General features: G+C 33.0%; 2 protein-coding genes across 2 annotated transcripts; both read right to left on the bottom strand.

The window, feature by feature from the left end:
- Positions 1-48,381: 48,381 nt before the first annotated feature.
- On the bottom strand, positions 48,382-49,671 carry LOC126891097 (uncharacterized). The gene has a single exon (XM_050660273.1). The coding sequence runs from the start codon at positions 49,669-49,671 to the stop codon at positions 48,382-48,384; it is 1,290 nt and encodes a 429-aa protein (XP_050516230.1).
- A 2,963-nt stretch (positions 49,672-52,634) lies between these two features.
- Positions 52,635-53,237, bottom strand: LOC126891094 (uncharacterized). Its single transcript, XM_050660272.1, has one exon. The coding sequence runs from the start codon at positions 53,235-53,237 to the stop codon at positions 52,635-52,637; it is 603 nt and encodes a 200-aa protein (XP_050516229.1).
- Between the last annotated feature and the right edge of the window lie 18,852 nt (positions 53,238-72,089).

Genomic DNA, 72,089 nt, shown 5'->3' with positions numbered 1-72,089 from the left:
TTGGCTGCTAATATTTTAAATGGAGTATTAGGAGCTAAATCACTCACTTTTTTTATTTGTTTTTTTTTTCTCTGCAATAGAAGCCACGGCATTTATTTTTGCTAGAACTTACCAGCCTAGACATATCTTTAATCCAGCAGTAATGATGTTATTTCAATATTTTCATCGTCACTAGGAGGAGCGTCGTAATCATTTAACTTTGGAAAATATTTATTCTGAATTAGAAGCAAAGGCTATAGCGGGATAAGATGGTCAAAATTGCACCAGGCTCGATTCAGTTTTGGGTTTAGCCATTCGAAAATATATAATTGAAAACTCACTCAGCCAAATTTTCAAGTCCCTAGGTGCACCGGGGGGTCCGCTATGGAAAAAAACGTGTTTTTTTGAAAACATTTTTTTCCCGACGCTGTATTGCTGCAAAAAATCTGAAAAAATTATTGAATGCGTATCTTAATAACACAAAGCTGCCTGATTTTTTTCAGATTTTTATCTTCAAAATTGAGCGCAGAAAAAATTTTTGAAATTTTCAAAATTTTTTTAGGTTATGTTGTAAATTTTTCGCCAACTTTAAAATATTGTTATTTTATGTATTTTTTTCCATTCTTTCGAATGACATAGGCATCATTATCATTTTCGACGTGGAAAATGCCTAAAAATCGAAAAAACTGTTTTTTTTTGGCATATTCTGAAGTATTTGACTCATAAACTCAACAACTTACAGCTAAATTAATCATCATTTGCATTTTTGTATGTATTGTTACATTTACAATCCAAATCAGCTATTAGAACTTATTTTTTTCCTACAGCATGCTCAAAAACCCCGTTTTCGGCGTTTTTCCTAAATAGCCTCAGAAATCAGTAGAAAAAAATAATTCTTTTAACGTTTAAAAAATTAAAATTTTGTTGTTCTCGATAGAATGTAATACAATTATTACTTAAATAAATTATTTTTTTGTTTTGTACGATTGGTTGAATTTCATATATAATAATATCGTCCCATTAAGGGTACCCTGCCATAGGCTTATAAAAAAAATCAATAAATTAATTTTTTTAACGTTTTAACGTTTAAAAAAAAATTTTTGTAGTATTCGATAGAAAATGTTGCCCCGTTAAAAAATGCTTGTTGCGGTTGTGATTTTCAAAGGCGCTAAAGTTAAGAAAGCTCGGCACTTTGGTGCCGTACGCAAGGAAGCGCTTCTAGCCACGTTTTTGGAAAAAACTCAGGATAAACCAGTCCTCAAGTACCCGCCGTCGAAGCCACTAACTACTTACGTAATAAAAATATTTTTAAAATAATAAAATAAGAAAATCTACGGTTTCGTTTTGATTAAAAAATAAAAAAAAATAAATAAAAAAAATATTTTTATTAAACGTTATTGAGAAATTATTATTTAAATAAATAATTATTAAATTATTTGAATTACTTAGTTGATTAAGTTCAAAGGGATTAATAAATTAATTATTAAAAAGTTACTACACAATCATGAAATTACAAAATTCAAATTAATATACTGCATGGTGCAAAGAAAGGAGTAAATTCGTTATTTCGTAAACTGGCTAATTTTGGAAAAATACCGAAACGGGTCGAGTGTGATACGAGTGACGTCATCCACCTGGGCGTGATGACGTAATCGATGATTTTTTTTTAAATGAGAATATGGGTCGTGTGGCAACTCATTTCAAAGGATATTCAGTTCTCTATTCATTAATATAAACACTAACATAATTATTTATACAGGGTGACCAAAAAAATTTGACTTAAATTAATTGACATAAAAAGAAGAATTTAAATAATGTATTTACTTCAAAATATATTTTACTGCTGTTAGAAATCAGAAGAAAATGTTTGAGATATAAACATTGCTTTTCACTTAAATTCAATGTTCAAGCCAGCTCCTGCTAGCCACCTACCTCTTTGAACATTTTATTTAAGCGAAAAGCAATGTTTGTTTTTCGAATAAACATTTTTTTCCGTTTTCTGAAAGTAAAATATATTTTGAATTAAATAAATTACATTATTTTTTTTTGTAAATTAATTTATTTAAAAAAAAAATTCGTCACTCTGTATAAATAATAAGGGTAATGTTTCCATTGTTTTCAATCTGGTGGGATGTAGAGTAATATTTTTGATGTTATTTTATGTGCTATTAGATTGAAAACTTAGTCCTTTCTAATAATGGTAATGTTTATACTACTGACTAGAGAATTGAATAACCTTTCGAATAACCAAATTATAGTAAAGTCCCAGTGATTGGCTGTGTACCACTATAGTTAAAAAACTTACACAGAAATAAAAAACTTCGGTTTGTATAATGGTATAAAATTCTTTTAAAAAACTTTTAAAAATATCATCCAAATAGATTATAGAAAAACATCAGAACATTTTCGATCTAGTCAGATCATCTTCAGTGACATTCTGTTTAGTTACTGAAACTATAGCCCGCTAGTTGATATATTATTATGTAGTCTTCAAAATTACATAATTATTTATTAAAACTTCCCATATAAATAGTTAATCATAAAAATGCCAAAGGAAATAGCTTCAGAACAACATTAAAATTATACTTTTGAAATGCGGCACAATGTCGATATTAATGGATTTTACTAAAGCTCAAAAGCAGCATGGCTTCCCTGCTCGAAAAACTGAAGGGGTACTTGTCACAACTAGTTCGAGGTCAAGACGGAATTCGGTCTGTGTCACTCGTCTTGACTTGTCATTCCAAAAGTATAATTTTAATAAAAAATTTATTTTAATAAAATTATGTAATTTTAAAGACTATATATCAACTAGTGGGCTAGTTTCAATTACTGCACAGAATGTCACTGAAGATGATTTGACTAGATCGAAAACATTCTGGATGTTCTTGGATGACTTTTTTAAACGTTTTTTAATAAAATTTTATACCATTATACAAACCAAAGTTCTTTACTACTATGGTTTTTCAAATAACCGTAATTCTCATTAAAATAATCGATAAATTCATCGATTACGTCATCGCGCCCAGATGGATGACGTCACTACTAGTATCATATATATGCCAAAAAATCACAATTAAAAAATCGACCTCTTTCGGGATTTTTCCTTAGAGTCGACAGTTTAATAAATAACGAATTTATTCCTTTCCTTTGCATCATACTGTATATTAATTTGAATTTGAATTTTGTAATTTCATGAGTACGTAGTAACTTTTTAATAATTAATTTATTAATCCCTTTAAACACTGCACTCTTTAGGTTGCACTATTTAAGCAATTAAATAATTCAAATAATTTATTAATTTATTTATATAATAATTCCTCATTAACGTTTAATAACACGATTTTTATTACGTAAGTAGTTAGTGACTTCGACGGCAGTACTTGAGGAGGTTTTTTAGTATCGAACACCACAAACATTTTATTTTTTAAACGTTAAAAACATTAATTTATTGATTTTTTTTATAAGCCTATGGCAGGATACCCTTAATGGGACGATATTATTATATATGGAATTCAAATAATCGTGCAAATAAATCACTTATTTAAGTATTAATTGTATTATATTCTATCGATAACAAAATTTTAATTTTTTAAAGGTTGAAAAAATTATTTTTTGACTGATTTTTGAGGCTATTTAGTAAAAAAAAAGTTTCATTAGCTGATTTTGATGGTAAAGATAATAATACATAAAAAAGGTAAATTATGATTAATTTAGCTGTATGTTGTTGAGGTTATGAGTCAAAAACTTCAGAAAAAAACAGTTTTTTCGATTTTTAGGTATTTTCCACGTCGAAAATGATAATGATGCCTATGCCATTCGAAAGAATGGAAAAAAATACATAAAATAAAAATATTTTAAAGTTGGCGAAAAATTTACAACATAACCTAAATTTTTTTTGAAAATTTCAAAAATTTTTCCTGTGCTCAATTTTGAAGATAAAAATCTGAAAAAAAAACAGGCAGCTTTGTGTTATTAAGATACGCATCCATTAATTTTTTCAGATTTTTTGCAGCAATACAGCGTCTGGAAAAAAATGTTTTTAAAAAAACACGTTTTTTTCCATAGCGGGCCCCCCGGTGTACCTAGGGACTTGAAAATTTGGCTGAGTGAGTTTTCAATTATATATTTTCGAATGGCTAAACCCAAAACTGAATCGAGCCTGGTGCAATTTTGACCATCTTATCCCGCTATAGCCTTTACATGTCTGTCAAGCTTATTTTGTGTAAGTCTAGCAGGTACTACGTCATAAAATTGTTTTTCCTTAACTTGATTTAATTCCAAAGCATAAACATTCACTGATATACTGTTTCAAATTTTGTGATATGACTTAAAAGCATTGGAGCTTTCAAGTCCTCCGTTTTCAAAATAGTACTGTAATATGGATACGATGATGTAAGTTCTTTATTTATTTTAGCTGGATAAAGAGAGCTAATAATCGCCCAATAAAAGCAATTTTGACTGTAATTTTTGATATTTATACATGCTCGACGCTTTTGAATTTGCTGCTCAGGAAGTTTAATGTACGATGATCCGTTCCCAATTTTGACTTTATCGATGTTAACTTTTAATGATCACTTTAGAGAGAGCGGCACCAGAACCTTTTTCTGCAAACCCAGACATTTTTTTAAAAATTATATCTATGATAGTTTCGCTAAACCAATTGTGTAAATCGGTCGAATAACTATCTATAATGACATTTTTAGTGCTAAAATGTATCAAATCTAAACTCTCACTATCACCTGTCTTTTTAATAAATTCCCCCCACAAAGTAGTGTTGACTTTAAGTACTCTATTAGATTTCAAAACAGTTTTAACTTTTTGTTTAAATACGGTAAAAACATCATCCAAAAACGGTCCTACATCCTTATGATATAAATTTATTAAAACCTCTGTCTTAATCCGGCTTGCAAAACTTGAAACGATATTTTCCCATTTTACTCTATTCCGTAATTTTCAATTAAGTCCTAGACCAACATGTCTATTAAAATTTAAAATTATTCTTCTAAAATCTTTAAAATGTCCTACGTTTGATTGTAATTTTCTAGCAGTTCCTATAGGTAATTTTTTAGCTTTAATTAAATTATTACATTTGTAAATGTGTGCATTTAATCGCTTTAACTACACTTTAGCATCAATTTGAGTGAATTTATCAAAAATTACCTTGCGAAGTCTTTTAATAGTTAATAATAGATTATCAGACTGCTTAACTATTTCCTTAATCATTTCAATATATTGTATTTATGGCTTATAAAAAACAAAATCACTTACCCTCTATTTTATTCTAAGATCTAGTCTTCAATTATTTCAAATTTTGCCGCTGGGTGGCGGAACCCAATATCGATGAGTTCTCGAAACACTATTGAGTACTTTTTGCTTATAAATTCGGTGATGAATGGAGAATACACTTCTGTTACTCTATCTGGCAGGAACACAACGTTCTCTAGTTCCAGCAAAATTTGTTTTTTGAACTTTCCCTTGACCAGCTTGGCTGCTACTATTTTAAATGGAGTATTAGGAGCTAAATCACTCACTTTTTTTATTTGTTTTTTTTTTGTCTGCAATAGAAGCCACTGCATTTATTTTTGCTAGAACTTACCAGCCTAGACATATCTTTAGTCCAGCAGTAATGATATGTTATTTCAATATTTTCATCGTCACTAGGAGGAGCGTCGTAATCATTTAACTTTGGAAAATATTTATTCTGAATTAGAAGCAAATTTACATGTCTATCAAGCTTGTTTTGTGTAAGTCTAGCAGGTACTACGTCATAAAATTGTTTTTCCTTAACTTGATTTAATTCCAAAGCATAAACATTCACTGATATACTGTTTCAAATTTTGTGATATGACTTAAAGGCATTGGAGCTTTCAAGTCCTCCGTTTTCAAAATAGTACTGTAATATGGATACGACGATGTAAGTTTTTATTTATTTTAGCTGGATAAAGAGAGCTAATAATCGCCCAATAAAAGCAATTTTGATTGTAATTTTTGATATTTATACATGCTCGACGCTTTTGAATTTGCTGCTCAGGAAGTTTAATGTACGATGATCCGTTCCCAATTTTGACTTTATCGATGTTAACTTTTAATGAGATTACTTTAGAGAGAGCGGCACCTGAACCTTTTTCTGCAAACTCAGACATTTTTTTAAAAATTATATCTTTAACATTTTCGCTAAACCAAATGTGTAAATCGGCCGAATAAATATCTATAATGACATTTTTAGTGCTAAAATGTATCAAATCTAAACTCTCACTATCACCTGTCTTTTTAATAAATTCCCCCCACAAAGTAGTGTTGACTTTAAGTACTCTATTAGATTTCAAAACAGTTTTAACTTTTTGTTTAAATACGGTAAAAACATCATTCAAAAACGGTCCTACATCCTTATGATATAAATTTATTATAACCCCTGTCTTAATCCCGCTTGCAAAACTTGAAACGACATTTTCCCATTTTACTCTATTCCGTAATTTTCAATTAAGTCCTAGACCAACATGTCTATTAAAATTTAAAATTATTCTTCTAAAATGTTTAAAATGTCCTACGTTTGATTGTAATTTTCTAGCAGTTCCTATAGGTAATTTTTTAGCTTTAATTAAATTATTACATTTGTAAATGTGTGCATTTAATCGCTTTAACCACACTTTAGCATCAATTTGAGTGAATTTATCAAAAATTACCTTGCGAAGTCTTTTAATAGTTAATAATAGATTATCAGACTGCTTAACTATTTCCTTAATCATTTCAATATATTGTATTTATGGCTTATAAAAAACAAAATCACTTACCCTCTATTTTATTCTACGATCTAGTCTTCAATTATTTCAAATTTTGCCTCTGGGTGGCGGAACCCAATATCGATGAGTTCTCGAAACACTATTGAGTACTTTTTGCTTATAAATTCGGTGATGAATGGAGAATACACTTCTGTTCCTCTATCTGGCAGGAACACAACGTTCTCCTCTAGTTCCAGCAAAATTTGTTTTTTGAACTTTCCCTTGACCAGCTTGGCTGCTACCACTTTAAATGGAGTATTAGGAGCTAAATCACTCACTTTTTTATTTGTTTTGTTTTTTTCTCTGCAATAGAAGCCACGGCATTTATTTTTGCTAGAACTTACCAGCCTAGACATATCTTTAATCCAGCAGTAATGATATTTTATTTCAATATTTTCATCGTCACTAGGAGGAGCGTCGTAATCATTTAACTTTGGAAAATATTTATTCTGAATTAGAAGCAAATTTACATGTCTATCAAGCTTGTTTTGTGTAAGTCTAGCAGGTACTACGTCATAAAATTGTTTTTCCTTAACTTGATGTAATTCCAAAGCATAAACATTCACTGATATACTATTTATTGTTTCAAATTTTGTGATATGACGTAAAGGCATTGGAGCTTTCAAGTCCTCCGTTTTCAAAATAGTACTGTTATATGGATACGACGATGTAAGTTCTTTATTTATTTTAGCTGGATAAAGAGAGCTAATAATCGCCCAATAAAAGCAATTTTGATTGTAATTTTTGATATTTATACATTCTCGACGCTTTTGAATTTGCTGCTCAGGAAGTTTAATGTACGATGATCCGTTCCCAATTTTGACTCTATCGATGTTAACTTTTAATGAGATTACTTTAGAGAGAGCGACACCTGAACCTTTTTCTGCAAACTCAGACATTTTTTAAAAATTATATCTTTAATATTTTCGCTAAACCAAATGTGTAAATCGGCCGAATAAATATCTATAATGACTTTTTAGTGCTAAAATGTATCAAATCTAAACTCTCACTATCACCTGTCTTTTTAATAAATTACCCCCACAAAGTAGTGTTGACTTTAAGTACTCTATTAGATTTCAAAACAGTTTTAACTTTTTGTTTAAATACGGTAAAAACATCATCCAAAAACGGTCCTACCTCCTTATGATATAAATTTATTATAACCTCTGTCTTAATCCGGCTTGCAAAACTTGAAACGACATTTTCCCATTTTACTCTATTCCATAATTTTCAATTAAGTCCTAGACCAACATGTATATTAAAATTTAAAATTGTTCTAAAATGTTTAAAATGTCCTACGTTTGATTGTAATTTTCTAGCAGTTCCTATAGGTCATTTTTTAGCTTTAATTAAATTATTACATTTGTAAATGTGTGCATTTAATCGCTTTAACCACACTTTAGCATCAATTTGAGTGAATTTATCAAAAATTACCTTGCGAAGTCTTTTAATAGTTAATAATAGATTATCAGACTGCTTAACTATTTCCTTAATCATTTCAATATATTGTATTTATGGCTTATAAAAACAAAATCACTTACCCTCTATTTTATTCTAAGATCTAGTCTTCAATTATTTCAAATTTTGCCGCTGGGTGGCGGAACCCAATATCGATGAGTTCTCGAAACACTATTGAGTACTTTTTGCTTATAAATTCGGTGATGAATGGAGAATACACTTCTGTTACTCTATCTGACAGGAACACAACGTTCTCCTCTAGTTCCAGCAAAATTTGTTTTTTGAACTTTCCCTTGACCAGCTTGGCTGCTACTACTTTAAATGGAGTATTAGGAGCTAAATCACTCACTTTTTTATTTGTTTTGTTTTTTTCTCTGCAATAGAAGCCACGGCATTTATTTTTGCTAGAACTTACCAGCCTAGACATATCTTTAATCCAGCAGTAATGATATTTTATTTCAATATTTTCATCGTCACTAGGAGGAGCGTCGTAATCATTTAACTTTGGAAAATATTTATTCTGAATTAGAAGCAAATTTACATGTCTATCAAGCTTGTTTTGTGTAAGTCTAGCAGGTACTACGTCATAAAATTGTTTTTCCTTAACTTGATGTAATTCCAAAGCATAAACATTCACTGATATACTATTTATTGTTTCAAATTTTGTGATATGACGTAAAGGCATTGGAGCTTTCAAGTCCTCCGTTTTCAAAATAGTACTGTTATATGGATACGACGATGTAAGTTCTTTATTTATTTTAGCTGGATAAAGAGAGCTAATAATCGCCCAATAAAAGCAATTTTGATTGTAATTTTTGATATTTATACATGCTCGACAATTTTGGATTTGCTGCTCAGGAAGTTTAATGTACGATGATCCGTTCCCAATTTTGACTTTATCGATGTTAACTTTTAATGAGATTACTTTAGAGAGAGCGGCACCTGAATCTTTTTCTGCAAACTCAGACCTTTTTTAAAAAATTATATCTTTAACATTTTCGCTAAACCGATTGTGTAAATCGGTCGAATAACTATCTATAATGACATAAAATCCTTTATAAAAGGTATATTTATTAAAATCCCTATACAGGGCTACATCAAAGACAGAACTAGTTTTCAATCGGTTGACCGATCATCATCAGTGCAATCCTAAAATGTGTATAACCAGATAAAATGATGCAAAGTATTTGAAATGTTGACTAAGGTTAAAAAATTTTTATAGGTTATACTCACTTAGAATCTACATGCAAGCCACCAAAGTAAAAATAACAGGGTAAAAACCCTTTACAATTGATCCGTCATCGGAACATATGACTAAGATGTGAATTATAACATGGATGATTAAGATATCCAATGTTTTTCGCCCGAGGTACCAATGAGCTCTATCTGACAAGTTCACATCATGACTGTATGGGAGCAAGTGATTTTGATAACGGAAATTCTGAATGGTGACATGACAAGAATGACAGTTCCACAGGAAGTTATAATTTCCCTGTTGTTTTGTGGCATTTATTGTAAAATTTGTTAAATTAATAACAATAAAAACAGTCGTTCCCACTGTGGTGGATAGTCTGTAAAAATGGAAATAGACTTGATGTAAATGTTAAATATTGACATATATCTATAATGACATTTTTAGTGCTAAAATGTATCAAATCTAAACTCTCACTATCACCTGTCTTTTTAATAAATTCCCCCCACAAAGTAGTGTTGATTTTAAGTACTCTATTAGATTTCAAAACAGTTTTAACTTTTTGTTTAAATACGGTAAAAACATCATCCAAAAACGGTCCTACAACCTTATGATATAAATTTATTATAACCTCTGTCTTAATCCGGCTTGCAAAACTTGAAACGACATTTTCCCATTTTACTCTATTCCGCAATTTTCAATTAAGTCCTAGACCAACATGTCTATTAAAATTTAAAATTATTCTTCTAAAATGTTTAAAATGTCCTACGTTTGATTGTAATTTTCTAGTAGTTCCTTAGGTAATTTTTTAGCTTTAATTAAATTATTACATTTGTAAATGTGTGCATTTAATCGCTTTAACCACACTTTAGCATCAATTTGAGTGAATTTATCAAAAATTACCTTGCGAAGTCTTTTAATAGTTAATAATAGATTATCAGACTGCTTAACTATTTCCTTAATCATTTCAATATATTCTATTTATGGCTTATAAAAAACAAAATCACTTACCCTCTATTTTATTCTACGATCTAGTCTTCAATTATTTCAAATTTTGCCTCTGGGTGGCGGAACCCAATATTGATGAGTTCTCGAAACACTATTGAGTACTTTTTGCTTATAAATTCGGTGATGAATGGAGAATACACTTCTGTTCCTCTATCTGGCAGGAACACAACGTGCTCCTCTAGTTCCAGCAAAATTTGTTTTTTGAACTTTCCCTTGACCAGCTTGGCTGCTACTATTTTAAATGGAGTATTAGGAGCTAAATCACTCACTTTTTTATTTGTTTTGTTTTTTTCTCTGCAATAGAAGCCACGTCATTTATTTTTGCTAGAACTTACCAGCCTAGACATATCTTTAATCCAGCAGTAATGATATTTTATTTCAATATTTTCGTCGTCACTAGGAGGAGCGTCGTAATCATTTAACTTTGGAAAATATTTATTCTAAAATGTTTAAAGTGTCCTACGTTTGATTGTAATTTTCTAGCAGTTCCTATAGGTCATTTTTTAGCTTTAATTAAATTATTACATTTGTAAATGTGTGAATTTAATCGCTTTAACTACACTTTAGCATTAATTTGAGTGAATTTATCAAAAATTACCTTGCGAAGTATTTTAATAGTTAATAATAGATTATCAGACTGCTTAACTATTTCCTTAATCATTTCAATATATTGTATTTATGGCTTATAAAAAACAAAATCACTTACCCTCTATTTTATTCTAAGATCTAGTCTTCAATTATTTCAAATTTTGCCGCTGGGTGGCGGAACCCAATATCGATGAGTTCTCGAAACACTATTGAGTACTTTTTGCTTATAAATTCGGTGATGAATGGAGAATACACTTCTGTTACTCTATCTGGTAGGAACACAACGTTCTCCTCTAGTTCCAGCAAAATTTGTTTTTTGAACTTTCCCTTGACCAGCTTGGCTGCTACTATTTTAAATGGAGTATTAGGAGCTAAATCACTCACTTTTTTTATTTGTTTTTTTTTTCTCTGCAATAGAAGCCACGGCATTTATTTTTGCTAGAACTTACCAGCCTAGACATATCTTTAATCCAGCAGTAATGATATGTTATTTTAATATTTTCATCGTCACTAGGAGGAGCGTCGTAATCATTTAACTTTGGAAAATATTTATTCTGAATTAGAAGCAAATTTACATGTCTATCAAGCTTGTTTTGTGTAAGTAGCAGGTACTACGTTATAAAATTGTTTTTCCTTAACTTGATTTAATTCCAAAGCATAAACATTCACTGATATACTATTTATTGTTTCAAATTTTGTGATATGACGTAAAGGCATTGGAGCTTTCAAGTCCTCCGTTTTCAAAATAGTACTGTAATATGGATACGACGATGTAAGTTCTTTATTTATTTTAGCTGGATAAAGAGAGCTAATAATCGCCCAATAAAAGCAATTTTGATTGTAATTTTTGATATTTATACATTCTCGACGCTTTTGAATTTGCTGCTCAGGAAGTTTAATGTACGATGATCCGTTCCCAATTTTGACTCTATCGATGTTAACTTTTAATGAGATTACTTTAGAGAGAGCGACACCTGAACCTTTTTCTGCAAACTCAGACATTTTTTAAAAATTATATCTTTAATATTTTCGCTAAACCAAATGTGTAAATCGGCCGAATAAATATCTATAATGACTTTTTAGTGCTAAAATGTATCAAATCTAAACTCTCACTATCACCTGTCTTTTTAATAAATTCCCCCCACAAAGTAGTGTTGACTTTAAGTACTCTATTAGATTTCAAAACAGTTTTAACTTTTTGTTTAAATACGGTAAAAACATCATCCAAAAACGGTCCTACCTCCTTATGATATAAATTTATTATAACCTCTGTCTTAATCCGGCTTGCAAAACTTGAAACGACATTTTCCCATTTTACTCTATTCCATAATTTTCAATTAAGTCCTAGACCAACATGTATATTAAAATTTAAAATTGTTCTAAAATGTTTAAAATGTCCTACGTTTGATTGTAATTTTCTAGCAGTTCCTATAGGTCATTTTTTAGCTTTAATTAAATTATTACATTTGTAAATGTGTGCATTTAATCGCTTTAACCACACTTTAGCATCAATTTGAGTGAATTTATCAAAAATTACCTTGCGAAGTCTTTTAATAGTTAATAATAGATTATCAGACTGCTTAACTATTTCCTTAATCATTTCAATATATTGTATTTATGGCTTATAAAAACAAAATCACTTACCCTCTATTTTATTCTAAGATCTAGTCTTCAATTATTTCAAATTTTGCCGCTGGGTGGCGGAACCCAATATCGATGAGTTCTCGAAACACTATTGAGTACTTTTTGCTTATAAATTCGGTGATGAATGGAGAATACACTTCTGTTACTCTATCTGACAGGAACACAACGTTCTCCTCTAGTTCCAGCAAAATTTGTTTTTTGAACTTTCCCTTGACCAGCTTGGCTGCTACTACTTTAAATGGAGTATTAGGAGCTAAATCACTCACTTTTTTATTTGTTTTGTTTTTTTCTCTGCAATAGAAGCCACGGCATTTATTTTTGCTAGAACTTACCAGCCTAGACATATCTTTAATCCAGCAGTAATGATATTTTATTTCAATATTTTCATCGTCACTAGGAGGAGCGTCGTAATCATTTAACTTTGGAAAATATTTATTCTGAATTAGAAGCAAATTTACATGTCTATCAAGCTTGTTTTGTGTAAGTCTAGCAGGTACTACGTCATAAAATTGTTTTTCCTTAACTTGATGTAATTCCAAAGCATAAACATTCACTGATATACTATTTATTGTTTCAAATTTTGTGATATGACGTAAAGGCATTGGAGCTTTCAAGTCCTCCGTTTTCAAAATAGTACTGTTATATGGATACGACGATGTAAGTTCTTTATTTATTTTAGCTGGATAAAGAGAGCTAATAATCGCCCAATAAAAGCAATTTTGATTGTAATTTTTGATATTTATACATGCTCGACAATTTTGGATTTGCTGCTCAGGAAGTTTAATGTACGATGATCCGTTCCCAATTTTGACTTTATCGATGTTAACTTTTAATGAGATTACTTTAGAGAGAGCGGCACCTGAATCTTTTTCTGCAAACTCAGACCTTTTTTAAAAAATTATATCTTTAACATTTTCGCTAAACCGATTGTGTAAATCGGTCGAATAACTATCTATAATGACATAAAATCCTTTATAAAAGGTATATTTATTAAAATCCCTATACAGGGCTACATCAAAGACAGAACTAGTTTTCAATCGGTTGACCGATCATCATCAGTGCAATCCTAAAATGTGTATAACCAGATAAAATGATGCAAAGTATTTGAAATGTTGACTAAGGTTAAAAAATTTTTATAGGTTATACTCACTTAGAATCTACATGCAAGCCACCAAAGTAAAAATAACAGGGTAAAAACCCTTTACAATTGATCCGTCATCGGAACATATGACTAAGATGTGAATTATAACATGGATGATTAAGATATCCAATGTTTTTCGCCCGAGGTACCAATGAGCTCTATCTGACAAGTTCACATCATGACTGTATGGGAGCAAGTGATTTTGATAACGGAAATTCTGAATGGTGACATGACAAGAATGACAGTTCCACAGGAAGTTATAATTTCCCTGTTGTTTTGTGGCATTTATTGTAAAATTTGTTAAATTAATAACAATAAAAACAGTCGTTCCCACTGTGGTGGATAGTCTGTAAAAATGGAAATAGACTTGATGTAAATGTTAAATATTGACATATATCTATAATGACATTTTTAGTGCTAAAATGTATCAAATCTAAACTCTCACTATCACCTGTCTTTTTAATAAATTCCCCCCACAAAGTAGTGTTGATTTTAAGTACTCTATTAGATTTCAAAACAGTTTTAACTTTTTGTTTAAATACGGTAAAAACATCATCCAAAAACGGTCCTACAACCTTATGATATAAATTTATTATAACCTCTGTCTTAATCCGGCTTGCAAAACTTGAAACGACATTTTCCCATTTTACTCTGTTCCGCAATTTTCAATTAAGTCCTAGACCAACATGTCTATTAAAATTTAAAATTATTCTTCTAAAATGTTTAAAATGTCCTACGTTTGATTGTAATTTTCTAGCAGTTCCTTAGGTAATTTTTTAGCTTTAATTAAATTATTACATTTGTAAATGTGTGCATTTAATCGCTTTAACCACACTTTAGCATCAATTTGAGTGAATTTATCAAAAATTACCTTGCGAAGTCTTTTAATAGTTAATAATAGATTATCAGACTGCTTAACTATTTCCTTAATCATTTCAATATATTCTATTTATGGCTTATAAAAAACAAAATCACTTACCCTCTATTTTATTCTACGATCTAGTCTTCAATTATTTCAAATTTTGCCTCTGGGTGGCGGAACCCAATATTGATGAGTTCTCGAAACACTATTGAGTACTTTTTGCTTATAAATTCGGTGATGAATGGAGAATACACTTCTGTTCCTCTATCTGGCAGGAACACAACGTGCTCCTCTAGTTCCAGCAAAATTTGTTTTTTGAACTTTCCCTTGACCAGCTTGGCTGCTACTATTTTAAATGGAGTATTAGGAGCTAAATCACTCACTTTTTTATTTGTTTTGTTTTTTTCTCTGCAATAGAAGCCACGTCATTTATTTTTGCTAGAACTTACCAGCCTAGACATATCTTTAATCCAGCAGTAATGATATTTTATTTCAATATTTTCGTCGTCACTAGGAGGAGCGTCGTAATCATTTAACTTTGGAAAATATTTATTCTAAAATGTTTAAAGTGTCCTACGTTTGATTGTAATTTTCTAGCAGTTCCTATAGGTCATTTTTTAGCTTTAATTAAATTATTACATTTGTAAATGTGTGAATTTAATCGCTTTAACTACACTTTAGCATTAATTTGAGTGAATTTATCAAAAATTACCTTGCGAAGTATTTTAATAGTTAATAATAGATTATCAGACTGCTTAACTATTTCCTTAATCATTTCAATATATTCTATTTATGGCTTATAAAAAACAAAATCACTTACCCTCTATTTTATTCTAAGATCTAGTCTTCAATTATTTCAAATTTTGCCGCTGGGTGGCGGAACCCAATATCGATGAGTTCTCGAAACACTATTGAGTACTTTTTGCTTATAAATTCGGTGATGAATGGAGAATACACTTCTGTTACTCTATCTGGTAGGAACACAACGTTCTCCTCTAGTTCCAGCAAAATTTGTTTTTTGAACTTTCCCTTGACCAGCTTGGCTGCTACTATTTTAAATGGAGTATTAGGAGCTAAATCACTCACTTTTTTTATTTGTTTTTTTTTTCTCTGCAATAGAAGCCACGGCATTTATTTTTGCTAGAACTTACCAGCCTAGACATATCTTTAATCCAGCAGTAATGATATGTTATTTTAATATTTTCATCGTCACTAGGAGGAGCGTCGTAATCATTTAACTTTGGAAAATATTTATTCTGAATTAGAAGCAAATTTACATGTCTATCAAGCTTGTTTTGTGTAAGTAGCAGGTACTACGTTATAAAATTGTTTTTCCTTAACTTGATGTAATTCCAAAGCATAAACATTCACTGATATACTATTTATTGTTTCAAATTTTGTGATATGACGTAAAGGCATTGGAGCTTTCAAGTCCTCCGTTTTCAAAATAGTACTGTTATATGGATACGACGATGTAAGTTCTTTATTTATTTTAGCTGGATAAAGAGAGCTAATAATCGCCCAATAAAAGCAATTTTGATTGTAATTTTTGATATTTATACATTCTCGACGCTTTTGAATTTGCTGCTCAGGAAGTTTAATGTACGATGATCCGTTCCCAATTTTGACTCTATCGATGTTAACTTTTAATGAGATTACTTTAGAGAGAGCGACACCTGAACCTTTTTCTGCAAACTCAGACATTTTTTAAAAATTATATCTTTAATATTTTCGCTAAACCAAATGTGTAAATCGGCCGAATAAATATCTATAATGACTTTTTAGTGCTAAAATGTATCAAATCTAAACTCTCACTATCACCTGTCTTTTTAATAAATTCCCCCCACAAAGTAGTGTTGACTTTAAGTACTCTATTAGATTTCAAAACAGTTTTAACTTTTTGTTTAAATACGGTAAAAACATCATCCAAAAACGGTCCTACCTCCTTATGATATAAATTTATTATAACCTCTGTCTTAATCCGGCTTGCAAAACTTGAAACGACATTTTCCCATTTTACTCTATTCCATAATTTTCAATTAAGTCCTAGACCAACATGTATATTAAAATTTAAAATTGTTCTAAAATGTTTAAAATGTCCTACGTTTGATTGTAATTTTCTAGCAGTTCCTATAGGTCATTTTTTAGCTTTAATTAAATTATTACATTTGTAAATGTGTGCATTTAATCGCTTTAACCACACTTTAGCATCAATTTGAGTGAATTTATCAAAAATTACCTTGCGAAGTCTTTTAATAGTTAATAATAGATTATCAGACTGCTTAACTATTTCCTTAATCATTTCAATATATTGTATTTATGGCTTATAAAAACAAAATCACTTACCCTCTATTTTATTCTAAGATCTAGTCTTCAATTATTTCAAATTTTGCCGCTGGGTGGCGGAACCCAATATCGATGAGTTCTCGAAACACTATTGAGTACTTTTTGCTTATAAATTCGGTGATGAATGGAGAATACACTTCTGTTACTCTATCTGACAGGAACACAACGTTCTCCTCTAGTTCCAGCAAAATTTGTTTTTTGAACTTTCCCTTGACCAGCTTGGCTGCTACTACTTTAAATGGAGTATTAGGAGCTAAATCACTCACTTTTTTATTTGTTTTGTTTTTTTCTCTGCAATAGAAGCCACGGCATTTATTTTTGCTAGAACTTACCAGCCTAGACATATCTTTAATCCAGCAGTAATGATATTTTATTTCAATATTTTCATCGTCACTAGGAGGAGCGTCGTAATCATTTAACTTTGGAAAATATTTATTCTGAATTAGAAGCAAATTTACATGTCTATCAAGCTTGTTTTGTGTAAGTCTAGCAGGTACTACGTCATAAAATTGTTTTTCCTTAACTTGATGTAATTCCAAAGCATAAACATTCACTGATATACTATTTATTGTTTCAAATTTTGTGATATGACGTAAAGGCATTGGAGCTTTCAAGTCCTCCGTTTTCAAAATAGTACTGTTATATGGATACGACGATGTAAGTTCTTTATTTATTTTAGCTGGATAAAGAGAGCTAATAATCGCCCAATAAAAGCAATTTTGATTGTAATTTTTGATATTTATACATGCTCGACAATTTTGGATTTGCTGCTCAGGAAGTTTAATGTACGATGATCCGTTCCCAATTTTGACTTTATCGATGTTAACTTTTAATGAGATTACTTTAGAGAGAGCGGCACCTGAATCTTTTTCTGCAAACTCAGACCTTTTTTAAAAAATTATATCTTTAACATTTTCGCTAAACCGATTGTGTAAATCGGTCGAATAACTATCTATAATGACATAAAATCCTTTATAAAAGGTATATTTATTAAAATCCCTATACAGGGCTACATCAAAGACAGAACTAGTTTTCAATCGGTTGACCGATCATCATCAGTGCAATCCTAAAATGTGTATAACCAGATAAAATGATGCAAAGTATTTGAAATGTTGACTAAGGTTAAAAATTTTTTATAGGTTATACTCACTTAGAATCTACATGCAAGCCACCAAAGTAAAAATAACAGGGTAAAAACCCTTTACAATTGATCCGTCATCGGAACATATGACTAAGATGTGAATTATAACATGGATGATTAAGATATCCAATGTTTTTCGCCCGAGGTACCAATGAGCTCTATCTGACAAGTTCACATCATGACTGTATGGGAGCAAGTGATTTTGATAACGGAAATTCTGAATGGTGACATGACAAGAATGACAGTTCCACAGGAAGTTATAATTTCCCTGTTGTTTTGTGGCATTTATTGTAAAATTTGTTAAATTAATAACAATAAAAACAGTCGGTCCCACTGTGGTGGATAGTCTGTAAAAATGGAAATAGACTTGATGTAAATGTTAAATATTGACATATATCTATAATGACATTTTTAGTGCTAAAATGTATCAAATCTAAACTCTCACTATCACCTGTCTTTTTAATAAATTCCCCCCACAAAGTAGTGTTGATTTTAAGTACTCTATTAGATTTCAAAACAGTTTTAACTTTTTGTTTAAATACGGTAAAAACATCATCCAAAAACGGTCCTACAACCTTATGATATAAATTTATTATAACCTCTGTCTTAATCCGGCTTGCAAAACTTGAAACGACATTTTCCCATTTTACTCTATTCCGCAATTTTCAATTAAGTCCTAGACCAACATGTCTATTAAAATTTAAAATTATTCTTCTAAAATGTTTAAAATGTCCTACGTTTGATTGTAATTTTCTAGCAGTTCCTTAGGTAATTTTTTAGCTTTAATTAAATTATTACATTTGTAAATGTGTGCATTTAATCGCTTTAACCACACTTTAGCATCAATTTGAGTGAATTTATCAAAAATTACCTTGCGAAGTCTTTTAATAGTTAATAATAGATTATCAGACTGCTTAACTATTTCCTTAATCATTTCAATATATTCTATTTATGGCTTATAAAAAACAAAATCACTTACCCTCTATTTTATTCTACGATCTAGTCTTCAATTATTTCAAATTTTGCCTCTGGGTGGCGGAACCCAATATTGATGAGTTCTCGAAACACTATTGAGTACTTTTTGCTTATAAATTCGGTGATGAATGGAGAATACACTTCTGTTCCTCTATCTGGCAGGAACACAACGTGCTCCTCTAGTTCCAGCAAAATTTGTTTTTTGAACTTTCCCTTGACCAGCTTGGCTGCTACTATTTTAAATGGAGTATTAGGAGCTAAATCACTCACTTTTTTATTTGTTTTGTTTTTTTCTCTGCAATAGAAGCCACGTCATTTATTTTTGCTAGAACTTACCAGCCTAGACATATCTTTAATCCAGCAGTAATGATATTTTATTTCAATATTTTCGTCGTCACTAGGAGGAGCGTCGTAATCATTTAACTTTGGAAAATATTTATTCTAAAATGTTTAAAGTGTCCTACGTTTGATTGTAATTTTCTAGCAGTTCCTATAGGTCATTTTTTAGCTTTAATTAAATTATTACATTTGTAAATGTGTGAATTTAATCGCTTTAACTACACTTTAGCATTAATTTGAGTGAATTTATCAAAAATTACCTTGCGAAGTATTTTAATAGTTAATAATAGATTATCAGACTGCTTAACTATTTCCTTAATCATTTCAATATATTGTATTTATGGCTTATAAAAAACAAAATCACTTACCCTCTATTTTATTCTAAGATCTAGTCTTCAATTATTTCAAATTTTGCCGCTGGGTGGCGGAACCCAATATCGATGAGTTCTCGAAACACTATTGAGTACTTTTTGCTTATAAATTCGGTGATGAATGGAGAATACACTTCTGTTACTCTATCTGGTAGGAACACAACGTTCTCCTCTTGTTCCAGCAAAATTTGTTTTTTGAACTTTCCCTTGACCAGCTTGGCTGCTACTATTTTAAATGGAGTATTAGGAGCTAAATCACTCACTTTTTTTATTTGTTTTTTTTTTCTCTGCAATAGAAGCCACGGCATTTATTTTTGCTAGAACTTACCAGCCTAGACATATCTTTAATCCAGCAGTAATGATATGTTATTTTAATATTTTCATCGTCACTAGGAGGAGCGTCGTAATCATTTAACTTTGGAAAATATTTATTCTGAATTAGAAGCAAATTTACATGTCTATCAAGCTTGTTTTGTGTAAGTAGCAGGTACTACGTTATAAAATTGTTTTTCCTTAACTTGATTTAATTCCAAAGCATAAACATTCACTGATATACTATTTATTGTTTCAAATTTTGTGATATGACTTAAAGGCATTGGAGCTTTCAAGTCCTCCGTTTTCAAAATAGTACTGTAATATGGATACGACGATGTAAGTTCTTTATTTATTTTAGCTGGATAAAGAGAGCTAATAATCGCCCAATAAAAGCAATTTTGATTGTAATTTTTGATATTTATACATTCTCGACGCTTTTGAATTTGCTGCTCAGGAAGTTTAATGTACGATGATCCGTTCCCAATTTTGACTCTATCGATGTTAACTTTTAATGAGATTACTTTAGAGAGAGCGACACCTGAACCTTTTTCTGCAAACTCAGACATTTTTTAAAAATTATATCTTTAATATTTTCGCTAAACCAAATGTGTAAATCGGCCGAATAAATATCTATAATGACTTTTTAGTGCTAAAATGTATCAAATCTAAACTCTCACTATCACCTGTCTTTTTAATAAATTCCCCCCACAAAGTAGTGTTGACTTTAAGTACTCTATTAGATTTCAAAACAGTTTTAACTTTTTGTTTAAATACGGTAAAAACATCATCCAAAAACGGTCCTACCTCCTTATGATATAAATTTATTATAACCTCTGTCTTAATCCGGCTTGCAAAACTTGAAACGACATTTTCCCATTTTACTCTATTCCATAATTTTCAATTAAGTCCTAGACCAACATGTATATTAAAATTTAAAATTGTTCTAAAATGTTTAAAATGTCCTACGTTTGATTGTAATTTTCTAGCAGTTCCTATAGGTCATTTTTTAGCTTTAATTAAATTATTACATTTGTAAATGTGTGCATTTAATCGCTTTAACCACACTTTAGCATCAATTTGAGTGAATTTATCAAAAATTACCTTGCGAAGTCTTTTAATAGTTAATAATAGATTATCAGACTGCTTAACTATTTCCTTAATCATTTCAATATATTGTATTTATGGCTTATAAAAACAAAATCACTTACCCTCTATTTTATTCTAAGATCTAGTCTTCAATTATTTCAAATTTTGCCGCTGGGTGGCGGAACCCAATATCGATGAGTTCTCGAAACACTATTGAGTACTTTTTGCTTATAAATTCGGTGATGAATGGAGAATACACTTCTGTTACTCTATCTGACAGGAACACAACGTTCTCCTCTAGTTCCAGCAAAATTTGTTTTTTGAACTTTCCCTTGACCAGCTTGGCTGCTACTACTTTAAATGGAGTATTAGGAGCTAAATCACTCACTTTTTTATTTGTTTTGTTTTTTTCTCTGCAATAGAAGCCACGGCATTTATTTTTGCTAGAACTTACCAGCCTAGACATATCTTTAATCCAGCAGTAATGATATTTTATTTCAATATTTTCATCGTCACTAGGAGGAGCGTCGTAATCATTTAACTTTGGAAAATATTTATTCTGAATTAGAAGCAAATTTACATGTCTATCAAGCTTGTTTTGTGTAAGTCTAGCAGGTACTACGTCATAAAATTGTTTTTCCTTAACTTGATGTAATTCCAAAGCATAAACATTCACTGATATACTATTTATTGTTTCAAATTTTGTGATATGACGTAAAGGCATTGGAGCTTTCAAGTCCTCCGTTTTCAAAATAGTACTGTTATATGGATACGACGATGTAAGTTCTTTATTTATTTTAGCTGGATAAAGAGAGCTAATAATCGCCCAATAAAAGCAATTTTGATTGTAATTTTTGATATTTATACATGCTCGACAATTTTGGATTTGCTGCTCAGGAAGTTTAATGTACGATGATCCGTTCCCAATTTTGACTTTATCGATGTTAACTTTTAATGAGATTACTTTAGAGAGAGCGGCACCTGAATCTTTTTCTGCAAACTCAGACCTTTTTTAAAAAATTATATCTTTAACATTTTCGCTAAACCGATTGTGTAAATCGGTCGAATAACTATCTATAATGACATAAAATCCTTTATAAAAGGTATATTTATTAAAATCCCTATACAGGGCTACATCAAAGACAGAACTAGTTTTCAATCGGTTGACCGATCATCATCAGTGCAATCCTAAAATGTGTATAACCAGATAAAATGATGCAAAGTATTTGAAATGTTGACTAAGGTTAAAAAATTTTTATAGGTTATACTCACTTAGAATCTACATGCAAGCCACCAAAGTAAAAATAACAGGGTAAAAACCCTTTACAATTGATCCGTCATCGGAACATATGACTAAGATGTGAATTATAACATGGATGATTAAGATATCCAATGTTTTTCGCCCGAGGTACCAATGAGCTCTATCTGACAAGTTCACATCATGACTGTATGGGAGCAAGTGATTTTGATAACGGAAATTCTGAATGGTGACATGACAAGAATGACAGTTCCACAGGAAGTTATAATTTCCCTGTTGTTTTGTGGCATTTATTGTAAAATTTGTTAAATTAATAACAATAAAAACAGTCGTTCCCACTGTGGTGGATAGTCTGTAAAAATGGAAATAGACTTGATGTAAATGTTAAATATTGACATATATCTATAATGACATTTTTAGTGCTAAAATGTATCAAATCTAAACTCTCACTATCACCTGTCTTTTTAATAAATTCCCCCCACAAAGTAGTGTTGATTTTAAGTACTCTATTAGATTTCAAAACAGTTTTAACTTTTTGTTTAAATACGGTAAAAACATCATCCAAAAACGGTCCTACAACCTTATGATATAAATTTATTATAACCTCTGTCTTAATCCGGCTTGCAAAACTTGAAACGACATTTTCCCATTTTACTCTATTCCGCAATTTTCAATTAAGTCCTAGACCAACATGTCTATTAAAATTTAAAATTATTCTTCTAAAATGTTTAAAATGTCCTACGTTTGATTGTAATTTTCTAGCAGTTCCTTAGGTAATTTTTTAGCTTTAATTAAATTATTACATTTGTAAATGTGTGCATTTAATCGCTTTAACCACACTTTAGCATCAATTTGAGTGAATTTATCAAAAATTACCTTGCGAAGTCTTTTAATAGTTAATAATAGATTATCAGACTGCTTAACTATTTCCTTAATCATTTCAATATATTCTATTTATGGCTTATAAAAAACAAAATCACTTACCCTCTATTTTATTCTACGATCTAGTCTTCAATTATTTCAAATTTTGCCTCTGGGTGGCGGAACCCAATATTGATGAGTTCTCGAAACACTATTGAGTACTTTTTGCTTATAAATTCGGTGATGAATGGAGAATACACTTCTGTTCCTCTATCTGGCAGGAACACAACGTGCTCCTCTAGTTCCAGCAAAATTTGTTTTTTGAACTTTCCCTTGACCAGCTTGGCTGCTACTATTTTAAATGGAGTATTAGGAGCTAAATCACTCACTTTTTTATTTGTTTTGTTTTTTTCTCTGCAATAGAAGCCACGTCATTTATTTTTGCTAGAACTTACCAGCCTAGACATATCTTTAATCCAGCAGTAATGATATTTTATTTCAATATTTTCGTCGTCACTAGGAGGAGCGTCGTAATCATTTAACTTTGGAAAATATTTATTCTAAAATGTTTAAAGTGTCCTACGTTTGATTGTAATTTTCTAGCAGTTCCTATAGGTCATTTTTTAGCTTTAATTAAATTATTACATTTGTAAATGTGTGAATTTAATCGCTTTAACTACACTTTAGCATTAATTTGAGTGAATTTATCAAAAATTACCTTGCGAAGTATTTTAATAGTTAATAATAGATTATCAGACTGCTTAACTATTTCCTTAATCATTTCAATATATTCTATTTATGGCTTATAAAAAACAAAATCACTTACCCTCTATTTTATTCTAAGATCTAGTCTTCAATTATTTCAAATTTTGCCGCTGGGTGGCGGAACCCAATATCGATGAGTTCTCGAAACACTATTGAGTACTTTTTGCTTATAAATTCGGTGATGAATGGAGAATACACTTCTGTTACTCTATCTGGTAGGAACACAACGTTCTCCTCTAGTTCCAGCAAAATTTGTTTTTTGAACTTTCCCTTGACCAGCTTGGCTGCTACTATTTTAAATGGAGTATTAGGAGCTAAATCACTCACTTTTTTTATTTGTTTTTTTTTTCTCTGCAATAGAAGCCACGGCATTTATTTTTGCTAGAACTTACCAGCCTAGACATATCTTTAATCCAGCAGTAATGATATGTTATTTTAATATTTTCATCGTCACTAGGAGGAGCGTCGTAATCATTTAACTTTGGAAAATATTTATTCTGAATTAGAAGCAAATTTACATGTCTATCAAGCTTGTTTTGTGTAAGTAGCAGGTACTACGTTATAAAATTGTTTTTCCTTAACTTGATGTAATTCCAAAGCATAAACATTCACTGATATACTATTTATTGTTTCAAATTTTGTGATATGACGTAAAGGCATTGGAGCTTTCAAGTCCTCCGTTTTCAAAATAGTACTGTTATATGGATACGACGATGTAAGTTCTTTATTTATTTTAGCTGGATAAAGAGAGCTAATAATCGCCCAATAAAAGCAATTTTGATTGTAATTTTTGATATTTATACATTCTCGACGCTTTTGAATTTGCTGCTCAGGAAGTTTAATGTACGATGATCCGTTCCCAATTTTGACTCTATCGATGTTAACTTTTAATGAGATTACTTTAGAGAGAGCGACACCTGAACCTTTTTCTGCAAACTCAGACATTTTTTAAAAATTATATCTTTAATATTTTCGCTAAACCAAATGTGTAAATCGGCCGAATAAATATCTATAATGACTTTTTAGTGCTAAAATGTATCAAATCTAAACTCTCACTATCACCTGTCTTTTTAATAAATTCCCCCCACAAAGTAGTGTTGACTTTAAGTACTCTATTAGATTTCAAAACAGTTTTAACTTTTTGTTTAAATACGGTAAAAACATCATCCAAAAACGGTCCTACCTCCTTATGATATAAATTTATTATAACCTCTGTCTTAATCCGGCTTGCAAAACTTGAAACGACATTTTCCCATTTTACTCTATTCCATAATTTTCAATTAAGTCCTAGACCAACATGTATATTAAAATTTAAAATTGTTCTAAAATGTTTAAAATGTCCTACGTTTGATTGTAATTTTCTAGCAGTTCCTATAGGTCATTTTTTAGCTTTAATTAAATTATTACATTTGTAAATGTGTGCATTTAATCGCTTTAACCACACTTTAGCATCAATTTGAGTGAATTTATCAAAAATTACCTTGCGAAGTCTTTTAATAGTTAATAATAGATTATCAGACTGCTTAACTATTTCCTTAATCATTTCAATATATTGTATTTATGGCTTATAAAAACAAAATCACTTACCCTCTATTTTATTCTAAGATCTAGTCTTCAATTATTTCAAATTTTGCCGCTGGGTGGCGGAACCCAATATCGATGAGTTCTCGAAACACTATTGAGTACTTTTTGCTTATAAATTCGGTGATGAATGGAGAATACACTTCTGTTACTCTATCTGACAGGAACACAACGTTCTCCTCTAGTTCCAGCAAAATTTGTTTTTTGAACTTTCCCTTGACCAGCTTGGCTGCTACTACTTTAAATGGAGTATTAGGAGCTAAATCACTCACTTTTTTATTTGTTTTGTTTTTTTCTCTGCAATAGAAGCCACGGCATTTATTTTTGCTAGAACTTACCAGCCTAGACATATCTTTAATCCAGCAGTAATGATATTTTATTTCAATATTTTCATCGTCACTAGGAGGAGCGTCGTAATCATTTAACTTTGGAAAATATTTATTCTGAATTAGAAGCAAATTTACATGTCTATCAAGCTTGTTTTGTGTAAGTCTAGCAGGTACTACGTCATAAAATTGTTTTTCCTTAACTTGATGTAATTCCAAAGCATAAACATTCACTGATATACTATTTATTGTTTCAAATTTTGTGATATGACGTAAAGGCATTGGAGCTTTCAAGTCCTCCGTTTTCAAAATAGTACTGTTATATGGATACGACGATGTAAGTTCTTTATTTATTTTAGCTGGATAAAGAGAGCTAATAATCGCCCAATAAAAGCAATTTTGATTGTAATTTTTGATATTTATACATGCTCGACAATTTTGGATTTGCTGCTCAGGAAGTTTAATGTACGATGATCCGTTCCCAATTTTGACTTTATCGATGTTAACTTTTAATGAGATTACTTTAGAGAGAGCGGCACCTGAATCTTTTTCTGCAAACTCAGACCTTTTTTAAAAAATTATATCTTTAACATTTTCGCTAAACCGATTGTGTAAATCGGTCGAATAACTATCTATAATGACATAAAATCCTTTATAAAAGGTATATTTATTAAAATCCCTATACAGGGCTACATCAAAGACAGAACTAGTTTTCAATCGGTTGACCGATCATCATCAGTGCAATCCTAAAATGTGTATAACCAGATAAAATGATGCAAAGTATTTGAAATGTTGACTAAGGTTAAAAATTTTTTATAGGTTATACTCACTTAGAATCTACATGCAAGCCACCAAAGTAAAAATAACAGGGTAAAAACCCTTTACAATTGATCCGTCATCGGAACATATGACTAAGATGTGAATTATAACATGGATGATTAAGATATCCAATGTTTTTCGCCCGAGGTACCAATGAGCTCTATCTGACAAGTTCACATCATGACTGTATGGGAGCAAGTGATTTTGATAACGGAAATTCTGAATGGTGACATGACAAGAATGACAGTTCCACAGGAAGTTATAATTTCCCTGTTGTTTTGTGGCATTTATTGTAAAATTTGTTAAATTAATAACAATAAAAACAGTCGGTCCCACTGTGGTGGATAGTCTGTAAAAATGGAAATAGACTTGATGTAAATGTTAAATATTGACATATATCTATAATGACATTTTTAGTGCTAAAATGTATCAAATCTAAACTCTCACTATCACCTGTCTTTTTAATAAATTCCCCCCACAAAGTAGTGTTGATTTTAAGTACTCTATTAGATTTCAAAACAGTTTTAACTTTTTGTTTAAATACGGTAAAAACATCATCCAAAAACGGTCCTACAACCTTATGATATAAATTTATTATAACCTCTGTCTTAATCCGGCTTGCAAAACTTGAAACGACATTTTCCCATTTTACTCTATTCCGCAATTTTCAATTAAGTCCTAGACCAACATGTCTATTAAAATTTAAAATTATTCTTCTAAAATGTTTAAAATGTCCTACGTTTGATTGTAATTTTCTAGCAGTTCCTTAGGTAATTTTTTAGCTTTAATTAAATTATTACATTTGTAAATGTGTGCATTTAATCGCTTTAACCACACTTTAGCATCAATTTGAGTGAATTTATCAAAAATTACCTTGCGAAGTCTTTTAATAGTTAATAATAGATTATCAGACTGCTTAACTATTTCCTTAATCATTTCAATATATTCTATTTATGGCTTATAAAAAACAAAATCACTTACCCTCTATTTTATTCTACGATCTAGTCTTCAATTATTTCAAATTTTGCCTCTGGGTGGCGGAACCCAATATTGATGAGTTCTCGAAACACTATTGAGTACTTTTTGCTTATAAATTCGGTGATGAATGGAGAATACACTTCTGTTCCTCTATCTGGCAGGAACACAACGTGCTCCTCTAGTTCCAGCAAAATTTGTTTTTTGAACTTTCCCTTGACCAGCTTGGCTGCTACTATTTTAAATGGAGTATTAGGAGCTAAATCACTCACTTTTTTATTTGTTTTGTTTTTTTCTCTGCAATAGAAGCCACGTCATTTATTTTTGCTAGAACTTACCAGCCTAGACATATCTTTAATCCAGCAGTAATGATATTTTATTTCAATATTTTCGTCGTCACTAGGAGGAGCGTCGTAATCATTTAACTTTGGAAAATATTTATTCTAAAATGTTTAAAGTGTCCTACGTTTGATTGTAATTTTCTAGCAGTTCCTATAGGTCATTTTTTAGCTTTAATTAAATTATTACATTTGTAAATGTGTGAATTTAATCGCTTTAACTACACTTTAGCATTAATTTGAGTGAATTTATCAAAAATTACCTTGCGAAGTATTTTAATAGTTAATAATAGATTATCAGACTGCTTAACTATTTCCTTAATCATTTCAATATATTGTATTTATGGCTTATAAAAAACAAAATCACTTACCCTCTATTTTATTCTAAGATCTAGTCTTCAATTATTTCAAATTTTGCCGCTGGGTGGCGGAACCCAATATCGATGAGTTCTCGAAACACTATTGAGTACTTTTTGCTTATAAATTCGGTGATGAATGGAGAATACACTTCTGTTACTCTATCTGGTAGGAACACAACGTTCTCCTCTAGTTCCAGCAAAATTTGTTTTTTGAACTTTCCCTTGACCAGCTTGGCTGCTACTATTTTAAATGGAGTATTAGGAGCTAAATCACTCACTTTTTTTATTTGTTTTTTTTTTCTCTGCAATAGAAGCCACGGCATTTATTTTTGCTAGAACTTACCAGCCTAGACATATCTTTAATCCAGCAGTAATGATATGTTATTTTAATATTTTCATCGTCACTAGGAGGAGCGTCGTAATCATTTAACTTTGGAAAATATTTATTCTGAATTAGAAGCAAATTTACATGTCTATCAAGCTTGTTTTGTGTAAGTAGCAGGTACTACGTTATAAAATTGTTTTTCCTTAACTTGATGTAATTCCAAAGCATAAACATTCACTGATATACTATTTATTGTTTCAAATTTTGTGATATGACGTAAAGGCATTGGAGCTTTCAAGTCCTCCGTTTTCAAAATAGTACTGTTATATGGATACGACGATGTAAGTTCTTTATTTATTTTAGCTGGATAAAGAGAGCTAATAATCGCCCAATAAAAGCAATTTTGATTGTAATTTTTGATATTTATACATTCTCGACGCTTTTGAATTTGCTGCTCAGGAAGTTTAATGTACGATGATCCGTTCCCAATTTTGACTCTATCGATGTTAACTTTTAATGAGATTACTTTAGAGAGAGCGACACCTGAACCTTTTTCTGCAAACTCAGACATTTTTTAAAAATTATATCTTTAATATTTTCGCTAAACCAAATGTGTAAATCGGCCGAATAAATATCTATAATGACTTTTTAGTGCTAAAATGTATCAAATCTAAACTCTCACTATCACCTGTCTTTTTAATAAATTCCCCCCACAAAGTAGTGTTGACTTTAAGTACTCTATTAGATTTCAAAACAGTTTTAACTTTTTGTTTAAATACGGTAAAAACATCATCCAAAAACGGTCCTACCTCCTTATGATATAAATTTATTATAACCTCTGTCTTAATCCGGCTTGCAAAACTTGAAACGACATTTTCCCATTTTACTCTATTCCATAATTTTCAATTAAGTCCTAGACCAACATGTATATTAAAATTTAAAATTGTTCTAAAATGTTTAAAATGTCCTACGTTTGATTGTAATTTTCTAGCAGTTCCTATAGGTCATTTTTTAGCTTTAATTAAATTATTACATTTGTAAATGTGTGCATTTAATCGCTTTAACCACACTTTAGCATCAATTTGAGTGAATTTATCAAAAATTACCTTGCGAAGTCTTTTAATAGTTAATAATAGATTATCAGACTGCTTAACTATTTCCTTAATCATTTCAATATATTGTATTTATGGCTTATAAAAACAAAATCACTTACCCTCTATTTTATTCTAAGATCTAGTCTTCAATTATTTCAAATTTTGCCGCTGGGTGGCGGAACCCAATATCGATGAGTTCTCGAAACACTATTGAGTACTTTTTGCTTATAAATTCGGTGATGAATGGAGAATACACTTCTGTTACTCTATCTGACAGGAACACAACGTTCTCCTCTAGTTCCAGCAAAATTTGTTTTTTGAACTTTCCCTTGACCAGCTTGGCTGCTACTACTTTAAATGGAGTATTAGGAGCTAAATCACTCACTTTTTTATTTGTTTTGTTTTTTTCTCTGCAATAGAAGCCACGGCATTTATTTTTGCTAGAACTTACCAGCCTAGACATATCTTTAATCCAGCAGTAATGATATTTTATTTCAATATTTTCATCGTCACTAGGAGGAGCGTCGTAATCATTTAACTTTGGAAAATATTTATTCTGAATTAGAAGCAAATTTACATGTCTATCAAGCTTGTTTTGTGTAAGTCTAGCAGGTACTACGTCATAAAATTGTTTTTCCTTAACTTGATGTAATTCCAAAGCATAAACATTCACTGATATACTATTTATTGTTTCAAATTTTGTGATATGACGTAAAGGCATTGGAGCTTTCAAGTCCTCCGTTTTCAAAATAGTACTGTTATATGGATACGACGATGTAAGTTCTTTATTTATTTTAGCTGGATAAAGAGAGCTAATAATCGCCCAATAAAAGCAATTTTGATTGTAATTTTTGATATTTATACATGCTCGACAATTTTGGATTTGCTGCTCAGGAAGTTTAATGTACGATGATCCGTTCCCAATTTTGACTTTATCGATGTTAACTTTTAATGAGATTACTTTAGAGAGAGCGGCACCTGAATCTTTTTCTGCAAACTCAGACCTTTTTTAAAAAATTATATCTTTAACATTTTCGCTAAACCGATTGTGTAAATCGGTCGAATAACTATCTATAATGACATAAAATCCTTTATAAAAGGTATATTTATTAAAATCCCTATACAGGGCTACATCAAAGACAGAACTAGTTTTCAATCGGTTGACCGATCATCATCAGTGCAATCCTAAAATGTGTATAACCAGATAAAATGATGCAAAGTATTTGAAATGTTGACTAAGGTTAAAAATTTTTTATAGGTTATACTCACTTAGAATCTACATGCAAGCCACCAAAGTAAAAATAACAGGGTAAAAACCCTTTACAATTGATCCGTCATCGGAACATATGACTAAGATGTGAATTATAACATGGATGATTAAGATATCCAATGTTTTTCGCCCGAGGTACCAATGAGCTCTATCTGACAAGTTCACATCATGACTGTATGGGAGCAAGTGATTTTGATAACGGAAATTCTGAATGGTGACATGACAAGAATGACAGTTCCACAGGAAGTTATAATTTCCCTGTTGTTTTGTGGCATTTATTGTAAAATTTGTTAAATTAATAACAATAAAAACAGTCGGTCCCACTGTGGTGGATAGTCTGTAAAAATGGAAATAGACTTGATGTAAATGTTAAATATTGACATATATCTATAATGACATTTTTAGTGCTAAAATGTATCAAATCTAAACTCTCACTATCACCTGTCTTTTTAATAAATTCCCCCCACAAAGTAGTGTTGATTTTAAGTACTCTATTAGATTTCAAAACAGTTTTAACTTTTTGTTTAAATACGGTAAAAACATCATCCAAAAACGGTCCTACAACCTTATGATATAAATTTATTATAACCTCTGTCTTAATCCGGCTTGCAAAACTTGAAACGACATTTTCCCATTTTACTCTATTCCGCAATTTTCAATTAAGTCCTAGACCAACATGTCTATTAAAATTTAAAATTATTCTTCTAAAATGTTTAAAATGTCCTACGTTTGATTGTAATTTTCTAGCAGTTCCTTAGGTAATTTTTTAGCTTTAATTAAATTATTACATTTGTAAATGTGTGCATTTAATCGCTTTAACCACACTTTAGCATCAATTTGAGTGAATTTATCAAAAATTACCTTGCGAAGTCTTTTAATAGTTAATAATAGATTATCAGACTGCTTAACTATTTCCTTAATCATTTCAATATATTCTATTTATGGCTTATAAAAAACAAAATCACTTACCCTCTATTTTATTCTACGATCTAGTCTTCAATTATTTCAAATTTTGCCTCTGGGTGGCGGAACCCAATATTGATGAGTTCTCGAAACACTATTGAGTACTTTTTGCTTATAAATTCGGTGATGAATGGAGAATACACTTCTGTTCCTCTATCTGGCAGGAACACAACGTGCTCCTCTAGTTCCAGCAAAATTTGTTTTTTGAACTTTCCCTTGACCAGCTTGGCTGCTACTATTTTAAATGGAGTATTAGGAGCTAAATCACTCACTTTTTTATTTGTTTTGTTTTTTTCTCTGCAATAGAAGCCACGTCATTTATTTTTGCTAGAACTTACCAGCCTAGACATATCTTTAATCCAGCAGTAATGATATTTTATTTCAATATTTTCGTCGTCACTAGGAGGAGCGTCGTAATCATTTAACTTTGGAAAATATTTATTCTAAAATGTTTAAAGTGTCCTACGTTTGATTGTAATTTTCTAGCAGTTCCTATAGGTCATTTTTTAGCTTTAATTAAATTATTACATTTGTAAATGTGTGAATTTAATCGCTTTAACTACACTTTAGCATTAATTTGAGTGAATTTATCAAAAATTACCTTGCGAAGTATTTTAATAGTTAATAATAGATTATCAGACTGCTTAACTATTTCCTTAATCATTTCAATATATTGTATTTATGGCTTATAAAAAACAAAATCACTTACCCTCTATTTTATTCTAAGATCTAGTCTTCAATTATTTCAAATTTTGCCGCTGGGTGGCGGAACCCAATATCGATGAGTTCTCGAAACACTATTGAGTACTTTTTGCTTATAAATTCGGTGATGAATGGAGAATACACTTCTGTTACTCTATCTGGTAGGAACACAACGTTCTCCTCTTGTTCCAGCAAAATTTGTTTTTTGAACTTTCCCTTGACCAGCTTGGCTGCTACTATTTTAAATGGAGTATTAGGAGCTAAATCACTCACTTTTTTTATTTGTTTTTTTTTTCTCTGCAATAGAAGCCACGGCATTTATTTTTGCTAGAACTTACCAGCCTAGACATATCTTTAATCCAGCAGTAATGATATGTTATTTTAATATTTTCATCGTCACTAGGAGGAGCGTCGTAATCATTTAACTTTGGAAAATATTTATTCTGAATTAGAAGCAAATTTACATGTCTATCAAGCTTGTTTTGTGTAAGTAGCAGGTACTACGTTATAAAATTGTTTTTCCTTAACTTGATTTAATTCCAAAGCATAAACATTCACTGATATACTATTTATTGTTTCAAATTTTGTGATATGACTTAAAGGCATTGGAGCTTTCAAGTCCTCCGTTTTCAAAATAGTACTGTAATATGGATACGACGATGTAAGTTCTTTATTTATTTTAGCTGGATAAAGAGAGCTAATAATCGCCCAATAAAAGCAATTTTGATTGTAATTTTTGATATTTATACATTCTCGACGCTTTTGAATTTGCTGCTCAGGAAGTTTAATGTACGATGATCCGTTCCCAATTTTGACTCTATCGATGTTAACTTTTAATGAGATTACTTTAGAGAGAGCGACACCTGAACCTTTTTCTGCAAACTCAGACATTTTTTAAAAATTATATCTTTAATATTTTCGCTAAACCAAATGTGTAAATCGGCCGAATAAATATCTATAATGACTTTTTAGTGCTAAAATGTATCAAATCTAAACTCTCACTATCACCTGTCTTTTTAATAAATTCCCCCCACAAAGTAGTGTTGACTTTAAGTACTCTATTAGATTTCAAAACAGTTTTAACTTTTTGTTTAAATACGGTAAAAACATCATCCAAAAACGGTCCTACCTCCTTATGATATAAATTTATTATAACCTCTGTCTTAATCCGGCTTGCAAAACTTGAAACGACATTTTCCCATTTTAGTCTATTCCATAATTTTCAATTAAGTCCTAGACCAACATGTATATTAAAATTTAAAATTGTTCTAAAATGTTTAAAATGTCCTACGTTTGATTGTAATTTTCTAGCAGTTCCTTAGGTAATTTTTTAGCTTTAATTAAATTATTACATTTGTAAATGTGTGCATTTAATCGCTTTAACCACACTTTAGCATCAATTTGAGTGAATTTATCAAAAATTACCTTGCGAAGTCTTTTAATAGTTAATAATAGATTATCAGACTGCTTAACTATTTCCTTAATCATTTCAATATATTCTATTTATGGCTTATAAAAAACAAAATCACTTACCCTCTATTTTATTCTACGATCTAGTCTTCAATTATTTCAAATTTTGCCTCTGGGTGGCGGAACCCAATATTGATGAGTTCTCGAAACACTATTGAGTACTTTTTGCTTATAAATTCGGTGATGAATGGAGAATACACTTCTGTTCCTCTATCTGGCAGGAACACAACGTGCTCCTCTAGTTCCAGCAAAATTTGTTTTTTGAACTTTCCCTTGACCAGCTTGGCTGCTACTATTTTAAATGGAGTATTAGGAGCTAAATCACTCACTTTTTTATTTGTTTTGTTTTTTTCTCTGCAATAGAAGCCACGTCATTTATTTTTGCTAGAACTTACCAGCCTAGACATATCTTTAATCCAGCAGTAATGATATTTTATTTCAATATTTTCGTCGTCACTAGGAGGAGCGTCGTAATCATTTAACTTTGGAAAATATTTATTCTAAAATGTTTAAAGTGTCCTACGTTTGATTGTAATTTTCTAGCAGTTCCTATAGGTCATTTTTTAGCTTTAATTAAATTATTACATTTGTAAATGTGTGAATTTAATCGCTTTAACTACACTTTAGCATTAATTTGAGTGAATTTATCAAAAATTACCTTGCGAAGTATTTTAATAGTTAATAATAGATTATCAGACTGCTTAACTATTTCCTTAATCATTTCAATATATTGTATTTATGGCTTATAAAAAACAAAATCACTTACCCTCTATTTTATTCTAAGATCTAGTCTTCAATTATTTCAAATTTTGCCGCTGGGTGGCGGAACCCAATATCGATGAGTTCTCGAAACACTATTGAGTACTTTTTGCTTATAAATTCGGTGATGAATGGAGAATACACTTCTGTTACTCTATCTGGTAGGAACACAACGTTCTCCTCTAGTTCCAGCAAAATTTGTTTTTTGAACTTTCCCTTGACCAGCTTGGCTGCTACTATTTTAAATGGAGTATTAGGAGCTAAATCACTCACTTTTTTTATTTGTTTTTTTTTCTCTGCAATAGAAGCCACGGCATTTATTTTTGCTAGAACTTACCAGCCTAGACATATCTTTAATCCAGCAGTAATGATATGTTATTTTAATATTTTCATCGTCACTAGGAGGAGCGTCGTAATCATTTAACTTTGGAAAATATTTATTCTGAATTAGAAGCAAATTTACATGTCTATCAAGCTTGTTTTGTGTAAGTAGCAGGTACTACGTTATAAAATTGTTTTTCCTTAACTTGATTTAATTCCAAAGCATAAACATTCACTGATATACTATTTATTGTTTCAAATTTTGTGATATGACTTAAAGGCATTGGAGCTTTCAAGTCCTCCGTTTTCAAAATAGTACTGTAATATGGATACGACGATGTAAGTTCTTTATTTATTTTAGCTGGATAAAGAGAGCTAATAATCGCCCAATAAAAGCAATTTTGATTGTAATTTTTGATATTTATACATTCTCGACGCTTTTGAATTTGCTGCTCAGGAAGTTTAATGTACGATGATCCGTTCCCAATTTTGACTCTATCGATGTTAACTTTTAATGAGATTACTTTAGAGAGAGCGACACCTGAACCTTTTTCTGCAAACTCAGACATTTTTTAAAAATTATATCTTTAATATTTTCGCTAAACCAAATGTGTAAATCGGCCGAATAAATATCTATAATGACTTTTTAGTGCTAAAATGTATCAAATCTAAACTCTCACTATCACCTGTCTTTTTAATAAATTCCCCCCACAAAGTAGTGTTGACTTTAAGTACTCTATTAGATTTCAAAACAGTTTTAACTTTTTGTTTAAATACGGTAAAAACATCATCCAAAAACGGTCCTACCTCCTTATGATATAAATTTATTATAACCTCTGTCTTAATCCGGCTTGCAAAACTTGAAACGACATTTTCCCATTTTACTCTATTCCATAATTTTCAATTAAGTCCTAGACCAACATGTATATTAAAATTTAAAATTGTTCTAAAATGTTTAAAATGTCCTACGTTTGATTGTAATTTTCTAGCAGTTCCTATAGGTCATTTTTTAGCTTTAATTAAATTATTACATTTGTAAATGTGTGCATTTAATCGCTTTAACCACACTTTAGCATCAATTTGAGTGAATTTATCAAAAATTACCTTGCGAAGTCTTTTAATAGTTAATAATAGATTATCAGACTGCTTAACTATTTCCTTAATCATTTCAATATATTGTATTTATGGCTTATAAAAACAAAATCACTTACCCTCTATTTTATTCTAAGATCTAGTCTTCAATTATTTCAAATTTTGCCGCTGGGTGGCGGAACCCAATATCGATGAGTTCTCGAAACACTATTGAGTACTTTTTGCTTATAAATTCGGTGATGAATGGAGAATACACTTCTGTTACTCTATCTGACAGGAACACAACGTTCTCCTCTAGTTCCAGCAAAATTTGTTTTTTGAACTTTCCCTTGACCAGCTTGGCTGCTACTATTTTAAATGGAGTATTAGGAGCTAAATCACTCACTTTTTTTATTGGTTTTTTTTTCTCTGCAATAGAAGCCACGGCATTTATTTTTGCTAGATCCATCTAAAACAATGACAACTTGCTATACTAAAATTCACTCTCTTCGAAAAAATCGAGAAAAAATGCACCTCTGTGTGAGATTTGAACCCGCTACGAGACTCTGAATAGAACAAAAACAAAAAATATATGTAAAAGGAGGGTCTCTAATAGAAGAAGGTTGCAAAATTTCAAAGCAAAAGCCTTTTAGTTTAATTAGAGGAATTCGACTGAGAAAATTACATATACACAAAGTACGACTATAAGCAAAGGTAGAACTAATATGTATGAATAAAATACTGAGAAATAAAAAATTTGTATAACCTGCTGCAACGCTACGAAACACTGGATAAATAATAATAGATAAAAAAGATATCTAAGAGAAAATGACCACAAACGAGACTATGGATAGAACAGAGACCCAAAAAATATATCTAAAATGAATGCATCTAATAGAAAAAAGTTGTAAAATTTTACTTTTAGTTTAATTAGAGTAATTTCATTGAGAAAATTACATATACACAAAGTACGACTATAAGCAAAGATAGATATAATATGTATGAATAAAATACTAAAAATTTGGGATTCTAACCTGCTGCAACGCTACGAGGCACTGGATAAATAATAGGTAAAAAAGGTATCTAAGAGAAAAAAGTCACAAACGAGACTATGGATAGAACAGAGAAACAAAAAATATATCTAAAATGAAGGCATCTAATAGAAAAAATTTGCAAAATTTTAAAGCAAAAGTCTTTTAGTTTAGAGTAATTTCATTGAGAAAATTACATATACACAAAGTACAACTATAAGCAAAGATAGATCTAATATGTATGAATAAAGTCGGAAATACTGAAAAATTTGGGATTCTAACCTGTGCAACACTACGAGACACTGGATAAATAATAGATAAAAGAAGACACATAATTTATTTTTGCTCTACACAGTTTCACTCTCTTCGAAGTGGTTCAAGCACTTCAAAAAATATAGAAAGAAAAAGCTGTTGGGACAGATGATATTTCTAATAAAGACAGAAACAAGTTGGCTAACAGGTTAATTTATTAGAATTATGGAAGTTGGACAAACGCCAGATGAATGGAGAAGCAGTGTATTAGTACCTATTTATAAAAAAGAGAACAATGTACAAAGAGCAATAAAACTACTTAGTCACGAAACGAAAAAATATCGAGAACTAGTAGAAAAATAAAACAGAAAAAAAATATATATCTAAGAGAAAAAGGTCACAAAAGTATTTTAGTTTATTTTTATCGAAAAAATTACCTATAACAAGGTACGAATATAAATAAAATATCAGAATAAAGTAAAAAATAGTACCTACTTCTATATTTACTGCAATATACCAAATGTACTTAACTGTCTTGAAAACAGTAATGCAATAATATTTTCGCTGCTTTTCGCGTTTTTATATCAATGTCCAGTAATTATATTGATGGGTCTTTAATTATTGTATTTTCCCCATATATCAATTAGTGTGACGTATTTTTTAAATTACCTTCTAATTGCTTTGCAATTAAGCAAAGTTTCTAATATTTTTCCATATATCATTTAGCTATTAAACAAAAATTAAATAAAGTTTCTAATATAATATTTTTCCATATTAGCAGTGGCGGATCTACGGGGAAGGGAAATTTCATTTTTCTGTGTCATTTTATTCTGTTAAATAATCATGTGGACCAATAGGACTGAAAATACGTAACTAAGGTCCTTTTAACGTGTTGAATTTTTTCATTGGACCAATAGGAGTTCGATTTTTGCTTATTTGTAACTTGTGTATATATAATTTTCTCAATCGAATTAATAATATGAGAAATATTGGTCTTAGACGTAGCGATATTATGATAGCTTTAGCAGTTTTACAATTTTTTTTAAATAATGTTTAAAATTAAGATAAATACAGGTATTAAAATTAAACATGTCAATGCGAATATATTATTAATTTCACTTTTCATGTTCCTGCTGGTGGTGTTATCGTCCATGGTTGAATATGTCCTAGTGGATATGTTCTATCACTAATATGTATGTTCTCTAATTGTTTGATAATTTCTCTTAAATCCTGATATACTTTAATATCTTTCTGTAACTCAACGAGTTTATCTTGAAACTGTTCAACTTTATGTCTGTACTCACTCAAATACATGATGCTACTAACAAATTTGTATTAGTAAAGATACATAACTAATGTCTTTATGGCATGATGTTTAATTTTTCTATATTACTCAATTATATCATGTGATTCCTCACACGTTTGTCTACGGTTAGGATTGTATTATGGTCGTAGATAAAATATAGTATGTAGCTCGTAACAGTTAGTTTATGATATTCGATACACCACACACCTTTAACGTATCACAATCTCCAATCAGACCAATGCTAACGAGATGTAATGTCACCATCGCTTAAACATAAATTATGTTACGGTAATAGATAAAATATAGTATGCAACTGGTAAAGCTTACATTTCTGCACGTGATTGGTTTAAATACCATATTGTGTTATGGTCGTAGATAAAATATAGTAGGCAGCTCGTAACAGTTAGTTTATGGTTTAAATAACATATTCGATACACCCCACACCTTTAACGTATCACAATCTCCAATCAGACCAATGCTAACGAGATGTAATGTCACCATCGCTTAAACATAAATTATGTTACGGTCGTAGATAAAATATAGTATGCAACTCGTAAAGCTTAGATTTCTGCACGTGATTGGTTTAAATAACATATTGTGTTATGGTCGTAGATAAAATATAGTAGGCAGCTCGTAACAGTTAGTTTATGGTTTAAATAACATATTCGATACACCCCACACCTTTAACGTACCACAATCTCCAATCAGACCAATGCTAACGGGATGTAATGTCACCATCGCTTAAACATAAATTTTGTTACGGTCGTAGATAAAATATAGTTTGCAACTCGTAAAGCTTAGATTTCTGCACGTGACTGGTTTAAATAACATATTATGTTATGGTCGTAGATAAAATATAGTATATGCAACGTGCCGCTTTCCAACGATCCCTTTGTTTGTCACGATCTGACGAGCCAACGCGCTCCTTTCCAATGATACCTCACACGTCGGACTAATAACAACGGAGAAATGCTTTAGTGCCGTTGTGGCTATGCTGCCATCTTTGTTTATGGCGAATTGGTGGCGCCACCACCTAGCGGATAATAACTATGTTACTTGTGACGTTAGCATCTATCTCACTCTTACTCATTGGAAAGGTACTTCTCTCTCTAACACATTGATTTCCCTATCTCTATAGTCATAGTAACTTTGGTATTCTACTAATCCAAAATGCTGAAAATTTTAAAATGAGACGTCGATGTCTGGTATTTACAATTAACCCTATCCCTGATGGTACTTACCCCATAAAATGGATAAAAGATGCCATTACTGGGGTGTTACACAAAGTAACCGAATATGTGGAACCATCCGATTTAGTGGGTTTTAGTTTTTCTTCAGACAGTTTTTTGGGGGGCGAGGCATGGATGCATTTTAAAAAAAGCATCTAAAATTAGTGGCGATGAAGTAAAATTTCATCTGTTTTTCAATCAAATTCGGCCGGACTGGATACCAATACTTTCCAATTAACCGTAACAACAGTTAAATCACCATCACAATTAAATGTAAACTTAAAATATAACGACAATTAGCAAACGCTATATAGTAAATAATAAGTAAAATTGTTTCAGCTCAACCCTCAAACCCAAACATGGAATTTTGACTAAAAATTTTAGGACTTGTATTGCTTTTTATTGTAAACCAAGTAAATATAGGTCTAATCATCCTAAAATGTCAAACCCACTACCTGGCTCATCAAGAGCTATAAAGTGTAACACTTATAATGAAGAATGTAAAAATAGACGAGGCATTGTTTTTATTAAAAACAAGGATGGTTTATCTTTACCAAAAAGCTTAGTGGTTGCAATGCCTTTTGTAAATAAAGACGCCGATTACGACGGGGTACGAAGGGATTATGAAAAAATTCAGTTAACAAGGGCTGTACAACTAATAGAGGACTCCGGTGTGGTGACACCCCAAGATGGTTATGGATGTAACGAGTTAAAAAAATTTCCGAATATTTGCAAAACTATAAGATCACTGTCTACACTTATGGTAGTAAAGGCCGAACGGTATTTTTTACAGCTGGCGATGGACCTTCGTTGAATTTACTACATCATGAAGAGCAATTCATCGTAATAACCTTGCTGACAGCAGCGTCTACTTGTGGATATTATTGCGAGAAATGTCACGTCCCGTATAACCAGAAAAAAATCCACAGATGTTACACCACATGCTATGGTTGTCGCCAAACACCAGCATGCGATACAAATGCTATTCGTGTAAAATGTGTTTCCTGTAAAAGATAATTTCTTGGTGGATTATGTTATAACAAACATAGAGGCCATTATTTGCAAAACTTGCTCTTTGCTCGAAAGTCATTTTTTGGGAAATCGAAAAAAAAAAAACGATTAACGGCCGAGTAGCGTTTAGCTCACAACGTAAAGAGTTTTATTAATGTTGCTTATAGTTTTTAGCAATAGAAATTAGAAGTTTGTAGCCTAAAATATTTACAGATTTTTAGAAAAAAAAAATGTTTATTGCAAACAACCAGTTTTGCAAATAAATATATAAAAAAATAAACCGTATTTAGTTCAATAAAAAACATAAGGGATTTATTCATGAAAATTTTTTTTCATATAAGGAAAATGTTTAAACAAAAAAAAATCAAAAGTAATATCAATCAGTCATGCTCAAATCAAAAAACAGTCATTTTCTGCATTTTGGCAATTTTCCAAACCATCAACGGTTTCTTCTGGTGACGTAGAATCTGTCTTCAAGTGCTCTTTGTAAAAATTTAGTTCAGGAAGGCTTCTCCAATTTTCTCCATAGTGTTTGGAAAGGAGACTATTAATAGTTCCTTTATCCCCCTTTAGTTCTTTTCCCAGTGGTAATTTCTTAGGAGCCATTGAAGAAAGAGAAAAATTTTTCTTACAAACACTTTTAGCTTTTGCAACGTCATTTCGGTAATTGGGTTCACCTTGGACTAGAACATTGTTGGCTTTTTTGTAAAAAATAAACCGCTTTGCCTTGTTAAATTCAAAGTGCCATGAACTAGGCAGCTTAATAACTCGTTTTGTTTGTGTCCTCCAATCAAACACATCCCAATCAATACCGATTTTCCGTACAGTGGAATGCTTTCTGATTAAATCGTCGTAGCCACTAATCTCCACGATAACAGGCCTTTTTTTAATGTCTTTTTCTATAAGGCCGAAGATACGATCAGGTGGAATAAAGGAATGACCGACGATCGGAAAAATTAATTCAATTTGTTTAATATGATTCGGCGATTCTTCTAGAAGCCAATAAGCCAACATTGCCATCATATTCGAATTTTTGTTTTGTCCGCCGCAACCATCAGCGAACAAACGTACTGTTTCTATGCTGACATCAAAATCAAAATTCTTTAGAGCATGTTGCAAAGCTGACGCTATTGTATTAGAATCTTTTCGAGAGTCAATTTCTGTCCACACGTAAGAAAACACATTTGTTGGTCTAAATTTATCTGCAGAAGTTCCAGCAACAATTGTAAAATTATTATAGTTTATTTGCTGGCTGAAATATGCTGCTTGATCAGGCAGTCTAGGCAGTGCTAAGTTTTTTTGGCAGTCGAACGAAAAGTAAGTTGTGTTGGGTTTCGGATTTTTAAGGAGTTTGAAAAAAGCCTTTGCTTTTACGATATGAACACGATGCTCAGTGGTTAACTTTTGCCGAACAGCTAAAGAAGTTGCTACTTTCAACTGCTCCTTTGTTCTCAAGCAAGTGGAGCAACAGTCAGTCAGCGGAGTTCCAAAAGCGATGTTGTAGTTAACATTCACATACTTTCGAAAATAACTAAGCTTCACATGCATAGGCTGAGGCACTCTCCGAAGATAATGGTCGAAAAGTTTCTTAAAATTCAAGTCACATGGCAAGTATACCCTCACGCTTGTCTTGCTTCTACAGTAATGAGATTCTGTACATGTTATGGATTCTATAAATTTTTTGATGCAGTTTCTTTTTTCATCATTTTTTGGACCCACTCTATTGCCACCTCTACGTTCCCTGGGTAGCTCCCCAGTTATAACAAAATTTCTTACAACTCTTTGTATGCGGTCCTTGCTTAAATTTGTGATTCCTAGAAATGCCTTGGCACATACTCTAATCATCTTACCTTCACTCAAACGTACATGGTATTTTATCGACACTGCAGCATGATTAGATTTCCCTCTTTTCGGTTTCTGTCCCTTACAACATACCAATATCGATAAGATCTTGTTTAATTTTATCTTTTGACTCATAAAGGTAGGCACGAAAATCTATCACTTGCTTCATCGTGAGTGTGGTACAATAATACGGCAATCCGGGTCGTCCGTTATGACCACAAGTTGGAAAGGCCGGCAGTGCTTTTGGTGCATTTCTGTAACAATACAACTCTTTTAATAAACTTTCTGTGTAACCCTACTCAAGGTTAAAACGCGAAACACAAGCGAAACTGCATAAAAAATCAAGTGATTGTCGCACAAGTCTAAAATCATAAATTTTAATATGAAGCACTCACCTAGCAAGTTTATCCACATTCCTTTTATGTGTTTCTGGCTCAAGAACTTTTTTGCGTCCTTTTCCTTGTGGACTAGGTTTAACAGAACAACCATTTTCACTTATTAACTCCATAACAATAAAAAAACTGTTCCTAATTCGCCAAAATATAACCGTTTAATCGCTTGAATAATAATTACAAACGACTGAAAATTCGTTTCTTCAACACAGCACACAGCTGTTGTAATAACGTGTTTGTCACGTGAACCAACCGGCAAATTTCATTGGTGGTTGAGCAAACAGCGAGTTTTGCAGATAAACGTTCAAAGCAAAGAGCGAGTTCTGCAAATAACTGTAGTTTCCTCGACAGCATTTGTATGCTAAAGAACAAATTTTGAGAAATTCTGATTATATCATTCGATTCCTATTTAACGACATTCTACACCTTCGTTGCGGGGTATGCCTCTCAGAGGAAAGGGGGGGGGAAACTTATATGCAAGCGAAAGTTGGTAACAATGCATTTATAGCAGAATACTCAAATCATATGTTTCAGTATTGAATACTTTATAAAAATAAATTATAATAAATTACGGAATTTACGGAATAAATTACGGAATTAATTATAATAAATAAATTAAAAATAAATGGTACGGTAAACAATCCTTATTTTTGAATATGTTATTCCTTACAAAAAAACCTTTAATTTAAGCACAAATAATTTAAAATCGTAAATTTGGGTCAAAAGTTATTAACTTTTTAAGAATTCCCATAAGAGCCCGTGTTAAAACTTAACTTTGTCCCTTAATAGTAATTAAAGGGCACGGTAAAACAATTTTTAAAAAATCAAATCTTAGTTTTTTGAAGTAAACTGTAACATACTAAAATTTCATGCAAATCCTTAATTCTTTGTCGAAGGTGTAGAACGTCGTTAAAATTAAAATAAACTTTACAAAAAAAATCATTTTCGAAACTTTTGTCGATTAGCGAGTTTTGCAAATAATGGCCTCAATATACGCTTTAATGTATGCGAAGAGATACGTTGCTGTGAGAATTGTTTAAAGGTTGTACCCATAAATAGAGACCATATCTGCGGAGAAATATATTGCAAGATTTGTCGTAAACACCAGGTAATAGATCATTTATGTTATATACAAATCGATAATGTATGTATGTATGTATGTATGTAGATAGGGGTGATAGGTACACTGCGACCCGTAGGATCTATTGTGTCCCCCTTGCTTGCCATGAGTCTGATGTTTTCTCAGACCTATAGCAGCTCTTCCAGTCCTATTTTCCTAAGAAAGATTAGGACATCGTCGGGCTTCAATTCAGGCAGGTTCTCCTCTTCTATTTCATGTGCCCCTAGGTATCTGGCCCTGGAGTTCTGCAATGCAGGACATTCTGAGAGTATGTGTATTGAGGTTTCGTCCTCTTCCTCACAGAATCTGCATTTTGCTTCATCTACCAATCCTAGCTTCTTCATGTGACTTCTTAACCGGCAATGCCCGGTCATTATTCCCGTCAAAATCCGGATCTTCTTTTTACTGAGGTTGAGAAAGCTAAGAGATCTATTCTGGTTATAATTTCCCAGAATTGTCTTGGCTTGTCTCAATCCTTCCAACTGATTCCAGTACTTGGACTTTTCCCTCTCCAATTCTCCTCTTAGTTCTCCTAAGATTGCGCTACTGCTGATCCCACATGATGGTTCTGGTCCCAGATATGGGGTTTCGGCTCCTTTTTTCGCCAGCTGATCTGCTGTTTCGTTCCCTCCAATTCCTATGTGTCCTGGGACCCATAGGAGGGTGACAAGGTTCTTCTGGCCTAGTTCATTTAGCTTTCCTAGGCACTCCCAAACCATCTTAGAACTGATTATATGTGAGCTCAGTGCTTTGATGGCTGCTTGACTATCCGACATGATTACAATCTCTTGTCTGCGATAGTTTCTTCCAATGTTAAATTCCACACATCTTTCGATGGCACGGATTTCTGCTTGAAAGATGCTTGGGTATGTGCCCAAGCTTTCTGAGTGTTTGGCTCTCGGTCCAAAGACTCCTATTCCAGTTCCCTCTTCCAGTTTGGAGCCATCCGTATACCACTTTATGGCATTTGGGTTCAAGTTCTGTATGGTATCTTCGTCCCATTCAGATTTATTGCTCAGCTTAGTGATGAATTTTCTCACAAAGTTGAATTTCTTCGGCATATCATCTTGGGGCATTTCCCAAGTTTGATCAAATTGAAGTGATCGAGGTTTTTCTCTGATGATTCCTTCTCTGATCATCCTGTATATTGTTTTCTTCCTTACATTTTCTAACTGAATGTGCAGTGGGGTCAAGTTTAAAATCACCTCCATTGCAGCTGTGGGGCAGGTTCCCATTGCTCCAGTGATACATGCACAGGCTAGTCTCTGAATCTTCGAAAGCTTTTTCTTTGTCGTATTCAGATTAGCTCTTGTGCCCCAAGCTACTGCCCCATAAGTGATTAGTGGTCTCACTATTGCTGTGTACATCCATTGCAGAATACGTGGGTTACATCCCCAGTTTTTCCCTGCAATGTTCTTACACACCATGAGGGCCTTGGTGGCTTTGTGTATTACTTCCTCTTCGTGTTTATTCCAGAGTAACTTGCTATCTAGGATCAGCCCTAGATATTTGACCTCTGTTTTCCATTCGACGATATCCTCCCCTATTTTTATGGTTTTTAAATTCGGGTTCTTTTTCCTTGTAAAGGCTACTAGTGTGGTTTTAGTGGGGTTGATGTTAAGTCCCAACGAGTCACACCATTGGTTTGCAATATTCAGTCCTCTTTGAACTATGTCGCAGAGGATATTTTCGTACTTTCCTTTTGCAAGGATGACCATGTCGTCGGAATATCCTTGACATGGTATGCCTTCCCTGGTCAATTGACAGAGTAGGCTGTCCACAGTGAGACTCCACATGAGTGGGGACGCAACTCCCCCCTGCGGACAGCCTCTGGTCACATTAATGAAGATAGTGTCTTGTCCTGTCTCCATTTCTGCGATTCTCGTAGATAGCAGTTGCGACATCCAGGTGGAGGTCATTCCATCTACTCCTCTCTCATGCAGTGCTCTTTTGACGGCTTCATGTGGCGTGTTGTCAAAAGCCCCTTCTATATCTAGAAAGGCACATACCACGGTCTCTTTCTTATTCAGAGCATCTTGGATTTCATCAGTCAATTGTGTCAAGGCGGTTTCCGTGGATTTTCTCGCTTGATACGCATGTTGACGGGGGTGCAATGGCACCTGTTCCAAGATTTCTGTTCTAATGTAGTTGTCTACAGCTTTTTCCATCGTTTTAAAAATAAACGATGTGAGGCTGATCGGTCTAAGGGATTTAGGGTGCGTAGTATCCCGTTTCCCTACTTTTGGGATGAAGGTGACTTTGGCCCTTCTCCATGCTTCTGGTATGTATCCCAGTTCAAGACTGCTCCGACTGATTCGGACCATATGAGGAATGATTGCCTCTTGGCCCTGTTGAAGTAGGGCAGGAAATATTCCATCCGTTCCAGGTGTTTTGAACGGCTGAAAGGTGTTCATAGCCCATTTCAGCCGTTCTTCACTGCAGATGTGTTTTGCCATTGCAGTGTCTTCCCTGGTAGGTCTTCTGATTTGCTCACTCTTTTTTCCTGAAGTGATTGCTCCTCCAGGAAAGTGAGTTTCTAACAAGAGCAAAGCTCGTTCTTTCTCGCTTTTTGTGAAGCTTCCGTCTGGCTTCCGTAGTGCCATTACTGTATCTACTCTTCCCTTTGCCAAGACCTTGTGTAGCCTTGCTGCAGAGGGAGTAGTGTCTATTTCTTCGCAGAATTTTCTGAAGCTATTTCTTTTAGCCTTTCTAATCTCTTTATTGTATAATGTGAGTTTCTCGGTGTATCTCTGCCAATCTCCGTTACGTTTGGCTCTGTTGAAGAGCTGTCGCGTCTCGGATCTTAGGTTTGACAGATGTTCGTTCCACCATATTGCATCTTTTGATTTTCTGGTCCTCTGAAGAGGACAACTTGATTCATAGGCGTCGAGTATTACCTCGTTAAGTTCTATGACATCATTTTCTAATGCCAGGTGGTTTCTGGCATTTCCTTTAGTACGAAGACTTACAAGATTTCTCCTCAGGTTAGAGTTGTATTCATCCCAGTTTGTTTTCCTGGGGTTTCTCCTGAGTTTTGGCTCAGGAGGACTACAATCTAACCTGAACATAATTATTCTATGATCAGAGATTCGGTGTGCTTACAGTTATATCTAGCACTCCTTTCCTGTTTTAGTTACAAAAGTAGGGGTATTCCCTATATTGTGTATGACAAGATTCTTACTAAGAATAAATTCTAAAATTTTCTCACCTCTTTCATTGGTGTCTGTGCTCCCCCATACGGTATTGTGACCATTAGCGTCACATCCTAGGAGAAGCGGTAGTTTCTTCTGCTCACAGTACTCTACTAGTCTTTGCAGTTCTGGAGGCGGTGCAGTCCCGTCTCCTGCAAAGTAGCATGAGACTATCATAACTTCTTGACGCCCTTTTCCGAACTCAAGGTTTGCTCGAATCGGAACAAGGTCTCTCGTCATAAATTCTGAAACACAAAAGTGATTAATACTGTTACTTACCAAGATGCATGCTCTGGGTTTGTCAACATTACTTACTTTGTATATCAGCTTAGCTTCTCTGCTTGTGAGTCCTCTCACCTGACCGTCACGAACCCATGGTTCCTGAATCAGTACAAATCCCAATTGGTTTCTGATAAACGTCCTTAGGATGACCGCCGATGATCCCTTGGCGTGATGGGCGTTTATCTGAGCAATATTAATTCCCATTTTTTTTTCCTCCTCCCTTTTCCCTTTTCCCTGCCCCTACTTATTTGGTTATTTGAGGTGAGGTTTCTTTCTCACCTTCTTCCCCCCCGACAAGTGTTTTGTCCTTGTCTTCTTCAACGTTAGTTGCTTCGGCTGTCTCCATGTCCTCCGAGTCCCGATATAGATCGGTGCTGTGGTGGTCTCCGACGCTCTCGGCATCGCCGGGCACATCAGTACCCCGCGATGCAGAGGGCACCGGAGGCGCTTCCTCGACCTCGGTGGTTACTAACCCACCGCTGCTCCCCGGAGTCTCCTTTTCTGTTTCCCGTTTTATACCATGAACGGGGATTTTCCCGAACCGGTAAAAAATGGTGCATCCGTTCTTCCTGAGGGCAGCGCAGGATAGCTCGTCTATCGCTGCCCTCAAGAGTTGCCCTGCCGCCTCTTCCTTAGCACTCAGGACCTTCCACCTACCTATTGCTAGGCCCTCATTTTGTACCTCTATCAGCTGAAGTAATTTCTCAGCTGATAGCCCCTTGCTTCTGGGGAGGAAAACTGTCACAACATGTGATCTAGGGATGTCGTCTCCCTTACATGTTGTGAGTTCTCCACCCTCCCACTTCCTAATTTGTGGCACCTTCAACCTTAGCCACTCCGCTGACTGTGGTGTTTCACAGTCAACTACCAAGTAGCCCGGCTTGAAGTGGATGCCGCCGAACTGGAGCTTGTGCTCCCATCCGGTGAACATTTCTTGAACTATTGCCTCCTCCACCAAAGTCTGCTGTTCCGCGCTGAGGGTGTTCTCAGGGAACCCTTTGGGGAGAATGGCAATCTTCTCCGATTTTAGAGCAGCTGCATAGCTGCTCATACCTACTGAGGTAGTGGTCTGTTCTCCCACTTCCTCCTTCTTCCTTTTCACCTCTTTCTGAGCAGGACTGATGACCGTCTCAGTCCGCTTTCTTTTTTGACTAGCAGGCTCTTGGTTTTTATGCTCCAAGGCCTTCTTTCTTGCTGTTTCAGGGGAAATTCCCTGACTGAGGTACCTCAAGTACCATCTGCAGCCCGCTCCGCTGAGCCCACGTCTCAGTGGGTCATCCCTGCCTCCAGGTTCTCCCAAGTTTGGGAGTGGAGGCTGTCTAGAGGTCGAGGGCCTTTGGAGGTCCTTCCCCACCTCAGATTTACCCTTGTGGTGTATTCCCACAATGGAGTCTGAGGGACCGGTCCTCGACTTTCCTGCCTCTCGGGGAGCTTCCCGAGAGGTTGAAGGAGAGTGTTTTCCTTCCTTCTTCTTCTTCGATTTAGCGGTGTATTCCCGCTGTATTTTTTTTCCTTTTAATTCTTTCTTGTCCATGGTTGTTCCCACGAGTAGCTAGGGAATGTCGGTCCACTCCGGCAGAGCCCCGCATGCCGGAGTAAGGCTGCATACAAGGGGGTTTCGCCTGGTTCCCCCAGGGGAACGTTCGCGACCGCATATGCCCCAGCGGCCATTCATCCATCGGCACGTTGCCTTACACTTTGGATTGGGGTAGTGAGGTAAGTGGAGGGATAGTGGATGTGGGGCAGGGATGTGATCAGGAATCAGCCACTCGCGCTCGGATAAGTCGACTCACAAAAAGGTGAGAAAGAGTTTGTTGGGGGAGGGCGACATGTTTGGGTTTCGAGTGGCCGTAGGAGCAGGGAAGGGTATCTGTATATGCTGAAGGCGAAGGCGCAGCAACTGTTCGCCTCAGTTGCTGCGCCTTTTCGCGTCCAGTGGCGGTGTCCGGCGGTCACCCGGTGCACAGGCACTGGACGCGGAGACTGTGTTTGGTTTCGCTGGTCGTGCTCCCCTCACAAAATAAGGGACCAAGACCAGTTACTCAGCCCTCCCACCAACGGCAAGGAAAAATTACAGTCTCGGGGAGAGCCAAATCGATAATACTTCGCCTCCAATTGACAGCTTTATTTTTATTTTTTATGATTTGGAAACGCGCCAAGAAACGGAATATTTAGGAATGCAAACTGGTGTTAAACATGAACCTAATTTATGTGTTTTTAATCAATGCTGTTACGTGTGTATTAACGAAAAAAATTATATTTCTATCAAAATTGACAGGTTTTGAGCGGAAAAGAGGTTATAGCATTGTTTATGACTCACATTCTTAAAATTAGAAAACGGGTTAAACGCGTGTGTATAATTTCTCACTTTGGAGAAAAATTTGATAATCAGTTCGTTCTTAATTACATTCTTACAAAAACCGATCTTAAACTCAATCTTATTATGCGTGGGACAAAATTAATTTCAATGAATGTTATTAACGTTAGGTTTTTGGATTCGTTTAATTATTTTCCCATGTCGTTTAGCGCGCTTCCCAAGGCTTTTGGCTTTGACGAATTAAAAAAAGGGATATTTTCCTCATCTGTTTAATACATTAAAGAACCAATATTGCATAGGAAATATACCATCAATTGAGTCTTTTGATGTAGACTCCTTAAAAGATGATGACGCTCGAGAAAAACTATTAAAATTTCATAAAGAATGGGTAGATGAAAATTATGTGTTTGATTTCCAAAAAGAGATAAAAACCTATTGTAAACAGGATACTGATATTTTATCGGAAGCATGTTTACGTTTCCGCACTTTAATGTTAACTGAAACAAATTTTTGCCCATTTCTTGAGGCGACAACCATTGCTGCAATATGTAACAGGGTTTATCGTCTTAATTTAAAATCAAAAATAGACTTACCAATTTTATAGGCCCATATATGGACCTCCTGCTCTTCCTGTACTATGAAGAGCCGGTGGTTTTTATACCGGCCAATATATTGTCCATGTATCGGGGCCGCCTCCGCTTGTCCGAAGACAACCCCGATTGGTCGGTTAATGAGATGGGGAGCAAGTCTTTCTCTGAGAAAGTTTCTTAATGTTGCTAAAAATGAGTAAAATAAAAATTCAGTGTACACCGCTGTGGTACTGTCTATTCGGTAGGCTTACACCGGTGACGGATTAAAGAAATGAACAAATTGACTGGTCCGCTGTTGTTTGACTACACATGGGCGCAGTCATTTTTTATTTGAGGGGGTTCTTATATAAATCAAATAATTTTAAATTTTAGGTGTTTGTATAGCCTCACAAGCCTAAACGATATAATTTCATGATTCTTTATAACAGTTCATTACTCGTAGCAAAAAATCAATATATCTAATTTTAATTGTGGCATGAATAGCAATATAATAAAAATAAAACAAATTCTAACTTATAAAAGGTAGAAGGCTAATCGTTGCTGTATTGTTGGTGTTTTGATTTAATCTCTAAAATGGTTTTATATAAAGCCACAATCAATTTAATTGATATATTAAAGCGGCCCCAATGCAGCCTATAGTCAATAATAGGTCTGGATCCCGCGTATGAAAAAAACGTTGATTAATAGTAAGCTGAAAATTTGTTAATAGCTTAAGGGTCAGACAAATTTTGATATATGGTAACACTGGAACAGGGAAGTTTTAATTGTAGAACAGGTTAAAAATTTGGAACGGTCAGGCCACGAAAACGGCACATGTATTTTTTCCTACAGAACAGACTTAAACTCTTCGAACAGAGATTAAACCCTCATGCAAAAATCAGACTGCTATTTATCACCAAATGGGCGTTTTAATGAGTGGAACATGTAGAATATGTCAAATGACAGGAATTATGACAGGTGATAAATAGCAGTCTGATTTTTGCATGCGAGTTTAATCTCTGTTCGGAGAGTTTAATTCTGTTCTGCCGGACAAAATAAATGTGCAGTTTTCGTGGTGTGACCTTTCGAAATTTTTAACCTGTTCCACAATTAAAACTGCCCCTGTTCCAGTGTTCTCATATATCAAAGTTTATCCGACTAGACACCTTTAAGCTATTAACAAATTTTCAGCTTGCTATTAATCAACTTTTTTTTCATTCGCTGGATCCAGACCTATAAGTTGGATGTTTTAAAATTAAAGTCAATTGACGCGTGTAAAAAGCATTTATATGACGTTGTAAATTAACTTCAGCTTGTTTTATTCTTTTATCAGATCGCATGTTTTCTATGTTAGTTATGTATATTTTATAGTTTATATGTATAATGGGGTATTTTTCCCGTAAATAAAATTAATTAAAAACAATATTATAATATGTATGTACCTACAATATCTACAAATAGTTTCGATTTCAAACAAATGATCTAAAATGATCACGCCTTAAAAAGGATCCGGAAATCCTACAGTAATGCATTATGTAAACATCAAATATTTAAGTAAACTGCTAAATATTATTAAGTCAATATACGTACCAATTTTTTTACTAAAATGATTTAGTCGTTATTGTTCCCACTATCATCTCCATCGCTGCCATCGTCATCGCTTTCGTCGCCGTTAATTGTTATTATGATTGGGCTTATTTCGTTAATTTTATTTTCACGAATCCACCAATCCTCAATTAATTTTTCTAACTTGGATATACAGTTCCGCCATACTTCTGGAGTTGCAATTGAAAGTGCTTCTCGCCAAGTTTCCCAAACCGCTTCGTCAGTATAACCATTAGGCCCAATATGGTTATAGTAATATTGTTTTGCTGTTCCCCATATATATTTGATGGGATTAAACTGGCAGTGGTATGGTGGAAGACGTAAAACTTGATGCCCGTAACTTTCAATAACCAGATCCACCATAAAGATTTTTGGTTTCGCATGTTCTTTTGTAAAACGTAACAACTCAGACTTTAATATATGCTGTGGAATAGATATGCGTTCATTTGTTAGCCATTCTTTAATTTGATCTACATTCCACGAATTTGTGGGACTTTTGTTTAGTATTTCTGAATGGTAAGGCGCATTGTCTAAAATAATTACGCTGGGTTCACTAAATCCGGGAAGAAGTTTTTCACTCAACCATCTCACAAACATTTCCGTGTTCATATTGTCATGATAGTCACTATTTTTTGATGTAGACGAAAATATTAAATTAGCACTTTCTACATATAAAGCCTGTCTTCTATAAAGCCACCAGTATGCTTGATCGATTTTATGTTGTCATCTTGCCATATTCTCTTGGTAGCACCCTTAGAAAATATCCATGTTTCGTCTAAATATACAAAAGTTGACCCTTTTTCTTTAAATTTGTTATATTTTCTCAGAAACTCAATTCTCTTGTGTACAACAGAACTTCTTTCACAAAGCGCTTTTCTGTTATCCTCTTCTATGTTATGTAGGACTTGCCATAAACTTGTTCTGCCGATTTCACCAAATTTCCCCTATTCTCATTTAAAAAATCATCGATTACGTCATCACACCCAGATGGATGACGACACGAGTATGATATGTATGCCAAAATATCATAATTTAAAAACAAAAATCGGAATCTTTCGGGATTTTCCCTAATATCATCGGTTTACGAAATAACGAATTCATTCCTTTTATTTGCACCCTACTGTATATACGAGTAGATGCAAAATTTACTGAATGCAATAACATTATTTAGTGGTGGCCGCATATCGAAATAACTACTCTGTGATAGACCACATAACGAATTAGCAATTAGCTACTCTGCGGTGGACCGCATATTGGATGGTAGACCGCATATCGAATCGGCACTAACCTATATATTTTTTCGTATTTAAAATATTACTTGCGGGTAAATCCTAATTGTTCTTTTAGTCAAGGAAGTCTCTTCGCATCCGCTCGGGAAAATATTTTAGTCAGGTGTTTTGCATAATCTTACTCCTAAGTTAGTATTGTTTTTGCTAAGAAAGGTATTTCTAACAACGGTGCATTGTGTTTTATTATCCATCTTATTATTTTTCCTTAAGTTATCTTGTTTATTAAATTTTAACCAAAAAATTACTAAAAATTTAATAATTACATAGATATTGGCCCTCTACGCACCCGAGGTCTACGCTTATGCTACTGGTATACCTAAAATATTACAATCGACCTGCCGATTCGTTTGTTTCTTTATTAATCCCTAATCGTTGTAAGTCAACCGAATAGACATTAGTTAATTTTAGTTAACTTCATAAAAATCATAAAAATTCCAATTCAAGATTTGGAGTCTCTAACTCTTCCAATAGTTATATTTACATTGAAGGACACATTTTAACAGATAAATATAAAGTTCCTACAAAACTGAAATTTATTAATAACGCTATTGCCTATTTGTTTCGAAAAATCAGATATGAGATGAATGGAGTTACTTTGGACTCTGTTCGAAACTTGGGCATAGTTTCTACTCTCAAGAATTATTTGTCATTAAACGATAACACGTCTAAGAGTAGGAGGTGGGACACTAAACTATGAGAAAATTTTGTAGATCGTCGGAAAATTTCAGTGTTTTGGCCCACCCAAATTTCGGCGTTTGGCCCACCCCCAAATTTCGGCAATTTTATGTGGGAAAACTCTTCACTATAGCACCTACCCACCTTAGAACAACTAAATGTATCTATTTGCATGCCCACTAGTTTTTAGTCAAAGGTTTAATTAATTATTATATATTTATTATGAACCGATAAATAAAAAGCCATGCACTCGTGGGGATTTGACCCGACGTCCCTCTTTTCAGCAACCGCACCTCTTCCCACTAGGCTACATGCCTCTTACTTTAAAGTATTGATAAAAATATGAGTACAATTTATTTCTGACATTAATATTCTATCGTAAATTATGATAACAGGTAATAAGAGGCTAAAATAACTAAGTATACGTATCTTGATATGTATAATTGTTCATTACAGAAAGTAAAATTTTAAAAATGTAATTATAACGTACAGAAAAATAAAGTAGTTCTTAACATTTAATTAATTGGTATATTATTACGAATTTCGTTTTACAATTAAAGTAAAAACTTAGGGATTTTTAAAATCAAAATTGCTAACTAGGCCAGATAGAATGGGAAGGCAAGGAATATAAGAACTAAGGGTGACTAGTGTGTTGTTCGGTATAGATAGTGTATAAATAAAACATATTATAGATAATGTATAAAATTTACAGTATTTTTCATGTACACATCAATCAGGGCACATATGGAGATCATTTGCGCACCAATTTTCGCAGCAGGTATCGTTGTCAGGCAAGGGGGTATCAAATCGCATCGGGAGTTTTTCTGCATCCTCCCAGTAAAACTATCCATCAACTGATTTATGATATGGTATACATACCACAAAGCGGTTCGGATTTTTATTTAAACACGAAGTGTGTATATTCCTAAACCGCTTTCTATTCTATTCTACTCCGTAGTGCTATCTGTTTTTTACTATTTTCTTATTTTCATGTTTACATGCATCTAATCCTTCGTTTAAATGAGTATTAAGGTTTAATCGGTTTTTATTTTGTTTTAGAATACATTGCCGTTCGTTAACTAGATCTGTAAGATTTCCCGGCAATTTGGTAATTTGCGCTGTTAAATTTTTATTTATTTCTCTTTGTAAACTTATTTCTTCTCCCAAAGCTGTCATAACTCGGTTCCTTTTCACATTTGAGGCTAGTTCTTCGGCCTTAAACATGATTTCATAGGTTTGAGTAGCGTTATGTAGTTGGCGTGTACACCTATTTTGTTCCTCTATACATGACAAATAATTATTTTTATACAGCGAAGCCTGGTACTTTAAAAGCTCTAATTCTTGGAGTTCGATGGACACCACAGCGTTTTTTTTTATAATCCGTAAAGTTATGAACACTTACGTTACACTCCATGAACAAAACAATTGCTAGCAAAACAGTTGTGTCGGTTAAATAAGGCATGCTCTATGTTTATGCTTTAAAATCAAATAATATTTAATTAACAGAAAGACAGAAAGTATTTATACAAAAATATTGCTAGTTAGTGCAAAATACATTTTTAAACAGATAATACCATAAATAATTATAATCGTAAATATACACACACTAATTAATAGATAAGAATTAATTACTAGATTTTGACAAAAGTATAACGTTAGTAATTAATAGTACAGTAAAACCTCGATATAACTGACTATTTGGGGAACGAGATGTCCGCTAAAGCCGAGAGTCCGTTATCTAAAATAGTTTAAAATCAATCAAATTTTTTGAAAATATGTACTGTATTTAGATACAGTGTACAAATCTGTAAGTTAAAAAGAAATCAAGTTTTGCTTGTTCCCTCATAGATGGATCAAGGAATTGTTTTATCTCACTGATCCCCATAGGCTATCAAATTTTATCTCTAGCTTATCAAGTCTCTGTCTCTGTAGGTTAATCTGACTAGCCCCTGCCCTTGTTTAAGTTATCTTCTTTTCTAATGCAGTTGTTTTTAACGAAAGATCGGATACCGTCGCGACAAGTTTTTGAATAGTTTGGGTCAACTTTTTAACTTCTTCGCCAGCAGCTAATTTTGGAGGAATGCTCATCTTTCCTAATTCGTGTCCGATGAAATAGAGCATAAGATCAAAAGAAAAAGCTTCAGAACAACATTAAGGGATTCATAATAATGGTGATATAGGGGCGGTATATAGGACAATAAAGTTTTATGTTCTCTATCTTTTTTTTTTCGAAATTTTGACAGGCTCCTTGTGTTTAAGTGTTAACGAATCGAGCGTTAGCAGTGACGGCCTTCCTTTTTTAAATACATTGACTTCTTGGTATTGTCATCTCGGGGGGGGTAAAAGCTGGACTCTGCATAAGGTCGGTGGAGCCCTTCCTCGAGATGCTCTTTTATCTCCATTGTCGGTGGAGGTTGTGCTGTGTCCTAGTTGAGAGGTTCGTATAGGTAACTTCCTCTCATAGGTTGCCTTTCTAGGCGTATCTTTATGTCTATTCTGCCTCAGCTCTAGCACCCTGAAAGGCTAAGAGGGCTTTTGGGTGTTGAAATAAAGCACACAGTCGAGTTTAGGTGTTGTGCAGCACAGATTCTCCCCCTAGTTCAGCATTCCGCCTGTTAAACGGCCAAATGGCCGAGATTGAGCGCTCAATACAACGAAAAAGATGTTAGGCGAAGTAAGAGAGAGAATCAGAAAAATTACTCGAATTTATAGGTTCGCGAATTAAAGTAAGACGTAATTAGTATTTAGAAATCAAAAACCGGCCAATCAGAAGGATTCCTGGCCGGTGGGCGGAGGCTAAGGAAAATCAAACGCGAAGATATACGCGGTTTGAGAACACCCCCCCCGCTCTGAAGAATCTGTGCTGCGGTGTATTTATTTAATAAAATAGATACAAAAAAAACATAGTCACAATAGGTAAAAAAGTCAAGTCAAAATACATGAAAAATAGAAACAAAGTCGTGCGACAGCTTTAGGGGAACCATGGGTATAACCTTTATTTATACGTTTCCCTAAAGTGTCCATAGAGGTTCGAAATGTTGTACATGTATTATACAGAGGTAGCTTATAATCTATACTTCCAAATTACACAGTGGTACATTACTACCAAACAACGTTTGCAGTATGTTATATATCAAAAAAAAAATTGAATTATAAACAGTGATACCATATACTTATATGTTACGCTTAAAATTAAAATTTTTGACGTTCATTTCTGTTCAGATTACAGCTCAAGAGAAACGTTTTTACAGTTGGTGTTTTAAAATAAGGAATATCGAGGTTGAAGACCAAAACAAAGAAATAAATCTTATATTAATTAATAATAAAAAAAAAAAATTAATTATAAGTCTTATAGTAATTAGTAATAAAAATTAAAAAAAAAATTAATTATATCTGCCCTAGATTACCAAGTCGACACAAAAATTTTTGTACCGTGGAGGCAGCCCGATCACCCTCCCACGAATACCACGGAGAGAGGTTCTGCATTAAGTGGGTGTGTCCAGTCCTCGGCTAGACGACAAACCGATTGTGGATACGCCCTACTGGGGTAGATTTTAGAGTAATTATACACAAGGAAAAGACAATATCGACCTGGGGTACTCTTTGGGGAAGATGTATCCAACAGGTGGATCGCAGAAAACAACAGAAAAGTATAATCCCTTAAACATAAGCTTAAAATATACTAAAATTTTACGTGTAGAAATAGTTGCAGTCTAGGCGGTAACTTAATAAGAATAGTAAAAAAAAAGGGTCAAAGATCCTAATTCCAACAAAATATAGTAAAAAAAACTTCAACTTATAATCTAAACTTCATAGTAGTAAAAGGCAGACAGGAATGATAGTAACTAACAATAATAAAGTATTAATAGTTATTGTCGTAACAAACAAAAAAAAAATAGTAAAAGCTAAATTAAAGTAAGCGACTTAGACGGATTCTTGGCGAAAAGCAACAAAACCTTTAAAACTTAGAAAACTTTTCAAAAGCCACAAGCGACTTGTAAAATTTTTCATCAAGACAAAATTCAATTCACTTAGAAAAATTACTTAAAAAATTTTTGAAGGCAAATGACATTTTACGGACTTAGCAAAATTTTAGTAAAATTAACAAAAGTAAAATGTAAACTTATGGACTTGTAAATTTTTTCAAAATATCAAATAATTAACTAGAAAATTTTAATAAGAAAAAGACTTTAAAATTTCAAATTTCATGACTTAGAAAAGCTTTCAGTAAGGTAACAATGAAAATCAATGAAAATTCATGAGCCAAAAATCCATCTAGACGTATATGTATTGATAATGGTTAGACGCATCCCATGCAAAGAATACGTCTACCATGACTATGCGTCCGCATAGTCAAGCAAACGGTGTGGGTTTGGAAGATAGAACCTCTGCTAAACCACCAGCCTTCGTCGTTCGACGAAGGTTATGTCCAAAACATGGTTTCTTTGCGCCGCTGCGGGATCTGTCCGTCTTATGCCGGTCGCAAAACAATAGTCAACAAATGACAAATGTGTTGAATCCTAAGGAGGTCGTACTCCAAATTCAACACAGGTATCCTCGACGTCAGTTCGACCCGGGTGACTCCCTGACGGAGGTAAAGTCCCCTACGTCGATTCTTACAAGAATCGTTATAGTAGTAGGGAAGAGGTTCATGTTCTATGTCGGTTCGTGATAAAACGAACCTTACAGACAGTAGAACATGCGGCTATATTGCCTGTGCCTCTTGGTCTATCTGTTCGTTCTACTTCTGTAGAACGACAGGAAAAGGTGAAAAAAAGGTCAAAATCGGGTGTGGGTGTGCTACTCCCACCAAACTCGCTGTACAAACAAGTGTGCTGGACTTTAAAAGTTAGAAAAAAAAAAAAAAAAGTAAAATATGATGTTTTAAAAAGAAAAGATGACAATTCTGAGTATCCAAGTGCCAGAAGGGCAAAGGAGGAGAAGGGGGGGGGAAAAGGCGTGCCATGTGTCAATTGCTAGAATCAACACCCGGTACTACTCCCACCACTTCAAAGACTTCTACGCAGTTCGAGCATCATCTAACGTCGATGCAACTACGCAGAAACCTTGGAAAAATACTGGCTGTTTCCACTAACAGCAAGGTGGCTAAAATGCCGGCCTATATACCAAAACAAACAAAAAAGTTAATATACATATAAATTCAAAAGTTAGTACATATATAAATTCAAAAGTTAGTATATATATAAATTCAAAAGTTAGTACATTTATGAATTTCAAGTTATAAAAAGCATAAAAATCAATAAAAAATTATTAAAATCGTTTAGACTTAGGGTCAAAACGGTGCAATCAATAACCAAAATGTCAATTTAATGTGTCAGAACTTAGAAAATTAATAAAATATAGCAAAATTTATTGCAAGTCAAAAATATGGTAAAATTAGTGGAAATAGTTTAAAATTTAGTATTCGTTTACAAACGTAAATCATAGACACTGAAGGTGGTTACAAAATTATTGCGCAATATGACGCAATATTGTGATACTCAAAATACTGCGTAGTTGACTACGCAGTAAAATATTGAATGTAAATTTCAACGCCTTTGCTAGATCAAATATGCAAAACAAAGATACTGGTATTATGATAAATATTAAAACATTTAAAGTTGATCAATACCAAAATTACTGTAAAAAATTACAAGATTGACTAAATTACTCGAACACAACACGAAAAAGTTAGAATAAACTCACGTATTGGTTGGAGAAGCGGTCCAGGCTGGTTCCATGTGGCTTCTGGTAGCTGTCCCTGGGATTTTCCGTCCACCATCCCTTATATTTCCGATGCCTGCGGCCCCTACGCTCAGCAAGCAAATGGAAGATCCTTCGGCCCATACGCTCTGTTGAGGATACATCCTACGGAAACGTCTCAGGATCTCTCTGGTTTCAGGAACAGGAAACAGCATCTTCACCAGGCTGGAAGGCCAGGAACCGGCATCTCTTAGTTGTGGGGTCAACCAATCCACGTTATGGGCGCCATGTCATCTCGGGGGGGTAAAAGCTGGACTCTGCATAAGGTCGGTGGAGCCCTTCCTCGAGATGCTCTTTTATCTCCATTGTCGGTGGAGGTTGTGCTGTGTCCTAGTTGAGAGGTTCGTATAGGTAACTTCCTCTCATAGGTTGCCTTTCTAGGCGTATCTTTATGTCTATTCTGCCTCAGCTCTAGCACCCTGAAAGGCTAAGAGGGCTTTTGGGTGTTGAAATAAAGCACACAGTCGAGTTTAGGTGTTGTGCAGCACAGATTCTCCCCCTAGTTCAGCATTCCGCCTGTTAAACGGCCAAATGGCCGAGATTGAGCGCTCAATACAACGAAAAAGATGTTAGGCGAAGTAAGAGAGAGAATCAGAAAAATTACTCTAATTTATAGGTTCGCGAATTAAAGTAAGACGTAATTAGTATTTAGAAATCAAAAACCGGCCAATCAGAAGGATTCCTGGCCGGTGGGCGGAGGCTAAGGAAAATCAAACGCGAAGATATACGCGGTTTGAGAACAGTATGCACCATAAACAGTGTGCTTAACAAAACGAGTATTGGGAGTATTAATGTAACATAAATGAAAACTCCTCTGAAAAATCAAGTTTGTTACCGTCGTCAGTTTTGGTCGATCTTTTGGCATTATTTTGTAATATACTGATGTGTTTAAAGTAATTTTGTTCCATTATTGTGACCTCAAAAGGATTTTTTAATAACATCATACCAGTCTGATTGGGAATATATTAATTGAGCATATTTCCGGTGGTGTTTTTCTATGAGAGCAAAGTCTCGATCTGATGGTAAGTGCGTGTGGCCACTAACCAGGAAGTGGTGGGTAATTTTTTAAAATTTCTTTTCTTTAACCATGTGCAACCACAAGGCCATTAACCCTTTCAGCACCAGTGGACGTACGACGTACGTCCACTTACTATACTTCAGGACGTACGACGTACGTCAAATTTATTTTATTACGTTTCAACTGTTTTTATTTGGATTTTTTGCTTACACTGAAAAAAACGTTTCAAGATAAATAAATAAATACAGTGGAACCTCGATAAGTTGGATTAATCGGGACCGCGGCCGATCCGGGTTATCGACAATCCGGGTTAGCCCGAGAATATGGTAAAAATTAATAAAATACGGTACTCCTGCAGATAAAGGTAATTATATTTGCCAAAATAATTAAATACTTATGTCCAGTACATCTAAATTACGTACAGTTGTATACATAATTGTTTATTTCTTGGTAAAAAAAACTCAGTCAAAGTGAAAACATTTTTATTTTATCTGATGAAAATCGATCCGGGTTATCGGAGGCCGACTTATCGGGGTTCCACTGTAAATAAATATCGGAAATTAGTATCTGTCTTCAATTATTTAGTTTAGTCACAGTTTAGTATATCGTGGGTCGACCCCTTTTCAAACAAACAATTTTGTCCAAAGACAGGTAGAAAAATATACGACCTTTATATTTAGTAATAGTTAATTGTAAGTACATTTTGGGAAAACCTATTTTATGATTGATAAATACTGTGTTTTAAAAGGGTTTCATTAGATTTCAGGTATATTTACCCAAAATTTGAATACAATCAGGTAAACACTGAATGACTGAATTAGATCCAGATAATAATGTATATTTTGCAGGTACAGAGTTTCTTGAGGATTAAATTAATAATCCGGAGAAAAGTTTATGTGTCCCTGCTGATAGGCTACTTATGGTTAAAATAAATAAATAAAATCGAAAAGATATTAGTTTTCGATTTAGTTTTAAACTGCAGTTCGAAGTGCAGTCTTCTTTGAAATTATTTTATATTATCTTGAAAACTATTTCTTATCATGAGTGACAGTGATTCAGACCCCGATTTTTTGTTGTATCACAAAAGTATAAATTATGTATTATATCAGTAAATAAAAAAAATAAAGAAAAATTTTTAAGAAACGCTTTTCTTTAGTTACGAGTGACTAAAATTAAAAATAGTATAAAAAAAATCAACCAAAAAGCAAAAAATAAAAAAAATTTAAAAAATCTAACACATTCGTCAAAGAAAAGCGTGGCGCGTCTTCATCGAATAAACGGTTTTCGCCCCACGCTTTTCTTTAACGAATGTGTTAGATTTGTTCAATTTTTTTTATTTTTTGCTTTTTGGTTGATTTTTTTTACACTATTTTTAATTTTAGTACTCGTAACTAAAGAAAAGCGTTTCTTAAATTTTTTTTTATATTTTTTTATTTTTTACTTTTTAGTCTTACACTTTTCAAACATTAAAATATATCGTCATGTTTATTAAAATTTGTATAAAACATATGATATACTAACATGAAAAGTAGTCGGAATCGGCAAAAAATTTGAAACTTTATTGTTTATTCATGAAGTATAGCGTAAACAATTAACGTAAAAAGTGAAATTATGTATAGTTCATATCATTAGCTATAATCCGTAAAAGTTCAAAGTTTTTACATTGTAAAAAACGAGAGAATTTTAGCATTTTCCATTAAAATCGTTTTTTTTTATTTAAACAATTAACGAACATAAAAACAATTTTTTTTATTGACTATTTGTGAATTGTTCCATCGAATGCATATGTCTGCAAATTTTCATTAATTTGCATTGGAGAAAAGACAGTTAAATTAACGTCTAAAGATTTGACGCAAACTACTGAACTAAATAAAAGCGTTTAAAAAAACTTAATTGTATTTTTCTTTCTGTGTTATTTTTACACCTCTGATATTGTTCAGTAAAAAGTTACATCATTTTGAGCGCTCGGTTTGGGGTGAGATGGGGGAGAAGTCGGTAAATTTGTAGTTTTTTTACGTTTTTCGTCAATATTTCTAAAACTATGCTTTAGCGTTAACAATGTTCTATATAAAAATGTTCTACATAAAATATAAAACAAAGAAGGCCCATTCATAATTGTTATAAAATTAAGGTTTCCAGTGTTAAGGATGGTGTAAAGTGGAGGTTTTCGAAACTTTTTAATTTTTTTGGGCAATTTATAATATTATTACTGATGAAAGAAATTTTCTTTAACAGGATTTTGTTTTGTAAATAAAATTTGCTATTTCAGTGGCCGATGGTGATAAGCCCTTGAAGAAACGTCAACCTCACCAACCAAAATCATCATCAATTGAAAAGAATATATATATAAAAAGTATAGAAAACCTCCACCTTTCACCCTCCGTAACTCTGGAACCGTAGATTTTATAACAATTGTGCATGGGATCTTTTTGTTTTAAATTTTATGTAGAACATTTTTGTATAGAACATTGTTTACGCTAAAGCGTTGTTTTAGAAATATTGACGAGAAACGTAAAAAAACTACTAATTTACCGACTTCTCCCCCATCTCCCCCCTAAACTGGACGCTCAAAATGGTGCAACTTTTTACTAAACAATATGTGGAGCATATAAGTAGAACAATTTGGTGTTGGAGGAAAAATTTTACTTATGTCTGGGTTTGGCCTCTTTTTGGACCAATTATACTATACTACCTCCGTAACTTTGGAACTGTTAATTTTAGAAGGATTATGCATAGGACCTTTTTTATTTCAAATTTAATAACATTTTTGTATAGAAGGTTGTTCATGCTAAACCGCATAGTTATAGAAATATTGACGAAGAACGTAAAAAACTACGAATTGACCGATTTCTCCCCACTCTCCCACCCAAACCCGACGCTCAAAATGGTGTGACTTTTTCCTGAACATTATATGGACCATATAGAACATTTGATGTTGGAGGATAACTTTGCCTTTGGATGTCTGGATTATGCCATCTTTTGAATCAATTGTATCATACTATTATAAAACAATACGCCACTGAATCTCCAATCCAAATAAGTAAAAAGTGTGGGAAATCCTGGAGAATTATGTACAGGTGGCATCTATCCGTGAGAAAAATTTGGCACAAAGTAGTACATTTGGTTGCGTCTTTTTATACTTTTCACTCAACGGTATACGGTATCATGCATTTTAATAGAAAATATCTTTTTTGTACAAGTTATTACATTTTTCAGTGTAGGTTCGTTCCTATGACGTACAACGTACGGCCGTTGGTATATAAGCATGAAAACTTACGCCGTATGTCCAAACTTAAAATCGCTGGGATTATTTACCTCAAAAAATGAGTAGCTGGGGGTGAAAGGGTTAACGTCCAATTTTTATTTTGTCCCGGACAGTTGTTAGTGAACAACACCAATTCATTAATGCTTGACTTATTAGATAAAAACTTTAAAACAGCACTTCCAATTTCATCACTACCTCATTTAGCTGTCTTCCGTCCATACAAACATGCGCCCCTTTTCCGAACCACAGTCATGTATACCAACATTATAAAGCCATACTTTTCTGCAGTAAATAGCTACTCCTGTAGTCAGTTTCGGTACTGCCAGGTTATAAATCAATTAACTAATTTTTTATCATTTGTTTTTGCATCAGCAGTTTCGGGTTTTAGCAAGTCCTGCATTGCTTTTGCCCGTGCTTTGTAAACATTTAAATTTGTCGTCAAGGAAGCTGTTAATTCGTCATTACTCTCAACTTTTGCTGCTTCTATTTTAATCAGCGTTTCATCACATGTCTTGCATATGTCGGTTATAATAAGATATGGTCTTTAACATACTGAGAATAGCTTCATCACTTATTCTGTTTAGTACCTGAAGTTAATTGCGATACAATATTATTAGCATAAATATCTCTAGATCGCTGAAGACTATGAACGGACATAAATTCGGATTTACATATTTTGATGGTTTCTGTATTGACAGCGACATAGTATTCCACACTATATTTTCTTCCAGACATTGCCCTTTTAGTTTTTTTCGGATAGTGCCGTTTTTTATTACAAATTTTAATGCATCCAAATAGGTATGAATTTTGAATATGAAAGGACCCAAGATTTTCGTTGTTTTGGTGCACATTGCCTTGAACAAAGGCAAGGTAGTCTAATTTCTCGAGCTTGCATCACTTTGTTTGTACTTTCGCTATAATACTCCTTTTCCTTATTACGTTTTACTTTTCTTTGGTTTCTTTTGTATTCAGACGATTTTCGTGTTCGCCAAAGAGATGATTTTTTCACATTTTCGCCTATTACTTTTTCCAGATTATTGCCTTTGGAAGTGTTCTCACTCGAAACATTTTCCGAATCGTCCTGAAAAAAAAAAGATTTTCAATATGCTGTGTAATGACAAGCCACACTAAATTCTACACGATAACGTTAACAAAGAAAAAGTACTACAAACAAAAGTAAAAATCATAATAATAACTTACTATAATAATGGTTGTTGCCATCCTTCTTATTTTTACAAATTCGCACAATAAAAACGGAAAATGTCGTAAAATAGTTATTAAAACATTTAAAAGGTAGAATATGATAAGCTGCACTTAAAAAAAATACGCTTACCGTTGAATGTGGATCATAATTTGGATCTTGATCACTATCACCTATTGGTGGATCACTATCTCAATCATTATTGCTATCTAGCACCATCTCTTTGTCCATATTTTCACAAAAAACACCGTTTTTATCGTCACAGGTTGTCGTAGCGAGTAGGCGGCGGCCATATTAGAAAGTGGCTTGTCACTATCTGCATAAAATATTTCACAGAGACACCACTGTGCAATATAATGATTGCTTCCTGTACTGCCATCTGTGATTTGATTGCGGAACTACTTGCCCTTATCTAAAACATGAAATGTCCTCAATCGTTGCATGACTCTTTCCACGTGTATCCTGACTCTAGCTCTGTCGATAAGTTTTATCAGTTTCTTCCTTGATTAACTCTAGTTTGTCCTTAAAAAATGGTGGCATTACAAGCACAATTTTCTTTCCACAATCATCAATAACACTTTGGAATTCTGGAAAATCCTTATCCGCTAACATTTTATCACCATGATCTAAAAGATTTATTAGTCCAGATGTAACCGTAATATGGGAATCACTTATACGTCCACCATGAGCATCTGATTTAAAAGAAATTAAACCACTGGGAGTTATAGCAAATAGAACTCTGAATGTAAATCTATGTTTATATTGTGAGTAACAAAAAACACGATTCTCAAGCGAAGATGGAATTTGTATTCCGAATTTCGTGCAATCAATAATGGCACGAGTATCATCATATTCTGATTTGAAGCAATCTGGAATTGAGGCTCGTTCTGTTTCCTGGTCTGGCCAAAATACAAAATTCGATGTTCTATATCGATGGCCTAACTGTAATAACCCGTATCTGAAATAAGCGAATTTTACAGGAGAGACAAAATATGATATTGAAACAAAAAATGAATGAACACAAGACTTTTTTCTTGACCTTAAAATGAATAATTTCATTTTTTATTAAATAAAAGATGAAAAAGTACATTTTGAAGTATTTTCAGTTTTTTTTGTGTAGATACGGGGTATTGTCAAAAATGTTTTAACATAGATTTTAGATACGGGTTGTTAGTATTAATTTAACAGGTAGTAAAAACAAAACAAACTTATCTAAAACACGAAATGTCCTCAATCGTTGCATGACTCTTTCCACGTGTATCCTTACTCTAGCTCTGTCATAAGTTTTATCAGTTTCTTCCTTGATTAACTCCAGTTTGTACTTAAACAAATGGTAGCATTACAATCACAATTTTCTTTCCACAACCATCAATGTGGAATTCTGGAAAATCCTTATCCGCTAACATTTTATCACCATGATATAAAAGATTTATTAGTCCAGATGTAACCGTAATATGGGATCACTTATACGCCATGAGCATCTGATTTAAAAGAAATGAAACCACTGGGAGTTATAGCAAATAGAACTCTGAATGTAAATCCATGTTTATATTGTGAGTAACAAAAAACACGATTCTCAAGTGAATATGGAATTTCTATTCTGAATTCCGTGCAATCAATAATGGCACGAGTATCATTATATTCTGGTTTGAAGCAATCTGGAATTGAGGCTCGTTCTGTTTCCTGGTCTATTCTTGGTCTAATAGGATTATTATTCCTATCTAGTTCAATATTTGTTTTCTCTTGATTACTAATAGTATTTTGAAGAAATTTCTTAAATTTTCCAAAATTTTGATTCATTACTTTTATATTATGATGTAGAGAATTTAAGGAGTTATTGAAATTAGTAATTGTGGATGATATGACTCCTATTTGTCATTTCAATAATAAATCTGTTTCTCTTTGAATATTCATTAAAGCTTTGATATAATCAGAATAGAAATCTGCATCTTTAGCATCGGGGACGCCGAATAACCATTTAAGGCCGACGCCTATTCCATTAAGAAGCCCACGTTTTCTTCTACTATTTAGATTTTTATGGGTTATAATATTAACATTAAAATTTATTTCTTTTAATGAAGATTTTATAAATTCAAGCATCTCGCTACATTTTGTTTGTAAATAATCATGAGAAAAATGAAGACAAAGACTTAAGGGGGGGTATAGTATTTTTGATTATTATTTTCGATTTTTTTTATTGGATTATTTGATTGTAAATATTTTCAAGAGTATACCATTAAAATTTCCAGTTAATCCGAGCAAAATTTACGGAGATATGGATATAGAAATGCAAGCGTCAACGTCCCAGGCTGACCGATGACCCGGAAGCCGACGCAGCATAACCGAACCAATAAATAGATGCAATATACATTTTTCAGCGTTCTTTTTAATTCGTATTTAATTGTATAACAATAGTTCCATAAGTTGTAAAAGTTGTGATTTCTCAAATAAAACCTTTTTTTAAAAGTTACGTTTAAGTGTTCCCAACATTTCTGGCGCTGCGGACAGGATTCTTCGTACAGAAACCACCCGTTTCCTGGTCAACTTCAGTTGTTCGACGAGAATCCGCTGAACCTGGGATAAGAAGGAAGAGCATGCAGATAATATCACCAGTGATCATCATCCTGTAAGTCTATTTTCCTTACTTTCCTTTATGAGCATTTTAAACGATATTTCAAGAGATAATTTAGAAGTTTTATTTGAAAATCTTGTCTTAGATACTTCTAGTAGTTCTAAACATAATAATATCCGTAGTTCTAAAAAATCAGTTAAAAAATTAAAAATGCCTATGTCTAATAGTGATATTTCTAGCTTATGTAACACTTTACCCGAATTTTCTACTGGAGATAATCTCTCCACATTTATTAAATCGGTTGATAATTTAATTGTATTTTTGGGTACCCAAGAAATTACCCAACCACAAGAATTTGTTCTAAATGCTAATATCGTTTCTCGTATCAAGGGTGAACCTAGAGACTTTTTAAACTATTCTAACAAAACAATTTGGACCGAAATTCGGCCCGCTTTACTTGCTAAATATGGCGATAGACGTTCTGAAGAAATTTTGGTAAACCAATTGTCTACCACTGTACAAAAACCTAACGAAAATTATGACCAATATCACCAAAGAGTTTCCAATAACTTAAATGATCTTCTACAGCATATCTCTCTTAATGACAATGCTGCCACAGTTACCTTCAAAACCCCTTATTTTAAGAATATTGCCCTTAAAACCTTTTGTACCGGCATAAACGACCCCTATTGCGAATATTTGTCGCATTTTAAAATTGACTCTCTAGAAGCTGCCCTCCAAAAATGCATTGCATACGATAACCACAAAAGTCAACAACAATACATGAATTTCTTGAAAGGTCAACAAAATAAACGACCGAATACCTTTAGACAAAAACCAAATAATTCTAATTAAAACAATTCAGATAGATTTAATAATAGAAATAATAATCCGAACAATTTTCAAAATAACTTTATGTATCCCCCTGGTAATATGCAACAGCCCACGTTTAATTTTTCGCCACAACCTAATTTTAGCCAACAACAACCTAACTATGATTTTCCCGAAAGAAATTTTCCACAGGCTAATCAAGCCAGCTTCCTAGGAATTATTCTCAGCCCAATAATTTCGGCAATAATCCTAGAAACGATTCTCAGCCCAATACTTTCGGCAATAATCCGAATTTCAGAAAACCTAACCCAAAAAATCTTTATAATAGACGAAATGTTCCAAATCGAAATTATACTTCTCCTATGAGTGGTGTACAAACAATCTCATCCAATCAACCCATGACTATTTCTACAAGAACTCATAATTTCAACATAGATGCTAATTCTGACGAAAATCCCGAAAATTTCACACAAGACATCGAATCAGATAGCCAAGAACATTCTCAGGATTTTCAGTACGACCTTTTCAACAACGACCCACCTCTTCTATAAACTTAAATAATATTAATAACTCTCCCCGTTTACCATGTTTTATCATGCCCAAAACTGGTTTAAAAGTTTTAATTGACTCAGGAGGTTCTGATACAATTATTTCCCCTAAAGCTGTAAATTATTTTAATTCTTCTCACATTTATGAAAAACCCTTTACATTAACTTCAATGAACGTGACTCGTAAATATTTTCAAAATATAAAAACCCCTCTACTAAAAGAAATGAACGTAAATAAAATTTTTGATGCCCGAATCGCCGATTGGAATCGCGAATTTCACATTTTACTTGGGAATCGCCATTTAGAAAATTTACAAGCTGTCATAAATTATCAGACAAAAACCTTGACCCTTAAGAGTGTCGGTGTCACAATTCCATTTCAAACGCTGTATAGTAAAATTCCAGTAGACGTTGCGGAAGGTGAAATTTTATTCCCTGAGACCGTAATTAATCACGTAGTCATACCAGAGTCCATTCACATTGCAAAGGACAATTACATAGATAATATTTCCTTCTGTAATCATATTCAACTTGAACCTATTCATGTAGAAAAATTAAATAATTATGAGGTCTCAAATGGCCCAACAAATTTTGATCCTTCTATTATCAGAACTAGTCATTTAAATTTAGAAGAAAAAGATAAAATTTTAAAATTGTGCAAAAGATACAAAGACATTTTTTATGATGATAAAAATAAGTTAACTTTTACTTCTGGCATTAAACATGAAATTAGAACGCGAGATGAAAATCCTATTTATGTAAGAGGATTTAGGCATCCAAAAAATATGCAAGAAGAAATTACAAAACAAGTAAATAAATTATTAGATAATAATATTATTAGACCGAGTATAAGTCCATTCAGTGCTCCGGTTTGGATCGTAAAGAAGAAAGCCGATGCATCCGGAGAGCAAAAATTTAGGATGGTAATTGATTATCGTAAACTAAACGAAAATACAATAGATGATAAATACCCTTTGCCCAAAATTGACGAAATATTAGACAATCTCGGTAAGGCCACATATTTTACAGTTCTCGATCTTGCTCAAGGTTTTCACCAAATAGAAGTACATCCCAATTCCATAGAGAAAACTGCCTTCACAGTTCCTCATGGTCATTTTGAATTTACAAGGATGCCGTTTGGTTTAAAAAATGCCCCAAGCACTTTCGAAAAATTAATGGACAATGTTCTTAGGCCATTTCTTCATAAGTTTTGTTTCGTATATATGGACGATGTTATTATATTTTCTAAGTCTTTACACGAGCATCTTGTTCATATTGCTACAATTTTTGATACATTCCGGAAAAATAATCTGAAAGTACAATTAGATAAATCAGAATTCCTCACGAAAGAAGTTGCTTTTCTTGGTCACTTAGTAACCGCTGATGGTATTAAACCAAATCCTATCAAAATAGAAGCTATCCAAAAATTCCCATTGCCAAAATCAGTCAAAGAAATTAAATCCTTCTTAGGTCTTATAGGATATTATCGTAGATTTATACCCAATTTTGCAAAAATTACGTCCCCTCTTTCTAGATGTACTCGCAAAGGAGCCGTAGTCGACCCTAAGAATCCTAATTATCTAGAGTCATTTGAAAAATGTAAGCAACTGATAACTAATGCCCCTGTACTCCAATACCCAGATTTTTCAAAACCTTTTGTTCTCACTACTGATGCTTCCAATGTAGCGATTGGCTCTGTGCTTTCTCAGAACAATCATCCAATAGCGTATTATTCCCGAACTCTAAATTCCGCTGAACAAGCTTATTCCACAATCGAAAAGGAACTCTTAGCCATCATAGATTCTTGTAAACATTTTCGTCCTTATTTATATGGCCAAAGGTTCTTAGTCGAAACGGACCATAATCCCCTTGTCTGGATATATAAAATTAAAGATCCCACGTCTAGATTAGCACGTTGGAGACTCAAACTTGACGAATATAATTTTGATGTAAAATATAAGAAGGGAAAGGAAAACCAAGTTGCTGATGCTCTTTCTAGAGTACAAATTAACGCTTTAAGTACCAGCTCAAACTGTGCTGAACCTTCAGATATTGATGAACAATTTGACCCGGACGAATTTTTGGAACAATTTGACCAATTACAAAATGATGATGATACGCAACACACTGCAGTCGAAAATCCCATTTCTGGAATCCAAATTTCGGAAGAACCAATTAATATGTCGACGAATCAAATTATAATTAATGATCACTCTGACAATTTCGATATGGTTTATAAAAAATATTTAACAAGCACAGATACAATGTTAATGTCACAGAGAATTGGAAAATAGAAATA

The sequence above is a fragment of the Diabrotica virgifera genome, chromosome 9 (genome assembly GCF_917563875.1).
Source record: "Diabrotica virgifera virgifera chromosome 9, PGI_DIABVI_V3a".
NCBI lineage: Eukaryota > Metazoa > Arthropoda > Insecta > Coleoptera > Chrysomelidae > Diabrotica > Diabrotica virgifera.
This window is presented reverse-complemented; position numbering and strand designations above follow the sequence as displayed.

Bases quoted from the DNA above. Each gene is read 5' to 3' on its own strand.
- LOC126891094 (XM_050660272.1), bottom strand. From the start codon at position 53,237: ATGAACACGGAAATGTTTGTGAGATGGTTGAGTGAAAAACTTCTTCCC.
- LOC126891097 (XM_050660273.1), bottom strand. From the start codon at position 49,671: ATGGACAAGAAAGAATTAAAAGGAAAAAAAATACAGCGGGAATACACC.